Source organism: Scleropages formosus, chromosome 11 (assembly GCF_900964775.1).
Source record: "Scleropages formosus chromosome 11, fSclFor1.1, whole genome shotgun sequence".
Taxonomy (NCBI): domain Eukaryota; kingdom Metazoa; phylum Chordata; class Actinopteri; order Osteoglossiformes; family Osteoglossidae; genus Scleropages; species Scleropages formosus.
In genome coordinates this window covers 52,429-124,517 of record NC_041816.1, presented here as the reverse complement: position 1 = coordinate 124,517, position 72,089 = coordinate 52,429, and the positions used below count along the sequence as shown (strand labels likewise).

At 45.7% G+C, this 72,089-nt stretch overlaps 1 protein-coding gene across 1 annotated transcript; it reads right to left on the bottom strand.

The window, feature by feature from the left end:
* Positions 1-18,398: 18,398 nt before the first annotated feature.
* Positions 18,399-45,624, bottom strand: LOC108934537 (mothers against decapentaplegic homolog 6-like). The gene is made up of 4 exons (XM_029256532.1): positions 44,485-45,624; positions 38,887-38,943; positions 38,308-38,385; positions 18,399-19,344 (listed from the first exon to the last, which is right to left on the bottom strand). Exons 1-4 carry the CDS (start codon positions 45,347-45,349, stop codon positions 18,803-18,805), a joined length of 1,542 nt encoding a protein of 513 aa, XP_029112365.1. The 5' UTR covers positions 45,350-45,624; the 3' UTR covers positions 18,399-18,802.
* Positions 45,625-72,089: the final 26,465 nt, after the last annotated feature.

Sequence of the window (72,089 nt, the reverse complement as noted above, 5' to 3'; positions counted from 1 at the left end):
TACATTTTTGTCTACATTTTTGGCTCTGCGGCCCATCCCGACCGCACATCTTTAACATCCTTCCGAAAGCAACTCGCACTCCCCCGTTCATTTGGCAGATGCCCTGTCCCTGGCGGACACACACGAGGTCCTCAGGCTGGACGCCGCGACAGCCACGTCTCTGCACGGCACGTCTGCCAGGATCAGGGAGCCGAGGTGCACGCTTCTGACCTGGGGAGAAATTCAAGCCGTACTCTGACCGCCATCCCAGGCGGGCTGGAACCACAGCTCTGCAACTCAGGCTGACAAATCCTCCGGAGACGTGGCGGAACGCAGTCGTCCTCGCACAAACGCACACGCACGCACGCGCACACGCACACACCTTGCAACAAAAAGACCATAAAAATAGATGGTGCCGAAGCATGAGACTCACACTAGCAAGTGGTTATATGGCAAGCGCTGGTGTTGACTTATGATAAGCGGTTAAAAAAAGAACAAACAAAAAGCTGCCCTCTGAAACACTATCTAAACTTAACTTTGATCTGATCCAAGGGTGGCTGTGGAGCAAAACTCAGCCGACCGGGCGGTGCCGGATACACTAGGCTGCGGCAAATGCAACGCAGCGAGCGCACGCCTCCGCGGGTCACGTGAGCCGCAGAGGTCAGCGACCCTCGCGGACCAGGCCCGGGCAGACGGGCTTCATGCCATTTCAGCGCCTTTAAAGCGCTACAACAAAGGGTCGCGGTGGCGCTGCACCTGAGAGCTGCGCAAATCCCACAGCGGCAACACGGGAGATCAAGTGTAGCCCTTAGCGCAGTAGAGCACCCTCCCTTTTTTAATCTACTGTGGGAAGGAGCGCAAAAAGCCCCGGGCCAAAGAGCGCTCAAGATCCGCACTGGGGCGCACTTCAAAGCCTGCCATTGTTCCCAGTGTACACAAAGAAAACAGTTATTTGTTATTTTTTCCCCCCGTGAACGCTGCAAATATTTCCTCTGCCGTGTTAACGCTGCAGCCTGAGTGACACCACATATTAGTTGCGCACGTTATGCGGCCTCACAATACGCACAATATGACGAGATGCCGGATAAACAGTTTAAATTTACCACTTCTTGCTGTCTGAATCGGTTTCACCAGAGAGGTTCGAGGCCCCTGCATTCTGCAAGTTTCTCTTACAGTTTCTGAATTCGCCAAGCTTTGCAGGGAAGTGACAAAGAAAACATTCAATAGAAGAGATCTTTGTTATTTTAAGGCAAAATTGCGTAATCCTGCTCCTCGAGGACTCCCCTCTGCTTAGTGTTAATTCTCCGTTTATGAAATTACGACTGCTGGTTCAGCTAATGTAGTGACTCAAGGTTATTCTCCCTTATTCAACAAGGTCATTTCAACACACGGCCTACAGGATCCAAGGCTTCCGGGAGGAAGATCCCATTAGTCTGATTTACAGTGGGACGAGATTGCCCAGCAGGTAAGAGACAGCTGGGGAAAAGACCGTGCAGAACAAAGACCATGAGCCATAGAACAGCTCGTGATGCAATGCAATCGTTGAATCTTCCTTCGAGATGTTGCTTTAGAGAAAAGCATCTGGTAAATGAATAAATGTAAACGACAAAAGCCTTATTTTACATATGAACCGAAACAATTTCTTTTATTTAAGTCATTTAAGTGCTTATTAGTGCACATTATGTAGGGGTAACATACTGTATTTATCACGTTTTCTTGCGTTTTATCATGCTGCGTATATTGATTCCAGAATACAGTGACTAAAACCAACCACATTTTTTACTGCAAAACGAAGGTTCATTACCTCATCGGTTTCGCTGGTAGCTGTAATGTGCGGCTCTGACACTCTTCAGCCCCAGGCAAAATCCTCTTCTGTCCTTCTCACTGATATACTGTCTCTGCTAAATTTCCATGTGCATAAATATTTCTTCCTTCATTATATTGATCTGTGCAAGTGGAAAAAAAAAATAGCTTGATGGCAAAGGAATGCGGGAACAGATCTGTATTAAATTTAACAGAAAGCTTTGTTAAAAACATCTGGTCTATATTGATACATTTGGATATGCTTTTATTAGGGGAGCTAAACCCGAACCACTGCGCCCTTCGTGTATGTTTGCAGGCCCTTCGATGTTAAGTGAAATCTGTAGTCGACCGGTCTTGTCGTTTGTGCCGACAGTGGGATTCTGACGTGATTCTCACACCTTTGCTAGGTAAAATCGAAAAACTACAGCGTGTGATTATGTCAAATGATTCACTGTGAACCCATCTCAGGGAACGTGTGTCAGTGAAGTGACATAACGTGAAGTGATTATATCTGAACTTGATAATGTAGGTCCAGAAACAATGACATAGTCCTGCTCTGTGCTCTCCTGTGGCTCCACGACTGAGAGCTGAAGCTGAACAGGCCTTTGTCTGCCTGTCCTTTCCTTCGAAACCTCTAGTAACATCTCTGTGCGCGCGATGTACAAGGCAGGATATACCCTGGGCAGGACACGGTCCATTGCGAGGCAATCACACGCACACACATAGTGTGGTGAGAACAACTTAGAGTCACCGGTTCACCTGGACCCCGTCTTTGGACTGTGGGAGGAAACCAGAGCATGCACACGAGAAGAACATGCAAACTGCACACAGACTCAGCTGGCTTTGAGCTTGCATCTGAATTCGCAGCCCAGGAGTTGCGAGACAGCAGCGCTACCTGCTGCGCCACCCTGCCGTCTCCATTGAAACCCTCTTTGAAGTTTTTCTTCTTCGTTTCTTCCCCATTTCTACACTGACAAATTTTTGCTCTCTCCTTGCCATCTGCTATTCTCCTTGGTTTAGCAAGCAACCGCTCCATCTCCCAGGTCCCAACAGTCCCCCAAAAACACACACCGGGGTTGCCGTTGAAGCTGACTTGGGCCACGAGGGCTTCCTGAGCCGAGCAAGCGGTGAGCAGGCAACGCTGCAAAGTGATGGGTTGTAATGTGACAAAGCATAGGTTCTGTTTTACCCCTGGGGGGCCTCCGCCACAATCTGAAATTAAGTTCTTTGGTTTCAAACCTCGGTCCCAAACAGACGCTGACACAGACGCCAAAAAAAATGTCTTTTGTACACAGAAGACGAGTCCTTCCCATCCCGCCTCGCGTACTTTTCTCCTCCTGTATCTCCATTTCACAGAGAATGAGGGCTTGTCAAGTTCTCCGGCTTTCTAGCCGCTTCAAGAATACTCCAACAAAAGCCCACTTGTTCCAGGGCTGCCCTTGTCAGACAGGGCACTTTGATATTAAAAACTCGAGAAAGAGGGAGGGTGATAGAGGGGGGGGAAGAGAGAGATGAAAAGACAGAAAACAAACTCCCACTGTCTGCAAAGCCTGTGTCTGTAGGTGTAACCCCAAAATTGACTCGCAAATATTTGTCCAGTCAAAACAAAATAAAACAGCTCTTTGACATTTTATACGGCGACTCTGGGCAGTCATCGCCCGCCCGTGTGTTTTTCAGCCGGTATTCTTGCAAAGAACACCTTCCAGGGTGCTCGTGGTGTTTAGAAGGGATTACAAGGACATGTGCTTTATTATCCTATCCGTATTTACCTGGGAAATACACCGGTGTCGTACCTGCTTGCCGAGTTGAAACGCTCGAAGACACACATGCACCGGTGAAGAAATAACAGAGGTGCATTTGTGTCTAATAATACCAGCAGAAAAAAACACCCAGCTCCGGAGCGCTGCAAAAATGTTTTCTTTTCAAAATGCCGGCCTTATAATTACGTGACTTCAAGCAAAGCCCCTGCACCAGGTTCTCGAAATTATGCACCAGGGAGTTAATTACTCTCTATCAAGCATATATCAAGTGACATGTGAAGCACATCATGAAACAAATTACACATTTTGTGGGGATTTTCTTAGCGCTTCTCAGTCGTAACCGAGCAACGCGATCCGGCTTCCAAACGCACTGTAATGTCAAGACGGCTGTAGATTGATAGAAAGTCAAACGTGCGGTGATCATAACTCCGAAATCGTTTGGGAAAATAGACCCGGAAATCTGTAATGTCACTGATGCGTCATGAAAGTTTAAAGCAGGAGTAAAGCAACTCTTTAGGGAAAAGATCATGAACACACACACACACACACACACACACACTGCAGATTCCCCCTAAATTTAATATGCAAATTAAACTGAAGACTGCAGAGACTGTGGTCATCGATGCCATGTACGCTAGAGACGCCAGTGCTTCTTGACGACGCGACCTTGCGTGGAATACAGCGCCGCTCTCATTTGTGGTTCACTCAGAGAGATGGCCTCCTGACACACACACACACACACACACACACACACACACACACACCTCGGTGGGCGGGCGCTCTCTGCTGTAAGCGGGACGGGAACGAGCCGTGACCTGCCAGTTTCTATGAAAGAATGCGCAAGTCACACCACTGGGGGATTTTCCTCTCGCTGGCTTTTCAAAGCACTCATGAGGAGTCTGCGGGTCACTTATTAGGGCGCTCTCTTGTTAAAACAGGCAATCGCTTCTCTGCCGCAGACAGGCGATGAGGAGGACAACGTTGGAGAAATGCTTACGACAAATATGACGACGACAGCCGCGCTAGGAAAGACAGAGAGCGCTTGAGCATACCTTTCCTAACACTGACTTTCATTTAGAAAGCAAACCTCTGAGGATAAAGATTATGCCTTCGTTAACACCTACGACCAGCGACTCTGGATGCAGCATGAACAGAAAACCTTAAATTATAAACGCTGCATCACTTATGTGCTCTCGTGCAGTTCATCGTGCATCATGAGCAACATCACGATTCATCAGATGAAAGGATAATGAACTGTTCTGCTCAGGACAGCACAAGTGAACAAGAAGCATTCCTACTGAAATAACTCTGAAGGGTTGATTTAAAGAAGAAATTTGGGCAAGTGACGTAAAAACCCCCCGAGACCCGCTGCTGAAAGGTAATGGAGCCGGATGCAGGGTTTCTTCCTTTAAAGTGAGAGATGATGTCAAAGCTGAGATCCAATCCCAGAGTGTAATGGACTGAAATGCATCCCTCCCCCCAGCGCCACTTGTGACCCCAGCTCTTGCTCGGGGCTCATTCTTGGACCTGTTAATGACTGTAGGAACATCCTTGTACCCATTGGCTCTGACAAGCTGCCGCCACTCTCAGCTGCAGCCAGAAGGGAGGGGCGGGGTGCGCCTATAAATTTACACAGGATTGCATGAGAACTGTCCGCCCCTGCAGTGCTACACGCACGCAAACGCACACGGAAAGAGGGACACAAAGGAGACTGAATTCTCATCCTGCTCGGTGTGCATGGGCACAGCAGTTTGTCATACATTAAAAATTATGAAAAATAGCCCCTTCTTCTGGGAATTGCTGCTTATTCTGCTTCTCAGCCTCTCAACACAGAGCGCGTGACTCTATCCTAGGTGCTTTTCAAAGGTGCATTCGTGCACATTAGGCAGAGCAGCAAACAGTGCTGCGGTTTCACAGGCAAGAGGACATGGGTTCGGTCCCGACTTCCTCGGTGTGGAATTGGCGCACTCTCTCCGTGTTGGCATTACGTGTACTCATTTAGCTGATGCTTTTCTCAAAAGAAACTCAAAATCACACACCCATTTATTCAGGTGGATAATTTTACTGGAGCAAGTACCTTGCTCAAGGGGACTACAGGTGGAGATGGGATTCAAACCTGTAACCTTTGAGTCTGAAGACAGTAGTACTAACCATTTCACCACCATCCTTAGGGATGCATTTTTAGGGAACAGACTTGGTGACTTTCACTGTGTGTGAGAGTGTTACTCTAGTGTATACTGTAGATGAGTGATTAACATTAGTACCTACGTTTGTACGTCACCTTGGCTGAAAAGGTGTCAGCTAAGCACCGGGGAGCATTCGTTGTCAGTCGCTTTGGAGAAAAGCATCTGCTAAATGAGTAAATGTAAATATTGACTTATTTGTATAATCTATAGCTCCAAATTGCAGAATTGTTTCAGCAGGCATGAATTAAAAGTAAACTGCTTATGTGGGAAAGAAAAAAAGGGGTTAAACCCACACTACAGCGAATCCGCGAGGAGCGACCTTTTATCTGCGGTGCGCACAGAGCCGGCGTAGAACAGCGGACAGATGGACACTTTGGTGCAGGTAACGCGCCGTATTTCAATGCCGCATACGCAGCAAAGGCTGTCAGCTGCTCCTGCTTTCTCCCTCCTCTCAGAGAGCGACAGCAAAGCACTTACACCCAGGTGCTGACAGAAGTTCGCTTTTGCGGCCCATTTGGCAGGGGCCTTAACAGGATGGAGCTGACAGACAGCAGCAGATTAACATGTTAAACACAGTCATTCACTGGGATGGAGGACAGTGTAAACAGCGCGAACCTGAGTGCTCCTGGGATGGAGACAAACAAATAAGAACGGGATTAACTGCGGAGGTCAAACAGGAATACCCCAGAAGCACCTCTGCACCCTTAGCCTGCCTGGGTCTAGAAACTGCCCCAAGCGGAGCGTGAAACGGAAGCGCAGCATTGCAAAGAGCGGCAAATAGCAGCTTCAAGTTCCAGCGACACAGTGTAGTTCTTTATAAAGTCCTACAAAGAAATTCTGCGAGAACGTGGCAGGCCCAGAGCGGGAAATCAACACCCAAGCGGAAACTGACGTTAAATCAGACCCAACGGTCTCAGTGGGTACACAAAGGCCGCTAGCAAACCCCTCTAAAACGTGACCGTTTCCGAAATGTCCTTCCAACTTCCTGGGAATGACTTCTTCGGACACAGGACGTGCACACCTTATTCACCACGGTGACTTACACTGCTCGATACACTACTTACACTGGGTCACTCATCCATACATCAGTGGAACACACTCACTCTCTCTGTCACTCGCACACACACACACACAGACACACACACTACAGATGAACCTGAACAGCATCTCTTTGGACTGTGGGAGGAAACCAGAGCACCTGGAGGAAACCCACGCAGACATGGGGAGAACATGCAACTCCACACAGACTGAGCGGGGATCGAACCCACATCCTGTGAGACAGTAGCGTTACTCAGGGTGTCACTGTGCTGCCCAAGATCACATCAATTTCAAATGTTATTATCCTTCTGTTAACAGGGCTATAAATAACTAGTGAGCAACAGCACCAGGGACACAGCGGAGAGTGGGGCCTGACAGTACATTCCTCCATCTCAACCTGAAGAGACCCTCACACCAGCACTCTGTCACTACTGCACCTGAGGGAAAAGTCAAAGAACTCCATGTGCACGGAGGTGTCAGCTAAATAAATAATCGTGGGACTTTGTTTTGTAGAAGAACAATGTTAATGGTGAGACACCCCTGGTGTCATACGTCATACGTCAGTTTCTCTCTTTCTCCTGCCTCTACTTCCCATAACCAAGCTGAAACTGGGAAAACAAACATTTCAAGAGTCATTACTTAGAAACTGTGGTAAACTGTGACAGCAAGCTGATCTTACACCATGTCGTTCAACAGTGCTCCACAGCGACCCCTACTGGGCGGACCGCAACCAAGGCCCCTCGGGGCAGCGGGCACAAGGTGCTACGGCTGCAGGGTGTAACGGAACATGACCATATAATTTGATTTGTCTATGCGTGCGACCACCACCCTGGAAAGCCAACGAAAAATCAGCATATTTTCTCATTTTGTTGTCCTTGTTGAGTTTCTTGTAAGGAGCCGGATCAAACGTGCGCCGATGAAAGCGGTCTGCTGTCGTTGCCATAATCAGAAACACGGGCGAGCCGGAGAATGCCCACCCAAACCTCCTAGCCACACACAAAGCAAATGAACAATTACAGATGCAAAGAACTTTTGTTTTACCATGTTCTTCACATGGAAACAAATGTTTCACAGCAACAATCCAGTAGGCACCAGACGCAGTAAAAGCTTCTGCCGTAGCTTTCCAGCTGGATTCTGTCAAGTTTAAAGTGGTAAAGCTATGTGCAAATTGGGAAAAGAAACACTTTTCTCATTGTTAGACTTTTATATTTTACCGTTTAAGTCCAATGTCTACATAGCACTTAATATCTGCAGTGCAAAAATGTTTTACATATCCCTTAAAAATGACATCAAATAAACAGTTGTGGGCATGTGTGTTTGTAAAAATTCTACTGAAATTGACTTGAAGCGGTTCTGAAAATGTTATCAGGAACCTCATAAACCAGTTTTCATATGGAGTGTTGCATCAGTAATCATTATTTTAGAGTCATTATGTCTATGAAGGGGGTGCGGTGGCGCAGTGGGTTGGACCACGGTCCTGCTGTCCGGTGGGTCTGGGGTTCGAGTCCTGCTTGGGGTGCCTTGCGACGGACTGGCGTCCCGTCCTGGGTGTGTCCCCACCCCCTCCGGCCTTACGCCCTGTGTTACCGGGTAGGCTCCGTGACCCCGTATGGGACAAGTGGTTCTGAAAATGTGTGTGTGTGTGTGTGTGTGTGTGTGTGTGTGTGTGTGTGTGTGTGTGTGTGTGTGTGTGTGTGTGTGAAAAACAGCATAATAGAGCTTAGTGTCAAAATTCTATGTGAAGTGACTTTGTCTGTCTGACCCAACTGCTAGCTAGTCCAGGCCATGTTACATCCTGCCTGGATACAGCAACTCTCTCCTGTCTGGGCTTCCTGTTACTGCCATCAAACCTGTGCAGCTTCTACAAAATGCTGCTGCAGGAGTTGTGTTTGACTTGCCGAAGCGTTCGGATGTATCTTCTCTCCTTGTTTTTTTGCACTGACTTCCTATAGCTGCCCGGATCAAATTCAAGACCCTGGTTATTGTCTACAAATGCATCAATAGAACTGCTCCCGGCTACTTACAAGATTTAAGCGCTACAGCCCAACCAGACCACATCTGCCCGCTTGGTGGTCCCGCACGAAAGGTAAAGCAAGAAGGTTCTCCGTTTTGGCTCCGTTGTGGTTGAATGACCTCCCCCTCTCACTCAGAACTGCTGAATCCCCCCCCACAATTAAAAGGGTCTGAAAACTCAACTCGCCCAGACTCACTTCGCCCATGATCTCTTAAGTTCATCTATGGTGTAAATGCTCATACACCGTAACTTCATGATCATCCCCAGATAAGCCTTTACATGGCAGCTACTCCTGTTTTGTATGTAAATGTTTGTGTACCTTTAAAAAAAAAAAATTGAAGAAAGGTGATCGATATTTGTCTATCCTGAGTTTTATGCACCTACTCGAGCGATGAACATCGGTGCATAAAGCGGAAAGAAACAAACTAGGTTTACTTAAGAATCACGTCTCTATCTTCTGAATGTCTTTTTCTCCTAATGTGATGCACAAATTTATATTTTCTCTGAGATGTGCGTTGCTTTGGAGAAAAGCATCTGCTAAATAAATGTAAATGTAAATGCATGTAAAAGAAAATTGTACATTTTTTTCAGTTTTAAGAGTATGCCAAGATGTGACAGACTGTTCTGTCTTGCACCCAGTTCTTCCAAAATAGGCCCTTGGTTGCTGCGATCCAGAATTGATCAAGTGGTGATAAATGAATGAATAAACAAAACATACTTTTGTTCCCCTGGTTAGGTCTGTGACTGAAAAACAAAGAGCTAAATTAAGGGTGAAGTGTCACCACCATGTACTCTTGTACTGGGGTCTCATTTACTGCCCTGAGGAAGGACAACCAGGACAAAGTACTTCACTGGAGTTACTGTTTAATGTCAGGGTCACCAAACGCTGCTGAGGTTTGCACATCTGACACCAATTTTGCGTTTCCACAGGAGACAGCCTGCAGTCACAGTCAAGCCCCAGTTGCCAAAGGCGGGAACCCCGACCGTACCGCAAATCGTCAATATAATCGAGTTGTTACATATCAGAACTTGACGAATTGGAGCTGCTCACGTCTGTTCTGCAGGTAGACCACTGGGTCACCTTGTGCTAGGCAAGGTTTTATTTAATTGTCACAAGTATATGATCGCAAGCATTTACTTCTTCATTTGCAAAAAAATTTTTTGTGTTGCAGTAATAAAAGTATTGCATTTATGCCTAAAAAATCGTTTCCTTCATCTGATCATTTCAGAAATTCAAGAAACTTCATAAAGCATTTTTGAAACGCTTAGAACAATTAAATACATCGTAATAGCATATGTCTCGTGCATGCAAATGAAAAAAGAAGCATTGTCACACATTTTTTCATTTATAACACATAGTATTGATCAAACAAGACGATTTTGGTCTAGATCCTATAAAACACACTCAAGAGCTGCCCTGGTTCATTAAGCATGTGAAAAGGAGGAATTAGTCCACACACACACACACACATTTTCAGAACCGCTTGTCCCATACGGGGTCGCGGGGAACCGGAGCCTACCCGGCAACACAGAGCGTAAGGCCAGAGGGGGAGGGGACACACCCAGGATGGGACTCCAGTCCGTCAAAAGGCACCTCAAGCGGGACTCGAACCCCAGACCCACCAGAGAGCAGGACCCGGCCAAACCTGCTGCACCACCGCACTCCTCCGGGATTTAATACCACTAGTTTAAACCACGGTTCTTATGACAGCATTTGCAGAACATGTCACACTGCCTCTTTTTACAACCATGCACAACAACACCTGGTTTAAATAATTATCTCACCTATTAAACCAAGGCATGTGGCTAATTATTTAAATCAGGTGGTGTGCATGGCTGCTAAGAATACCCAAACACGTGTGCCTAGAAGTGCTGTGAATAAGGGCCATTGGATTACAGCTCCATGCATCTGAAGAAAATAAATGCGTAGATAAATATTAAAAATATCTGTCGGAGTGAAGAGGAGAGGAGAAGGGCCTTGCAGCGGTTTGATGTGAGCAGTACTGGTACCCAAAGCTGTCCACGAGTAAGGAACAACAGCAAAGCAGAGGTGTGCCGGAGGAGAGCCACCAAAGTGGGCTCACAGCACCAGTCTCACCGGCTGGACCGGCGGAGATCAGGATCCCCTAGGATTGGACCCGGCGTAGCCCCGGCCTGGGAGTTGCAGTCCGCAGGACCGCAGTCGCATCGTGCCAAACCTCAGACTGGAAGTTTGGAAAGCAAGGCAGTGTGACTGCATTTCCTGAGTCCACCTCATTTAAACTCACAATGTGGAACACATTAGGAGCACAAAAGAGAAAAAAAAATAAAAAAAAAATAAACGGGGGAAGAAAGCAGGGTCGTGCATTTGCCATTTTATGGCTCTGCTGGCAAATATGTCCTTTCTATATTTCTAATTGGTTAGAATAATCGGGTGGAAGCACACACATTAAGAGTAGATCTCTTGGCTTTTGTTTAATGAAGAAATTCCAATGTAAACATGAAAGAATAATTTTCGAAATATGCCAATGATGCAGTGAAGCGGAATGAGTACATTGTGTACTTTTCGCACTTATTTAGAGATTCTTAATTAGCATACCATGACGCTCAGACACCACAAACAGGCTTTCAGACGTGCAACCGAGTGACAAACGAGCTACAGCAGAAGCTTTCAAAACCTACATATGAGGATATTTACGTGTATTGACTGCGAGGACTTTGCCGAGTCTCAAACGGTGAAGATTTGCGTAGCTTCAGAAGTATATGCGGGGTAAAAAAGGTAAAAGTTTGCTCAACTTTTTTCATGCATAACTACTAACGTAAGCATGGCCATGAGGAATTTCCGTGAGCTCGCATCAGAGGCACAGCCCACACGTTGACAGACCTCAGGCCGTTTCGCTCTCCAGCGCGACGCACACTGGTCCTGAGAAACTGACACGACACACACTCAGCTGGCAGGGTGTCCAAGCACATAGGAAGCAGGTGAACAAGCAATCCAGATGCAATTTTACATCGCAGTGAAACAGCGTCATGTGATAATCAGCTTCTCTTCATGCTGCAGCGTTATGAGCTGATTATCTTGGCTGCTCCGCTCCCCTGAAATTAAATTATAATGCGTAGTATACGTAGAATATTAATCAGTTAGATATATGGGCAATAGTTACTGCATACATTCATGGGAGTTGATAGGGGTTACATCAAATATTTTTGGAATGCCGCAGTAAGAATTATTGACACTGGAATGCAAAGACACTGATTCCTGCTCAGTCCAAAAACAGGTTTTGTAAACTAATTTTTGGAACGTTTCCCAGAACGTATTTTATTACTGTATTTGAATGACATTATAATGTATCGTATTGTCCAGGGATAAGTTTAAAATAAGGTGATTTTAAAACAGTTTTCAAAAATGTTTTAAAGCAGACTAAACCTTGAAGTTTCTCTTCCTTCAGGTAACTTAAATAGATGCTCTGTGTTAAATGTTTCCATATGTTTTTTAGTTAAATACAGCTTCTTGTTCCATCCTTCATCCATGTCTTGAATTGTTACGAATAAGGTATATCATGAAGACGTCAGGTTTGTTACTAAGTCATTCGCCACTGTACGTCATTTCCGTGGTTTGGATTAACATCCTGATGGTCGTTCAGCATCTCTGACACCTCTTTATTCACCAGGCTATTATTGGAAGCTTCGGTTATGCAACAGTGCTCCTTTAGCCTGATGTCATAACATTTGTAATCTCTAACATCACTCAGTCAGCCTTTGAGCTTCATCACACAGCCTTTAATTGTTATTCACTATTGACATGGAAGTTTCTACAGACGCAGCCATGTTTATGACTTTGAACGTTTTAAGTTTATGATTTGAAATCTTCGATAAATATTTTTATTTAAGGATTGTATGTGCTTGTAAACATTCGTCCGTGTTAAGTTAATTAATAGGCCTGTGATTAAATACCTTTTAAGTCATTTGTTTGCAGCCACTTGGCCAGCTCTTTCACGAAAAAGACATGCAAATCTCAGTGGCGCTCCCTGGTAAAAATAAAGGACATCTGTTATTATAAGGTTGGTATAGTTTTGCATCACAGTAAACTGTACACTGCGTATGCACCACTTACAAGGTTGAGATCACACAGTCGTGCGGATGATGTTCCTCCTCGCGGACCGTGGACCTGCAGTGCAGCGCTGAGAGATAATGAGCAAGGGAGAAGTGGCATTATTTTGGCTGAAATTGAAAGAAAAGAATTCCAGAATGTTGAATCAAGTGGGCCATCAGCACCAAACTGGGCAATGTTGTCAAAATTGAGAAGTGCCGATAGACGGATGGACGGAAGCGCTATCTAACTGAAGTCAGCTCTCGGCAACCCTTTGTGTGATTTTCCGCACTCCCCCGAGCAGCCCAGAAGGGGAGAGGGAGTCTTCAGTCTGTGGACTTTCCTTAATACCCTTAATATACGTATAGGCAGTGTATGTACCCTCTAGCTGGAGTGATTTCTTGGCGACCGCTTGCGTGTTTTTAAAGGTAGGGAAGGGAATGGAAGTGGCTTACCATTGCCGTCTTCCGCACGTCTTTGGACTGTGAGAGGAAATACACGAAAACAGAGAGAACGTGCAAACTATTCAAACCCATGTCTGAAGCCAGAGCCCAGGAGCTCTGAAAGTGCCACGCTGCATGTTCTGACCCTGTTATACATGGAAATTCTTGCGATTGGGTCAGACTCATACCTGTAAAATTCAGTGCTTTTGAAAACGGTACTTTTTGTTACCAAGAGATTTCAATAGCTGCTTGTCCTGAGCAGGAGCCTCTCCTGGAGACACTGAGTGCAAGGCTGAAGGGGCGGGGGGGGGTTGGGAACACCCCAGACAGAATGCCAGTCCATCGCAGGTCCACAACTCGGTACCCAGGCACACAAGCGGAGCAGTCACAGCGCAAACACGTTGCTCGAGGGCACTGCGGCCAGAGATCAAACCGGCAACCCGGGGAGCCAAAGGCAGCTGCTCCAACCGCAACGCCGCCGGCCGCCCCCCCTTTTTCGTTAGCGAAATTGCTCATTTCCATATTGAGCGATTCTTTAAGAACGGCTTCTCTTTTAGCACGAGGAATCTATCTGTTTCTGCCTATCGGCACATGTCAGCGGGTCTATCAGATCTGAACAGGGAGGAGTCGCAGCACCAGTAAAACTGCCGCACTTCACAGCTCTAGTTCATTAAGAGTTCATTCCACCACAAGTCCTCTTTGAGGCCAAATGACTTGCACAAAGCAGCTGAAATTTATTTCTCTTGGAAGATGTGTCTTTGAGCCTTGACAAAGGAAAACAATTAAGAGGACTCAGATTGTGTGTACTCCAGTGCCTGACTGCCTGCGCACGAGAATAAAAATAGAAAAGTGAGTAACAGCTAACCATATGGAGAATTAAAAAGCTTGAGTGTTTGTTTGAGTAAACATTGTGAAATGCAGTCAGAGCCTGTTTCCAAACTTATTGTGGCACTAGTTAGACCCTGGGCACTCACAACAGTGGAAAGGCAATAAAAAAAATGATGTATTGAACAAAATTATCAATTTCAAATGTAATGAGGCCTGCTCTGTACAAAAAAAAAAAAATAATGGAATTTGTGGTAAATGCAAACAGATTGAAAATCTTTCATCTTATCGGCATAAGCAAAAAAGAAAGACTGAAAGTTGCCACAGAGGGAGCACAAAGGGACCACCACGTACACAGAGCAGCTTTGACAGCCTTCATCACAGTGCGTAATAATAATCGCTAACGGATTGTGTGAGCTGCCCCTTTCTGCTCTCGGCGTGGGCCCCGTGAAACACCCTGGAATTCGCAGTCCCTACAATGTTCCGGTGCTCTAGCAAAGCCCGTGTCACTCTGTTTCTGCTGCTCAAAAGTCAGTGCATTTAGACCTTGTCAGTTACATCTCTTTTATATTCTGTTTCACATGAATTACAGGGTCAGACACGGTGCGAGAGGGACACCTTCGCATCCCTCGTGATAACCGGACAGTTGTACGTTTTCCAAGAACGCTGTGAACTTGCATCCTGTAATCTTTGGTGAAAGTCAACCAGACATTATTTATTGAGAAAACACACACACACACACACACATAGTCTGAAACCACTCATCCCGAGCGAGGTCACGGCAAGCCGGAGCCTAACCCGGCAACACGGGACGCAGGGCTGGAGGAGAGGGAACACACCCAGGACGGGATGCCAGTCTATCACAGGGCACCCCGAGCGGGACTCGAACCCCAGACCTGCCAGAGAGCGCCACCGCGTCCCCCTGGAGATTAAGAAAACAGTGAGGACACAAACATTCCTATACTTTGGAGTGGATTTACATACAGTATTCAGGGAGCTTTTAAGAAACTACTGTTAAGGAGAAATGTTTAACAAATCTTCAGTTTGTTGCTCCAGGCCACTCACAAAACTTTTCTGCGATTTTGCCTTCAGGCAAGAATCATGATTTCCATCGTGGTGATTAGAAGCCTGGAAAAGAGGCCTTTATGTACCGAGGACACAAATGTTAGACTAGAGACAGTTTTGCAGCACCTGCTCCTCATTTGGCAGTCGTAAGGTCGAGATTGAATTCTGTATATGCAAAACTTGTGCTCAAGAATGAGACTAGAACATACAAAATGTGAACTGTTATTGGCTAATGCTGTTAATATACTGGCAGTTTTTACCTTTGGAAACAGTAACGTTGACCATACAGGGCTTTCCCTATTTAGGTTTTGACAACCCCACACTGGACAGGCAGTTGATAATAGTGGATGGATGGTTCCTATTCCTTCTACACAGTCTAAGTGCTAAAAGCTTCACGCATAACTTTTGTCCTTATAATTGAGCCTTTATTTTACTTCCAAGTGCATGTTTGTGGTAAATCAGAGAACTCTCCAGTGCAGCCCTCCAACATGATGGAGCTGATGACAATGAGACAAACAAGATGCCAATCCGGCCTAGAACCTGAACAGCGGACGTCTTTCAAAATGAGAAAAAGCAGCAGCTACTTGATCAATACCATCTGTTTACAAGGCCTTTCCATCCTCTTCTAGTCCAAGATGGATTAAAAAAAAAGTTCTGCCACAACTATTTTTGCTGTTGAAAGAAAAAAACAGGATGCTTTTCCAGCTATGAAGCTGGATATGCCATAAACACTGTAGTTGAGCCACTGAAGCCTATTTAGGCCCTTGTAGCCGCTGTGGTTTGCTATGTAATCTGTGAGGTATGCGTTTCAGTTTCTCACTACCCAGTATAATAGTCTGCCAGTTTGTTTCCAGTAGTAATTTGGGCCTTTTCCCCATAGCACTGACACAAAGGAGCAGGATAATCTCCCCCGGTTGCGCAGCGGAGAGTGGAAGAGGGACGCGGCCGTGTTCGAGCTCCCCTGGGCTGGGCGGCGGACGCAACGCAGAAGTCCAAGCGCCGCAGTCGTGCACCTCGGCACCTCCCTCAGAAGGGCTGTGTAGGAGGGCACAAAAAGCCCGAAGAGGCTGTAATTCTACACCTGTTTGGATAGATAGCTGTAGCCATGGCCATTTACACCCTCTCCGCTGTTTGGCTTGTCATTCCTCTAACATCGGAGACTCCCTTTTCCCACACGTTCACCCCCAGAATGGAGAAGACCTTCGGAAAAACCTTGAACGGCCTCCTGTGACGCCGCCGTCATTACGACGGTTCCTTAGAGAGAGGGAATATTTTAAAATGTTCGTTTGTCAAACAACACACGTATATGTTAAAAGACGTTTTTTCGATTGCTTCTTAAAAGCACAGAGAACATACCCAGCTTCCTATCCCTTGCTCATTGCTGGCAGCGAGGAGCACGGCCCCCCCCATCCAGACAACCGAAACCCACAATTAAGAAAGGAAGTGAGCTTCACCACATCCATTCTGGCTGCAGTTTAATAGATTTCCCAAAGGCCTCTGCAGAGCGGCCTTTTCAGAGGCCGTGTTTACAGATACGAACAGGACCAGTCTTGGCCACCAACTCCGCGGTTGCGACGCAGCATTCCTCGCGGCGAGGAAGGTAGCCGTAGCCCAGACCGAAGTCGCTGAGGCAGATGGTGCAAAGCGCAGCGTCCGTAGGGATTCGTGCCGGGATGGGACCGCCTGGGATCGGGCCTTTAGGTGGGGTCCTCTCGTCGCTGCCAGCTCAGTCCCGGGATGCTGCTCAGGCTGCTAGAAGAATGGCTGCAGTTTCGCTTAGTCACACCGAGATGTTTTTTTCATCTCGATGCACCCCTCCAGGATGGCGTTGCCAGCTACGGACCTCGGGGGTCTTGCGGATCTCTGCTTTGAGCCGAAGAGACTATGCTAACCTCTGAGCTGGAGCTGTTCTTGCTCGCCTTGAGCAAGACATGGGAACGACCCCCGTAGCTCCAGACAAAGTAGCCGAGACAGAAAATGAAGGAGGCACCATATGAGAGGCAGACAATTTCTCAAACACACCACCAAAGACATAAAACATTTCTGTTTCCGACAGAGCGCACATAAATATATAGTCAAATGACCATTGAGCAACATGTCTTCTAGACTGAGAATTAAAAAAATAGTTTGAGAAAAATTGCATGTATAAAAATGCTGGTGCGTAAACTAGAAGACTGAACTTGACAACTGTACTCCTGTCACACAGACTCCTTCATCCCGCAACATATCCAGCAAAACCTACTAGTACCTAATACCTAGAGTATAACGACTAGAAAGATTTTGGGGGGTATTAAATATTAGAACCACAGAGCAGAGCTTCCTCTTTTATTAAGTACAACCCAAACCCTTAATGTTAGCAGTTTCTAAAAACGGATGGACTGCGAGACCCGAGCTGACTGACTTAGGCCTTTCAGTCCTGCGGAGATTTCGAAAAGTTAACGGTATATGCAGAAGCAGGCCATGATCACAACACGACCGGACGTAAAATATGTGACATCATTTTATATGTAATAAAATTAAACTAGTCACTGTATCATGTAAATGTGTCAGATTCCCCGTTCCATGCAAAGGAAATATTAACTTTTTAACCTTTCATTGATTTATGAGATAAACAGAATTATGTACATTACTGCCACTCAAAGTAGTGTGACCAAAACTCCCAATACCACATTTTATTGCTTGAAAAGCGATGCTTGGATTTGGAAAAATTAGCGATTCTCTTTTGATAGAGCAGCAGATCAACTGCACGTTTAAGCATCACAAGACTTCTAAATGCAATTTATCACACTTGACTCTCAGCACGGTACAGAACAACCCTCACTCACTCTGGGACACCTACTTCTTCTCATACAGTGCCTACCAGGCATTTTCTGTTAAAGGCTGCTGTAATCCCAGGTTTATGCATCTCAAGTCACAAAACAACCATGCACCAAGGTGCTGAGTATGACAGGTATGCTGGGGCAGAACACCCACCTGTTGATACCTGAATAGTGTGTTTTGTCAGTAGTCACCATGAGAGGGCTTTCAGAGTACAGGAGCAGTCTGGAATTGTCACGACGAGATATTGACTTTAATGCAATCAAATATATATCTGCTCCACTCAGCGATGTGGAACATGGTCCCAATGTGCTAACAGGAGCTTGAAAACAGAGAGGGAATGAAAGACACAAACAGAAGAAACATAATGCGAATACTTTATTATCAATGTGTGAATGGTGTTAGCTTTTTGTCTGGGTATTAATATGAAAATCATACACCAAAATCAGGTTTCTCATTTTTGCTGTATAATTTTCCAAAAGATTGGTACTGAAAGAGTCTGTATGTGTGTGAATATATGTATACACACACATACACACATACACACACACACACAAACACACACACACACGTATATATACATATATATATACGTATATAAAAGCCAAAGTGCATTTTCTGCTTTTTGTTTTCCTCTGTTCCATATACACATTGCACCATACATAAATAATTACATCGTAAAAATGACTCCGTATTTACAAGTATAATATATATTTCATATAATATATAAAACTTTATATTAAATCTAGGTAGATGATATTTGGGATAGTTTGTGGTAAGCGCTGTCCATTCGCAGGTGTGTGTTATCTGTGGTTGTTGAGCAGAATCTCCAGCCAGCACGGGCAGGAGGTGATGAACTGCCTGGAGTAGCAGGGGCCCCAGCCCTTGGCGAAGCTGATGCGCACACTGTTGGGGTCATAGGGCCCGTCCAGGCAGTCAGGGTCGGCCGCGTGCTGCAGCAGGCACGACCTCTCGTAGTCAAACACCTTGATGGAGTAGCCGGGCATCACCTTGCGCACCACCAGGCTCCTGCAGCTAGGAATGTCCAGGGTGGGGGAGTTGACGAAGATGGGGTGTTCGCTGCGGTTATAAGCCCACACGCCGTCCGCCTCCTTGCTCAGCAGGATGCCACGGCCAATTTTGCCCCGCGTGCGCTGGACGCTGCTGCTACGGCGCTCGGGTCCCAGCTGACCCAGACAGAAGCCCGTGCCTTGAGGTAGATCGTAGAAGATGCTGACGGAGTGCTTGTACACTGCGTAGAGGCGGCCCACCCGTGTGCGGTGCTCCCAGTAGGCCACGTGGCACCAGTGGCTCTGCTTGAGGGCATCCGGCGACGAGCTGACATCTGCAAAGGGGAGAGGGATACTGTAAGATGTGTTCAGCCAAACAAAAACACCAGCAAAACTCAGGCTTGCACGTCGCACAAAGCCCAGCTAAAAGGAAGGATTAAGTTGAAAGGGATTAATGGTCTCCTTTTGCCGTCTGCAACACATGTCCCCGCTATAAATACAGGGGTAGGCACTGCATCGAAATTAAAGCAACGTATAAATATGCCCGAGACACTGGCAGCGCCATCCTGCACCCTGGAATAAATAGTCAAGCGAGATATTAATAGACTGAGCCTTGGAGGAGATGGCACTCTCCTGTTGCCTCCAGGCTTCAGAGCAGTTTGCTCCAGCTCCAGTGCCTAAACACAGACTTTATACATCACAAGCCAGCACTTCCATTTTCATCAGAAATGTTTACGGGCCCAATTCGTTCCACTACGGCCGGCACCAGCAGAGCCTCACGGCGTTCCTGACTGGTGTTTCAAACCGACGGCGAAGGGCCAGGAAGAGTCGATGAAGAGCACAGTAAGATCACTGAACGTAGGAAATGCTCCAAATTGCTTTAAACACTTGCAGAGTTTCTTTGCTTTTCAAACGTGGTTTTTAGAAGAGCTGGCGACGTAAAAACTCGCACCTTTGCGGTGGAATGTAGAGCAGGGGCAGATTTTTTCACTGCTCCTTAATGAGAACTAATTGAGGTCGGTGAGACAAGCGCGAACTCCTCCGAGCCGCGCAGTCCTCCGACAGGCAGCTCAGCCCCTGATGCTTTAATTAAAGAGGTCTGCCTGCTCAAAGAGACGACGCACCTGGCCAAGGATGGGAGGGGGGGAAACCACAGCACACGCCACCTACTCTGGACAAGTTCATTCAAAGAAAGCAGCTGTAGTCAGTTTAAACTGAATTCAAATATTTATCACGCTGCAGATCGGATGTATCGAAAACAGATTCGGTCAAAGTCAAAGCGTAACCACGACATGATATTCCAGCAAAGCCAAGACATCGTGCGCAAGACCTAGTGCGGACCCCTAGATCCGTTTCTGTGTTCTCGAAACACAAACGCACTCGTTACATTGCATTACACTACATTTAATTATTTAGCAGACGCTTTTCTCTCTGTAGCGTTACGAGCCACACACCTTATTCACCGCGGTGACTTACACTGCTCGATACACTACTTACACTGGGTCACTGATCCGTACATCGGTGGAACACACACACACACACACACACTAACACTCAGCAGCTCAACTAACTCACACTTGTGCAAGAGGGCCGTTTCAAAGAGAACCAAATTACGCCCTGCTTGGGCTCATTGTCATCAGTAATTGGCAGAAATATGTTTGTGGTACTCAAACATTCTTTATCACAAAACAAAGCAGAAATTAATCCTAAAAAGGAAAAACGCACCACGCTTGCTTCCAGCACACCCTGCTCTTCCCCCCACATTCCTGGCAGGGCGGGGGGGCTGGGTGAGCAGGCCGGGCAGGGGGTCTTCCCTGCCCCCACCTCGTCCCCCCCCGCCGCGGGCCGAGGGACGGCATTCAGCTCCCTGACAACTTAGCACAAGCCTGCGACCCGCTGACCCCCCTGCCTTCATGCTATCAGCTCCGATTAACTCGCACACAGAGTGATGCCATTATTTTGCTTCAGAGAGCCTATTGACACAGAGGATTTAAATCCCGGGCCTGTGGCCCCATTCCTTTCATTCTCAGCCCTCTTTGGGCTTAATGACTGCCCTCCCCATTAACAAACCTTCTTTAAGGTGGAGCAATGCAGATACACTTCTTAAAAACTGCCCACTTCCCTCTTCTTAATGCTCTCAGTCTCCTTTTTTCCCCCTCTTCAGTGCTGGTCCAGATCGCTAGTGCACAAGCAGATGGTTAGAGGGTGTCTCGCGCACACGCACACGCACACGCACACGCACACACACACACACACTCCAACACGCAAACAAAAACAGTAGGAGTCCTCCAGTGCCCACGTTTAGGGCGACTGTCACAGGGAGCAGGAGCTCGGAGGCACGGCCCGCATGCGGCTCGAAGGAGCGCTTCCTCCTCAGGTCCCCGTATAAAAAGTGGCCAAGTGGCCCCCTCTCCTTCAAAGCTCTGGAGCGCCATTAGTGAATTCCATTCCTCCAGCTCCTCGAATCCGCAAGCTGCTTTTACAGCTCCGCAACCAAAGGAAACGTGCTCCACTCAGGGCATCTCAAAGAATTTGACTCCAGCATAATTACAGCCCTCTATTGTCTATAATAAAACAAGAGCAGCTCACGCACAGTAAAGTCAGCTTACTTTTAAAGCCACAGTCCCAGGAAAACCAGCTACCGCTGTTTATTAAAAAGCCTCCATTGTCGGCGTGTCGGGGGGGGGAATCGCCCCTCCATTTTCTACTCACCAATTTTACAAACAAGCTACTTTATTAAAGGATTTGAAACTCTGAACTTTATTTTATTACGTATTGTTTATTCATTTATCTGAAACTTTTCTGAAAATGACTTAAAATTATGAGATGGCCATTTATGCAACTGGGTCATTCTTGCTAGAGCAACTGAGGGTAAACATCTTTCTCGAGAGTACTATAGTCGCAGCATTCGAACCTGGGCTCTTCCGATTGTCCGAGTGCAAAGTGACAGCCCTGCTATTCAGCATCCGAACTTCAGCAGATGACACCTGCCTTGCCGAGTCCCACCAGGGCTCCACAGACGCGGTCCCGAGGATATAACGTTGTGAGCACAGCATGTCGGATACTACCACCTATCAAAGTAACGCACTCCAACTTTTTAACCATGTACGCAACTTTATTTTGTTTGCTCGTGAGGCACCTGGACCTTTAATGAACGTCCAGGTACACTGCTTTGGTCCAAAAACTTGGGACAAATTTAAGCCCCACAGCAGCAAGGCACCGAGAAATGGCGGAGCATCATCTCACGCGCCAGGAGATCTGTGGCGCAAACACCTCGTCAGTACCTGTACAACGAGAAGCAAAAGTGGAAGACACTCCATTCTGCTCTATTGCCACCCTGAAGGAAGTTGAGAACCAGCAGAACCTGAATCCAAGAGGCCACTAGAGTCTGTATCTGTGCTCATCAGCCATGCAAGCACTTACACTGGCCATCTTTTGCTTGCGTGATAAGCCCCAACTCATCCTTTGCTTTTCTTGATCTCCAGCAACGAAAGGGGCTGCGGTCGGGGCAGCGGCGAGTCGGAGCCGAGGTCTCCCCACATTTCACGCTCCGCTGCTCCCGATGCGCTTCGTGCTTGGCGCTTCCTGCCCTGTGGTCACCTTGCAAGCTCATGTAGAGGCAGCAGAAGAAGAAGAGGGGAAAAGTCTGGAATGCCTATTATTTCTCTGGGACTCAAAGAGCAGTTCAAAGAGCAAAGGTTAATAATTTGTTTAATGTTTGGCTTCAGCGAAGACAAAGCGGTTACCACAGGCAAGCCCTTTTCCTGTGTGTGTCTCTTTTCACACAGAATGCTGTCCAGGACAGGTTTTGAAGAATATGTGCTCTGGGCAAAGCAAAATTATGAGCGCATGAAATGCGTTCTCCTGTGTCTGTCTGTACACGTGCACACACTAGGCCTGCGAGTGTTTGTCTTTTTAACGCACATAAACTGGCACAAAGCAAACGCAGGTAGAAAAATCTAACTCGTTAGAAACACCTTAATAAATTATTTCGCTGCCTTCTGCACTTCCCCCAAGCCCCGTTTACATCCTTTCCATGGCGGCAGGGAGCTCCACGCAGCTTACCCTGTCTACCAGTCTTGCTGTTCATTAATCTGCTGTCCATTGTGTACTTCCTTCATCTATTTACCTTCCTGTTTATTTCCTCAACACTTATTAGTTTCCTCTTCCTGAAGGACACAACTTCATCCGAAAACACAGATCCAGCTGCTTTTGTTTCATCACTGGCAAAAGCATAAGCGTAGAAATTCTGGCTAATTCCTGGGAAAGTGCTTCAGGTAAACACTAAGTAGTCCCCTACGATAAGAATGCTATAATAAATTCGGTTGGTGCATATCTGCAATATTTCCCAGTTTTCCTTGATTTTGCATACGCGCCAGGCGGTGCTTGCTGTCAGATGGGGAAGAGCAGAGCCAGCGATATTGCCTCTCTCTCCCACTTCTCCATGAGGTTTCGGGAGGGCGAGGTGATGGAGGAAAAACAACCTGGGAACAATTACCCAGCTCTGCATTCGTTTAACCCAACAACCTTTTAACAGCCCCGTTTACCCATTAGATAAGTGGCTTTTGTTATTATATTTTCAAAACCATCTGCTCTTAGTGTCAGTCTCTCCGACACCCCCACTCCACCCCACACTCCCACCAACTCCTTCCTCTCCCACCGAAAGATACAAATGCCCAAATCCGACACAAGAAAAATAATTCCCGCCCCTTCTACCCCTACATCCAACAAGTGCTAATGGGTAGTGTAGTGGTTAGAGCCATCCCTTTACAAGTGAAAGACCTGTTCCTGCATTAGTACCTCTGAGCAAGGCATTTACCCTGCCTCGCCTACTATCAGGACCCTGTGTAAATAGGGTAAACGCTGCGCGTGGGAAATAATTGTAAGGACATAGACAAATCTAATGCTTCAAGTCATTTTGGGGAACAGCATCTGCTAAATAAGTGTTGATGACAAGTAACAAAGGGAGCAGCAGGACTAATCTCCACCCGCATTTCCCCTACATCTAGTAAGAGTTGCAGGACTAAACCCCACCCTCTTTATACCAACATCCAATAAAAGATGAACAGGACTAATCCCCGCCCTCTTTTTATCCTCATCCAATAAGAGAGGAACAGGACTAATCCCCACCCTCTTTTTTTGATCCTCATCCAATAAGAGAGGAGCAGGACTAATCCCCGCCCTCTTTTGCCCAACATCCAATAAGATGCTTGTTTTCTCGGGTCCGCAATACCTGTAACACTCAGAAATCCGTCTAATGCGTTTCTGTTTTAGTTCTTCATTAAAGACGAACACACATTTCAGACAATGTAAAACAAGGGTTTGATAAGCAAAGATAAAGAAATCTGATTATCCCACAAAATTTGGAAGTTGTTTTTAGAACAGCCCTTACGATGAACAGACAAAACCTGTTGCTTTGCACATGAAAGCCAGGTGTCTCAGCCATAGTGGTTTTCCACTTCCATCTTGTAAAAGTTTGAAATTGTAAAACGTAGTTCCTTTCCAATTTTGCAGAAAAATACATGACTTAAGCAGATTCATCCCCACTTCGTTTTTTCTGTACAAGTACTTCAAGGCAATTCATTCCGCTGAGCCTTGACAGCAGCGTTACGGCGCAGAACCGGTCCGAGTGAGAAACGTGCAGATGTTGTTGTGTGGAGATACCGATCACAGCATGTAGCACAAGAACCAAGACAAACATACACTCTCACGGAGAAGGAAAAAGTCTGGCGTGCAAGATCACACCAAATACCCGTGGCTGGCTGGCAGCGCAAACCTTCGAGCGCAGATAAATGGTGTGCGAAGCCAAACGAGTCCTAGTTATCCTGACAAAAGCCGCAACTGCACTTTTTTTTGGCACATTTCCTTAATGGACAGGACATCCCCTGGTTTTGGACAGAACTCTCTACACCAAGTCAAAATACGCACTTCATATTTACAGTATGCATGTCAAGCTCACTCCCTCCTCTCACAGAATCGGGAAGGAAAAAAAAAGATTTTAAATACGTACACGTCTTCAGACATTTCCTGTTCGTGTGTGAGGGGTTATGGAGTTAGCTGAGCTCCGAATTGGCCAAAAAGAAAGAAAAAAAGGCCTGTACACACCAACACCCACTAAGAGAAAGAGCAGAGCCCTCACCCAGTCTCTCTCTGGCAGTCACTCAGCAGCTAAGATGAGCCCAAGTAATTACTACTTAAGAAGCCTGGAAGTTTCAATGGCAATCTTCAGCTATTATCCCGTAATGCCTTTAAAAGCAATGCAAAAGGAGGAAAAGAAAAGGAGGAGAAAGAGAAAAAGTACAGCCTGAGGGCAGGGACGGCGGCGCAGCCTTACAGGGAGAAGGACGGGAATCTGTCACGGAGCCTCCGCAAACACACCGCTTCCCCCGAGGCCTCTTGCCACCAAATCTGTCGTGCATTTTATTTTTCATCTTTTTCCAATCTGAGGAATGCTCAAGTTTTTTTTTTTTTTTAAAGCCTCTAGAAACACCCTTGCCAGAATTTAACTTGCACAGCAGAGGAGGGAGAGAGGGAGGGAGAAAGAGAGCGAGAGAGAGAACGAGCGAGGGAGGGAGGGAGGGAGGGAGGGAAGAGAGCGTCTGTCTCTCTCATCCTGTGCCAAGGATTAGATTCCCGTCCAGCTATTAGACTCTACCACTGAGCTGACGGGGAGGGGGCGGGAATGTGTAGGTTCGCGTAGGAAGGCCAGGGGGGGATAGGATTCTGGGTCGTCGTCCACCCCCGCCCCCGCCAACATCACTTCGGCAAACTTGACCGTTCCGCTCCCTACACCCATGGAAGAAGATGTTTAGCGGAATTAAGGTTTGTCAGCTTTAGAAAGAAAACAAAAGACACCGACCGCCCCCCACATGGTACAGGCTCCATTCTTTTGAGACAACTATCATTACAGGGCAACTTACAACTGACTAACAGGCCACATTTAGGTTGGCGTCTCAGCTATCTCTGCCATCAAAGACTGCTTTATCAGCCAGACGTACACACTGGGGCCCTTGCCGCCTGTTTATATATATGGATTTTTTTGGAATTGTCTCTTCCTGTTTCAACAGCCCCGTCTGAAAGCAAAGCAGCGTAACACACTCTGCACGGTTTCGGCTGGACGTTTGCGTGTTTGCGAGCGCGTGTGGAAAGGGTACGCAAGGCTACCGGCTGCGATGACTGGGACCGGCAGAAGCCGTTTAGAGAAAAAGATCCGACTGCGGTTTCGATGACTCTCCCAATAACGATTTCGCCAAAGTAGGTATTGCAGATGGTTAAAGGAGCCCATAATTCAACGGAAGGCGTAAAAGCACAACAGCTTCTTCACTAACCAGAACCATCCGAAAGGAGCAGTGTGCGGTTCCCAACGAGCAGCGGAGTGCAATGTTTGTTAGAGGGGTGTACAGTTCTTTACGACTTGATCCCTTCGGAAAGGCCGATAACAGTGAGTCACCACTGAGCCGATTACTGCTCGTTCTTCTCCGCTTCGCCTTCCCGTTCTCCGCTTCATCCTTCTACTTATCGCACTGGGGGTCTATAAACACATGTGCTCTTCAAGCCCTTGTAACATCAGCCGCATCAACAGAAATGCAGCGGTCTCATAAAAGTGATATATAAATGTGTAATTTTAAGGACAGTAGGTATATACAAGCAAAAGGAGGAAGGAAATATAAATTTGGTAGCAGGTGGTATAGTGTTTAAAGCCATCGCCTTGTGTTTGAGGAAGTTGGGTTCAAATAGCCACCCCCACTGTAGCACCCTTGATAAAGGGACTTACTCTCAACTGCTACAGCAGAAATTACGCAGCTGTCTACATGGGAAAATCATTGTAAGCAGCTTAGTGTACAAAAAACAGCCTAAAAGCCCAAACAGCCTCCAAGCTTTCAAATTTGGCTTTACGCTTTCAGATTTCAGGAGGTGGCCGAGAAGACACTTGCGGGAGGGTGGTGGAGGAGCTGGAAGAGCTGGAAGAGCTGGAGGAGCTGGCGGGGCTGGCGAGGTCTCCAGAGTGACACAAGCTCCACATCCGGGTGGAGTGCTGCTGATGACACTTTTGGCACGTCTGCTGTCCTTAGTGTCTGTGGCTGCACTGCGTTAAAGGGGTTCTGCTGTTGCAGATGAGATGTTTACCTCCGAATTGGGCCGGATTATATGAGCAACCTGGGGGCGTTTAGAGAAAACCTTGTCCCACTAAGGCAAGCTAGAAGGGCACCGTTCCAAATGGATAACGATCAGCCTGTTTACCTGAGGACAGCAATCCATTACTGGACACGTTCAATGGGGAATATTAAACAAATCCTGAATTTTGTCAGTGCAACTACAGTTTAGTGTGAAGCAATTTACTGAACTCAAAGCCTTCCATTGAGTTACCTGCTTTATCGGCCCACTTCCCTTGCCTCCGCCGCCGCTCCCCTGCTCACTCGGCCTTCGAGTGAGGGAAAGTGAGCAAAATGGATAGTGTCAGCGATACGTAACTCAGCAAGTGTCGTGTTTTCCGAGCGCTTTGATTTGCACCGCTACATGCCGCACAATGTAAGCCACACTACCTCGCAGACGAGAGTTAATACTTCCTCAAAACAAAGCGGAGCTGCTTTCTTCTCAAATGACTCTGTTCTTTATGATCTTCATAAAAAATGCAAGAGCAAAAATTTCCAATAATTTATAAAGCCATTCCCTGTCAACATCTGCAAAGAATCTTTAAGTTAAACGAAATGGCAGGATTTCATTAAGCAAATTGCAAGCTGGCAAAAACTCTGAAGGAAAGAGGGAAAGCCACAGCCAGTCCTATAATTTAAACCTTATTTTAAAATGCGACAGGCTGACTGCACGGACTCCGCTGCATAAACCAGAGAAACAAACACGCTTGCTCATGTGCGCACACAAATGCACGCACACATACACGGAAATAAATGTATTATGGCAATATGACATACCAACAGAGGATCACCATTCTTGGTCAGCAGATGACAGCTCTCAGTAATTGCCGAGGTACTTCTGAGACATCATGTCCCAACTCCAAATAGTGGGGTCCTCTGAACTACATTACAAACTCTCCATTGTCACATGTAATTGAGTTTTCAGCCAAAAAAGCCCAAACTCTGGAAAGAGTGGTGATGTTTTGGATTCATGCAAATGCTCTCAACAGTCCACAAAGTGCTTCTTGTAGATCGGGGGGGGGAAGAGGGGAAAAAAAAAAAAAAAAAAAACCCAGAATCTTAACTATTTACATCTTAAAAAATTTTACGTCAATCTGATCACACGACAGTGTCAGAAAAGAAACATGAAATGCTCTACTCTCCAGCAACTGAAAATAAATTTAAATCAGTTTCCACAAAATGTTGAGAGAAAACGGCTCAGAGCAGGGGCCTAAAATCAAAGAGCAGTACCGTTACAGCAGCGGTGCCAGACCACGATGCTCGATGCATTGACACCTTATGCAACTTATGGAACTTAATGGAAGCCACCGCATGTAATTCAACAGGCCTCTATGTGCAACCTCATCTTCTCAGGCCTATGAGTTGTGGACCTGTGAACATGGGTGTTACACCATCCTTTCCCTCTCCGAACACCGAATGGCATAATTGCAACTTGCTAGAACATCCCGATGACAAAATTGGGATACAGCCCAAAATCCCACGTGTTCCATTAGCAAAACGCAAGGACAAAGGAATTAAACATAAGACGTGCAAAGATGATATGTTAAAAACGTGGCTGCTAGGAAGTCCATGTATGACAAATTTGGCTCTCAGCATGTTGTTTCACATGGTGACACATTGGCACAAGCTGCTGCTGGGGAAGCAAAAAATGTTTTTATCACTAAGATTTTGATATATATTGCCTGCTACATGTTCAAGTGCAACTGGCCATGTCTGTCCTGGAAGGACGTATTAAAAAAGAAAAATGAAAAAGCAATTGTGGTACAGGTGCGAATTATGAGCAGACAGGGAGGACCTTTTTCTACATTTATAAGAGTGTAAAAGAAGATGGCAATAACTGGCACCTCTTGCACGTCCATACTCCTGCCCCCTAGGACCCATGCCGCAAGTACACTAAGGTGGCAAGCTCAAACGGTGCATTGTTTCCTCCCATGACCTTCAGAGGAGGCATGTTAAAGCGCTAAACCAACAGTTGGACATTCCATACATTTTTAATGGCATTTCTCGCCCTTTATTTGTTACTGTAACCCCGCGGCCAGCACTGAATGAATGGTGCTATTGGAGGCAAGGAGCGCTACCCTGTGAGTACAGAGTGTGGACGGCAGGGCTCGGAATCATTTGGGGACCATCAGCCCTTCCAGCGCAGCCCTGTAGGCTGACCCCACTCACATCGTTTATGAAATGATGTGGAAAACAACATGCCCCCATATTAACTATTTGCACACAGTACTGAAGAGGACTCGCTGACATCTCATGGCCCCGAGTTTCCTGGCATTTAAAACACCAGACACCATGCTATCCTATGGCAAATCGCATTTTGGCAGGGAGAGCTGCTCCTTTGGATGCAATGGTTGCAGGTTTTAATCCCACCTCCAGCTGTAGTACCCTTGAGCAAGGTACTTACCCTAAATTGTTCCAGTGAAAATTATCCAGCGGTATAAATGGGTAAATAACTGTAAATGGCTTAACAGTGTAAGTTGGAGAAAAGAGTGAGCTAAATGAAGTAAGCGTAAATGGTCGTAGCCACCTGGTTCTCTCACTTCTATTCCATGATAGGCACCTAGCCGCATCAGATGTTATGTATGGGAAAACAGGGTTATCAGAAGATTTTACATTTCTCAGGAAAAAAAAAAAGTTAAATACGAGCTGTGTAGACCGTAAAGTAGAGTTCGACCATCTTTTTAGCTATCCTAGAACCCTAGAATTACATTCCATATGTACACTTAGTGCGATTCTCTATCAAAACAAACACAGATAGAGGGGAATAAAAACATTACAAAACAAGGGAACCCTGCTGATGTCAAACGTGAACAGCAGCATCAGCAGCTGCCAGGCAGTTACACACAAACACAAGTCTTTACAGCGTAGACTCTGTTGACTTTAGTGCAGTGTTGATGCTTTCTTTAGACTCCAGAGATTAGGAGGGTTTTTGTTCCCCAGGTAAAGGTCGTACTGCCTCATCAAGACTAAAGCTACCTTGGCAGGCAGTGAATAGAAACAGCGGCGCACTAAGTTTCCAGTCAATGATCATTTTGGACATAAATCACAGGCTGCACTGGAGAGATCATTCAATCCCTTGAAGTTCTGCTGCTCCAGTTAGGTCAGCCCTCACACATTAGACGCACTGAGGAAGCCAGGGTGCCCAAAGGGTTTCACAGTCAAGACATTTCAGTGATGATCAAAGCCAACAATAAGGTGGGTAGAGTCAGATCCCATAGACACAGAGCCCTGGATTCCAACAATGCACTCCAGTAGTGTCATAAACACATTGGTTAGAACCCACCTGTCATCCAAACTGCAAAATAACCCCAGTAAAGGGCAAACGATGACTCAAACACACAGGGAATCTTTTCTCAAAGTGCCACACGTTACTGGAAACCCTTACGGAGACTGAATTTTGCCACCACAGTGACTTGATGTAGTCTTATTGAAGCCAAAAATCTTGACAGCCTTATAAAGCTCATGCTGCCAAACGAGAAAACAAGAGACTATAATGTGGCTCATTGACACACACATAAACACACTCAGTCACTGACTAATCTGGCTCATCTAACACAGACAGACACGTAAACAGACACGCACATGCAAACACACGCAGTTGCTCGCTGTGACAAAATCAACTTCACAAGTTCAGCTCAAACATCTGGGTCTCTTTTGTCCATGCATTATGTAAAGAGAATAGGAAGTGTTCCTCCTAGTGCAAGACAGGAGTCACGACACCGTCCACCAGGAAGCCCTGTGCGCCTTGCAAAGCGCGGGGGGAGGGGGGTGAGCCTCATGGCAATCTGTCACGGTGCCAGCGAAGGGATGCGTGCAGCCCCTTTTCACTCTGACTGGACACAATTAGCAGTCCAGGGTGGGGGGCAGGGGGTCCAGCCTCAAATGCCAGTCTGCTGGATTCCCTGGTCTCTGTTCACTATGAAAGAGGGCGATTCACAACCTAGCGCCACCTTGAAGAACAAAAAGGAAAAAAAGAAAGAAAAAAAAAAAAACGTAGCACGTTTTTTAAAACAGGATGTTTGGTCGAGACCTCGTTCTACTAAAGTAAACAATCCACAAAACCTGATTTTTGGAGGCAGGGAGGAAGTATTCGAGTCACATTATTTCCATATCCTGTATCCTAGTGCAGCGGGCGCCCCACTGGGAGCATGGCTGGGCAAGCAGTGGGCTGTGCTGGAAACTTGAGGCTGTGGAAACTCGAGACCACATGCCAGGCTGCATGTGGAGATCAGTAGGCACAAACCCCAGACTTGATTCACATGGGCTGAGGTGGGGTGGAAGGGGGGGGGGGGTCCACTGCAAACGCTGATATAGTTGTCAATCAATCTTATTTCCTATCGAATTTCATCAAGTACCTCTAAGAGAGACACTGACAGACACAACAATGGAGCTAAGTAGGTAACCCGAGATGCAACAAGGCACCAGGTGGGACCTGAGGTAAGGTATTCGTGTACTTCTGAAAGAATGCAAACATCAAAGCACAAATGAAAAGACCTTCCATAAGCCTATGTAATATTTTAGAACTCCAGCATGGCTGTTTTCAGACGTCTATATGCAACCTAATCAGTCACAATCAGGTCCAGAATCACATGCCTTTTAAGCCTGTTCAAAATCTATGTCTGCAATCTAATCAGTCCTAATCAAGTACAGACTCACATGTTTTGATTACATCGAATAATTGTTCCACGCACTGCGACTTTCTTGCACACACTGGGAGGCGAACCCTTGCCAGGGCACATTCTGACCTGTGCCGGTTTTGCCCGGGTGTTCATGGCACCCTGCGGAGACACACGTATGTTACCATTATGGTTCTCTCCAAGTGCCTAGGCTGTGGATTCGCACACAAAGGTGTGCTGGATGATCGCAGATATGGGTTTTCATGGGATCAAGTAGCTCTATAGCTGCCCCCACCCCAACTTTTCAGCGCTGAAGCTGGTGTGCGGGATGAGGGGGAGGAAGAGAGCAAGGCTCATCAGAGTTTGCATGATTCATCCTTTTCACCGAGGGACCTCCCTTGCCACTGACATGGCAGCCCTAACAAAGCAGAGAGGCGTCAATTCAATAGGCACAGATAAGATTCATCGAGACCTTGACAATAAACAAAGACTAGACTGATTGCCACCACATCACCAGGACTGCACACTGCTCACCAAAACAGCAAAAGTAGCACATCACCCATGGATATAAACTCTTTAGTCTTGCTGGCACCCTTACTACGGGGGGAGAAAACGGAACAACACCGTCAATGAACCCTAATTTCAACCTCTCCATTTGGCAACACTTTCATAACTTGTATCCAACTTTCCAACTTTCTCATGACAGAAAGGAAAGAATGAAAAAAAAAGTGACTAACCCTACCAACACTGTATGACACATCCGAAGAAAAATACTGGCTGGGGTAATGCTGGAGATTGTAAGACCTTTGCTTCTTGCACAGAACACTAGGACAAATTACCTTTAAGCATTTGGAGCAAAGTCCAATTCCCAACATCGCTGGTAAATGGTAAGGACATATTCTGTGGAAACCAAACTTATAAGAAGGCACGTCTGAAAAGCCTGTGAAAAACCAAAACATGCCCACTATCACTTTCACTTCAAATGGTGTTAATCCTAATTTCTTACATTTAGATCCCATGATTCCACTATTCTTCTAAACTCACTGTTCACCATTGCCCTAAATGATTAAGGATAAAAATGACAATAACTCCAGGAGTGCAACCCCTCCTTACTGATGGCAACCACAAATATTCCCCCATGGAATGTAAAGCCACTTGGTCCCTGTGGTGTTACTACTCGACTGTGGGTTCTGGACACTCTTCTCTACGACACTGGTCCACGCTAGCCTGACCCATGGCCCACGAGCGCTCCCGCAAAGCCCGTACTCTGGAACCCTTTCCTCGCCTTTACTCGAGCTTGGAAAATTTCTCTCTTAAAGTAAACAAAAGTGCAAGAACGTGATAGAGACCAAATCGAAGTGAGAATTACCGAATGAATGGGCAGTATTATCGTTAACCCTACCAATAAAACAAACAATCACCATTTAAAAATCACTGAAAGGCCAAGAAAAAGATTTGTATAATTTGTAACACCTCTTGTTCCTCACTGTTCAAGAACCTTGCAGATCGTTTTATCAACATATGAGACCAAAACTTCATTTGTTGTCAAAGGATTTGCCGTCGCATTCAGAAGAGCAGAAATAAAGACAACGATGTTGCTGGACTGAGTTTTGGTCTTCGCTATTTCAAGTCATCTTACATCACACCCCTCATTGCCATCAAACTTTCTGGAATGAAGTGTCACCATGAATTAAAGCCACATAACGCAGTTCATCAGATGAAAACAGTAAAAAGTGATACATGTGTCAATTCTCTCTTTCAGCTATTTCTCCCTGTGCTTTCCTATACTGTATTTCTCTCTAAGCCACTGAGATTCTATGTTATAATTAAATCGCACACGTAATAGACCACTTATATATATATATATATACACAGTGCCTGTGATAATCTACTCCACATTTCCCTTGTTCATATGAAATTGCGAGCTTGAATCACACAGCAACAGTTTACAGAAAAACAAAAGATCAGCTGAATGCCAGTCCCCTGCCACTGAGGTCAGGGGTCAAAAAAGTCTTAACCTGGAGACAGAATGGAGTCGCAGAGGAGCTCAGAAACCAAAGTACAAAGTCATCATGACTGGATATTTCGGTGCATCAAAGGAGCATCGAAGACAAGCAGCAAAGCATTTGTTGCCAACACTACTTTGTACCCAGTGTCCGTTAACTCAGATATTTACATTTATTAATTTATTTGACCAGCTTACAATGCTCAGTATGTGAACTAAGGCACTTACAAACTATCATCTGGCCTTTCATACAGCGAGGTCATTCTTACTGGAGTAATTCAGGGCCAAGAGACTACTATAAAAACGATGACTTGAACTCAGATCTCGACTGCAAAGCGATTAGAGCAATCACTGACGTACCCCATATTTGGGGCTGAGCTAGCCAATATCTCAAATGCATACTGAATATCACTGATTTAAGTGAAATTATCTCCCTTTGTCCCTTAGAACTGCTGAATACATTTCAACAGAGAAGGGTCTCAAACATATCTCCTTCAGATCCACCTCTCTCCTGAACTATTTTAGCCTTTACACAGCCAGTACTCCTGTATTGTACGAAAATGTTTGTGTACTTAAAAAAAAAAAAAAAAAGTAGAAATTTGATCAGGAATCATCTATCCTGAGTTTTATGCACCTACTCGTGCAATGAACATCGGTGCATATAGTGAAAAGAAACAAACTAAATTTACTTAAGAATCACATGTCTGCAACTATGTCTCTTTCTCCTAATGTAATGCACAAATTGTATTTCTCCGAGATGCGCATCGCTTTGGAGAAAAGCATCTGCTAAATGAATAAATGTAAACCACACACACACACACATTTTCAGAACCGCTTGTCCCGTACAGGGTCACGGGGAACCGGAGCCTACCCGGTAACACAGGGCGTAAGGCCGGAGGGGGAAGGGGACACACCCAGGACGGGACGCCAGTCCGCCGCAAGGCACCCCAAGCGGGACTCGAACCCCAGACCCACCGGAGAGCAGGACTGTGGTTCAACCCACTGCGCCACCGCACCCCCTAAATGTAAACCATTTACTCAATAAACTACCAACCAACAAATGTCTACAAGCGCTTGTCCCGAGCGGGGTCATGGCGAACCGGAGTCTAACCCGGGAACACAGGGTGCAAGGCCAAAGGGGGAGGGGACACACCCAGGACAAGACACCACAAGGCACTCCAAGCAGGGCTCGAACCCCAGACCCGCCACATCGCCGAGCCCCCCCTCCATAAACTAGCATTACATTATCCGCTCAAAATAAATTCTTGATGGAGGTACTGGTGTAACGTGCACTGTTTAAATAGTGGTACCGGACTCATTGATCGTACTTTGAGAATCCTGCGTCTCCATCTATACATCTCTGTCTGTTTCTGAAATACACTTCTCTCGGAGTTGTGTGCTACTTTGGAGAAATGTGTGTGCTAAATGAATACACATAAATGCTGAAGTAAACTTAAACCTGAAATGGAGAACACGCATGCAACTGCAGCGAATCAAAATTTCTAAAAAGGTACCCAAGGAAGAGTCTTGTCGTGCTGAGCTCACTCCTCCCGAATTACCATGTTACAGGTTCACGGAAAGATCATCCGCAGAGTCACTTGTTTCCTTCCGTAAAGCATCCAACCATTGCCACAAGTAGATGTTAACTTTTAACCAATGAAAAGTTGCTTCCGAATATTATGAAAATACTGAGATTTGCAACAGCGGCGTGCACAAAATCATATTTGTTCTAAACTCGAGCGCTGGAACTTCCTGTGCTGCGAATGTTGCAGTGTTCCATAAAGAAAATGAATGGCCTCATCGAGAAAACAAACTGGTTTGAAACTCCAGCCATTGTTCAACAGGGAGAAGAGGAATGTTCAGACCAGGGTATTACTGTAGCTCAGGGCTGCTATCCAGGGCTGCACATTTGGCTAACCCCCACATGCCCCCTAGCCTTGCTTTTAAGAGCTTAACTAGTTCCTGAATGGGGGCGGGGAGACCACACATACGACTCCCATTAAATTGATCTTTTCTTTCCAAGCACTTAACCAAGCCAAGGGCAGAGGGTGGGGGCACGGGGTAGATACGGAGGGGCGTGCGGACTCCACCTCCCCGGTTCTTTCTGCGTTGCGCACTTTGGGCTCAGTGCACTATTAAACGATGACCACGTTATCCAGATGGCTGACGAGCGAGGCGCGAACGTGCTCACGGAGCCGAGCGACACATCGGCAGCGCTCAGTACGTTAGTCCGTTGACCGCCACCGCACTCAGAGAAAACCTGACACACGCATTTTGAAGGGAGCTCATGAAAAGAAGAAGAAAAAGAAAAATTCTTAGGGGGATTTTTCACCAACCAGCATAACCTGCTTAGTCAGGTAACTTCAGCAAACATGTTGCCCAAAGTCAGGACTTCCGAAAAGACAAAGGTTAATTAACATCCTTCTTACTAAACTTGAGCATTGCTCGGTTAAGAGTGAGGGTCTTCACTTACTGACGCATTTTCTTACTCTGGAGAAGCTACGAAAAATCGTTTGTCTCTGACGGAATGCAACCACACAATCTGGACCGAACAACTTAATTGCAGATATTTAAAATGTAACACAAAGGCGTTAGCTGTTATAGGCCTTTAACGCCTTCCCTAACGAGAGAGCCACGTGTTCGTCCGAGAAACAAATAACCGAAGACATGCAAACGACGCAGCATCAAACTACAGCGACTCAGGATGTGAGGAAACTGGCTCCTCCTCCTCCGGTTACAGCCTCTCGGTGAAATTGTGGCACGATCCTCCACTTTTCACTCTGACAAGCTCCTCTCGTATTTACCCAGGGCGTGTTGCCCGTAAACAGTGTGGTGACACTACATGTGTTGCGGGGAGGGAAGAGGATTGGACAAAAAGGTAGGAAGGGCTTTTTTTCTCCTCCTCCTCCTCCTCCTCCTTAGATGTTCACGACTGGGACTGGCAACCACTCGGGCTTTGCCGCATGCTTGAGAGTTCGGACGCGGCTCCGCGATCCGAGGCTGAGAGTTCACGCTAACATCGCCGTGACCCTGCGCGTATATGAAACTCATAAACAAAGGCCATTTCTTTTTCCGGGCCGCTCCATTCACAAGAGCGGCCAAGTTCCCCTGGACCCGCCCCCTTGGGTCCGCCCCCTTGCGCAGCCGAGCTGTACGCCGTCTGCACGGAGCGATGCGAAGGGGGAGGCAGGGGGCCTGCGGGGACGTACATCTTATTACAGTTAAATCCCACTCAAATATTTCTGAAACAAAAACAAGGAGAGAAAAGCGATTTTTGTGGCTATTGCACGCACCCCGGTGCCCTCACTGCAGCAGCACGACCCTGCTCATCGCAACGAAACGCCCATTTCCCAGGGTACCTACTTATCTTAACAGCCTTTAGTCAGGTGAGGTAAAGCACAACATAAAACAAAAACAAAGTAACGTATCCAAAAACACCGTGTGACAGGTGATGCATGGCAGGAAGGACCATGGTACATATCTTACTGTTCTTTTCTAAGAAGGAAAAAAGTGATCACTGTACCTCCACAGGGTACATCAGATTACTGTACCTTCAAAGCAGCTTAAAGTGATGCAGTTATTCATTGAATGTGCAACATCACTTCTGGATTCATATGTGCAGTTATCTGCAACTAATAAGTAATGAACTATGAATGACGTTCCTGCTAGGCATCGCCAAACATAGCATAGCACACTCAATTTACTGAATTAAAATTCACTTTATTGAATAAAACATCCTAAATGAGATTAGGTAGATATTTAACCATTTAAATAAAGAAACAATATGAAAGAGTGAAATGCTCCAACAGTAAATTAAGACTGCCGGAGTTAAATCGGTTCTTAGAGCTCATATCGTTCCGTAAATGAACTCCACCTGAGTTGTTTTAACTCCCTCGGAGTTGGTTTACAGCTCCTGACTTTACAGCACATATTGATATAAACATATGGTTAAGTTCAAACAACACACTGACAGAATTTACCACTTAGGGGTTTAACAGCATATCACCATAGTAACCATGCAAAACAATTTAAACCCAGTTCAGTTGCCAGTTGGTCCCAAAAAAAAAAAAAAAAAAATTTCCTTCCACTGCTTGCGCACCACTTTGATTTCACAATTACCTCTAGACCAGATGACAACCACAGTTTCCACTTTGCACCTTCCTACAATCATACGACAGCTTGCGGCATTACATGGCTTTCAAAAAGCTATCCACATTAATCGCGAGCAAACAGCACGGAGAGCGGGCACTGCCCTCTACGACATACCAGCTTGGCAGGAGTTCTTTCAGAGAACGCTGGATGCATGAATCACCATTACCGGCACTCTAAAAAACGCACGCGCACGCGGCGCAAAAGGGCATTTTTATTTACACACTGATTACTGTTACTTTCTGACTGTAGCGTTGATTGTAGGATTGGTGTCAGCGCCTGGCACCAGGAGTAGACTCTGCACGACAAAGCCCTACGGAGTCCACCGATGGGCTCCGGCAGGCCCAGCTCTGCGCCGCCCACTGACCCTCTCACCTGAGAAGTCCCCTGGGCTGGTGTTGGGGGAGCTGGCAGCCTCCGTTTCAGTGTAAGACAACGTTGAATCTGACAGATCTGCAGGAAGAAGGGTAAACAAGAAGTTACTGCACAGCAAAGGTTAACAGGCTTGGGCTCAGCCCTACTCTTACCGCAGATGTGTTAGGGCACACCTGTATTTCCCTGTTCTCTCTGCATCAGAAGCACTTAAGCTCTCTATGCACCAAGTTTGTCTGAGGCATTTTACCTTCAGCAGTCTTACTGTGGAGCACCTGTATTACAGTGGTGTTATTAATAAAGTGGAGAAAAATCTGGTCCGCTTTGTCTAACCCATCACCCCTGAAGAAAGCCAAAAAAAAAAAAAAAGAAATCTCAGTCTGAGAGTTTTGTCTCAGCAGGACTCAAAAATGGGAGATGTTTTTCCATTTATATGCTGCACGCTGAGCCATTCCAACATCTCAAAAACTACAATTTGATGTGACTGTGGCGACGGGCTGCTCCAAATGAGACCTGTTCATCAGAACGTCTAGCCTGGATGAAGAGGAGGAGGCGGTGCTCTGTGTCTTGAGGGTCACTTACCCAGTGGCTTGAGTTCTTCAGTGGGGGAAAGTCTTGAGTAAGGAGGTGGAGGTGACTCTGCAATAGAGAACACCTGTGTTACAACCTCATGGCTACACCGTGTGTCTGAAAGCCTTACTCAAAAACCACCATCCATTTATGTTGCGTATGAAATGATTGTGGAATTTCAAAGCATAAACTTAAATACATGGTACGATAATTTAAGGGTAGTGATGGAATTGTGCGTATCATTTGTTAGCTGTTTGGCAGCCACTTCTTGGATCCTTCAAGAGGCTCAGTGCATCTTTACCCAAATTTACTGTGTATTCATACGAATATGAATATTTAAGCTGAAGAGCTCAGAAATTTACCATAGAGAATTAACACAATCATGGCAACAGGAGAACTTGCTTCTTCATTTATTTCCTTTTTAATAACGTTTTTCACCTGTCGCATATATACACATGCACATACTGTATATTGAACATGAATGAACACAGCTTGTGGTCTTTGCTCATATTTGCAAAGCAAAGATGTTCTGCTTTCTCTGGGGATTGGAAAAATTAAAGTCAATCAGCTGGCGTATCACTCAGATACTGATGCATGTTAAAAATACTCTCTTTGTATGTGTGTGTGTATATATATATATATATACACACACACACACACACACACACACACACACACACACACACACACACACATCCCTGTATATTCTTACAGGTGGAAAAAGGAAAGGCTTTTAATCAATGCTTAAATGAAACTCCATAAAAAACACCCTTTACACATCATTCGCTTAAAGAGGATATGAACCCTCAATTGCCTTAATTTTTAAAATCATTGTTAGCTGAACAACAAATTCAGAAAAAAAAAAAAAAAACACATTAAAATGTGGTTAGCAATATCAACAGCTTATTAGCAGAAAATGCTATCGGTTGTGTATGCACTTGTTTCGGCATTTTACTTTACTGTCCTCCCTCAGTCCCCCATTAAGAACCTATGTGTATCCACTAACGTAGAACAAAATTATGGTGCTTACAGTATATTTCCTCACACAACAGTGTAGCCCAAGTTTCTGCAAACAAAAGTATTTATGCTATACAACACATAGATCAACAAAAAATATAAATTGGGAAATTAGTCAAATCCTAATGGAATATTCCTATACAGCTGTAAAGTGTTGAATTATGCATTTTGATTAAAAAAAATGAAATAAAAACACACACAGAGACAGAGAAAGTTTAAAAGTCAGAAGTGAAGAAAAGGGTAATGGAGTGAGGGAGAAGCTGAAGAGAGGGGGAGTGGCGGGACCTTTAAGAGCGGCGGCGGTAATTGCCGGGCCGCGAGCCCAGTCACTCAGATAGGCCGCTCGGCAGCCTGGCGCCAGCAGTATGCAAACTGTATATTATCACCACTCCTCCACCTAAATAGCATGAGGGGACCTCCTTAGGAAAAGGGCCTTTTAAAGTGCAACTCGAAACTGATCTCATTTCAAAGGGATAATGCCTGCCCAAATAAAAGAAGAAGAAGAAGAAGAAGAAGAAGAAAAAAAAAACTTCAAATCTATTTAAATCCATGTTCTATTAGCCTATCTAAGCTGTTCCCCCCCCCCCCCCCCCCCAGAGTGCAGCTAAATCCTTATTTACTTTTTGAGATTTGGTGGTCTACAGAAAAAGGCAGAGGAGTGTGTCAGTCTTAACCATTTCAGTGTTTTCCTTGAGTCTGTCGAAGGTGAAAGAACAGTTAATTCTGCACAGCGTAAAGTCATTTTTAAGTCAATGGTGTTCCGGGGGAAAAAAAAAAGATAAAAATCTGGCCAGCACAATAGAAACTGCACATTTAGTCAGGGCATATGTGAGCATGTGTAAGGTATTTTTGGCTTTATTCTGGATATTTTCAATTACACTTGAGATGAGTATGAAAATGGCGAGAGCTCACCTGCCGCGCCACTAAATTTGTTTGTGTTTCTGCTTCGAGCCATAATCAGCTGTGTCCCAATTGTTACTTTTAACCCTTTTGCACAACAACGAATCTCTGAAGCTGTCTATATTTTTACATTTTCTTTTCTTAACTAAACCAGTCTGTAATTGGTGGCATGTCATATGACTGTTGTACAGTCCTGTTCAAACAGTAACAAGTGGGAGGAAAAAGAAAATAAGTCAGAAGTAACAGCTTTAAATCCAGCATTAATCAAAAATATAAATAAATGACATTTGCTCGGGTTCAGTAGGTCTGGTTGTGACAGTTTCGCGGCTCTTGACCTGAAAAGAGACATCAGTCTTTTGAAATAAGCCTGCCTACATTTAACCACTGTATTCCCCTCCATCACCTGTGCACAGCTGTACTACATATGAAATGGTTATAATAAAAAAAAAAAAACACTACTTATGGAAAATTAAAAAAGCTAGTACTTTTCTGTGTGTGTGTCTATGTGAGAGAGAGATGGAAGTTCCTCTTCTATTAAGGCCACAGCTGCTCATAGTGCATGATTGATGAACTCACTTTGTACTTTATGAAATTAACACTATGTACTACATCGGCAACAAGATTGTGTTCATTATTACACCCTGACGCACCACCAACACTCAAGAAGAATTCAAAAAAATATTATACTTTCCCATACATTTCGGTGGAGTAACACAAAAAAGTGTCCTCTCTCATGTAATTGGTTTATTTAAGGTTTTAGTTAATTAAAAATACTTTCAGATGATTGCATTAAAGTTGTATGGTGACTGCACATTGCAAGTAACTGAGGTAAAACAGAGAAAGAACCAGACTAAATTACCACGGGGAAGTGTCAAACAACAGAGTAATTTATGAGTATTAACAGTTTTAGCACTGAAAACTACACACAGCTAAGAACAGGACACCTCATGAAATGAGTAATATAACCACGAAATGTACATCAGTGGCACAATGACATAATAACCTCAAAAAAAAAAAAAAAACAGACTTTGGGTACCATAACATAATACATTAAGTCACTGGCTAAGTAAAAGTATGCAGCAGCTCATACAAACTCAATTTTAAAAAAAAGAGCAGAATAAAGCCTCACCAGCATGCATTTTTAACACCTTTTTAAAGCTGCGTGACACAATTTGAGCTCTGCTGAATATACACAAATATTTAACTTTTAGTCTCCTCAAGGAGCTCCCAGTAATAAAAAATAAAAAGACAGCAAAGAGTCTGGTCCTGGGCACCTGGGGTCACAGGAGGGTTCATGTCCTGTCAGTCAGGGTCAGTGCTGTTATATCACATGCGTAGGTGTGTGTCTCATGTGTCACTAGAGAGCGGAGCATCAGCTCAACACAAACATTTTACACACAGCCAAAACTCCCCGCAAGCAGCATCGCCATTACATGTGCTCTACCTTTTGATACCTGCGACACTAATGTCACTTTTAAGTAGGACATAAGAGAAAACGGCCTCAGCTTCATTATTATTAAATCTGATTTTTTACACCAAGTTGTCTTTTCATGTAGACACGTTCAAAAACACTGTATTTTTCATCACAAAATGGATTGTTTTCCATTTCCAGTGAGCCCTCCAAGCACTCGTTTTTCCACTATGTACAGATACCGAAAGCATTCGCTGCTGAAAACAGTACTCGCAGCTTCTATCCAAGATCATTACTAGTGTGGAAAATTAAACAAACATCAGAAAGATGCCAAGCATCAGGTTGTTTTCTTTTTTTTGTAAGTCACCAGGCATGCAGACTTTATGAACAGGTTGTACACATACATCCATACATGCCATGGCTATATAGTACGTGTGTATGTCCTGTAAATAAATTTTACTTCTTTTAGTACAGAATAACTAGACAGTTACATGCGCACATTACAGAATATTCTTGATGCTGGTCAGAAATGTTGATTCTGTGTGGTTCACCTGGCTAATGACATGTGATGTGGCGGATCAGTCATTTATGTCGAAGGAAGTTTTATGCACTCATCTCACAGAGAGGAATGCGCTGCACTGCTTGCACCGGCGCACCACGAGCTTCCGCACGTTCGTCCAGCCCTGGCCTGGTTCTGCTGCTCCGGAGCGCGACAAGCGGGACGTTGCGGGCAATCAGATTTGCGCGCTAACTGTAGCGATGAGGCCCGAGAGCGGACAAGCTGCGGACGCAGCCAGATAAGGCCGTTCAGACAGCTCTGTTGTTGCGCAGATGCGATGCGATGCGATGCGATGCGATGCGATGCGATGCCCTGGCTTACAAAGAGTACTGCATCCATCTGTGAGGAATGAACTTAAATCCGCTCGGGTGAAAATAAACTTCACCCGTGTTGATCACACATGATTATTCCAACGAGTATATACTTTTCCATACCAAATACTGTATAACCCTTTGTTTGTCTTAAAAACGATTTCAAATCCGCTGCTACGTCAAACATCATCTGTCGTTGGTTACTTTATTCTACATAACTGTTCCTTTCAAACATGTGCTTGTAATACCGTGTAACTAACGATTCCAAAAAAGAATGTTTCTCCGATTAAAAATGTATTTTATCTAACTTTATTGCAAAATAAACAAAAATGAACACGATTAGCTGTTGCAAAAATTATGCAGCAGCTAGCCGCATGAAAAAGACACACATACCAATAAACTTAACCGTTTTCATTAATCTCCGCACGTCTTTTGAGACGCTTTGGCACGCGGCAAGGCTTTTCTGACAATGAAAATAACGGGTTGGTCTGGCGACAGTCAAGTTACTGCCGGTGGAAAGAAGTGCGCACAGCTGAGCAGCGCGATCGGACAAAACAGAACTAGTCCAGGATCGATCGCGCAGCACCGCTGCTCAGGTGCAGAATCGACTCATGCCATGGTGGGAGATGCAGCCATACATGATGCGGCATGGAAACGCCGGAGTTTCATCTCAACCCCGCGCTAGGATCATTTCTACAGCAGCATGAATGATGATGTACCCGGCCTTATCCATGCAAGGCATAAAACAAGTGTAGAGCGCTCTCCATCTTGAATTTACCCTGAATCGATGAAATATCATGATTTGCACATTGATTTAATCAATAACCAAGTTAATAGCGCTTTTTTTGTGCCGTGTTCGCCCCCAAACGACGTCCCATGGCTGCATGGTGGCACGCGCAAGAGGTGCATCTCGTCACCGCGCGCTCACATCAACTACTAAGAAGAAGAGCCAACGCGACACCGAGGTTCATCTAAGACACGGCGGAATTATTATTATTATTCATTTAAAAGTCGTCCGACTAGGCAGTAGTACACAATGAATGAATCAGTAACTCGATGCATGCGTGATGATTTTGCGGTCAACGAAAGCTTCGGTCCGGAATACTAACTGTCACTGTGTGTGTATCATCATGCGACGATAGCAGCATCATGCCGCGTGCAACTACTTCACACTCACAGATCACTTCGGCACATTTTAAAATACCTGCACCAAAGGTCACAGGGCAGCAGGCAGGAGATTCGGACAACACGCATTCTATGCCGTATACTATACGTTCAGTACTCCCTACACAGCTTCATGATCACCCGCACGCCCACCGACCGACAGGCGCAGGCAGATGCAGCGAGTCGAGCAGGACGCGCCGCGAACGAGCGCGGCGGCGGCGGCGGCGCACGCGCACAGGTGCACTCACCTGGCCCGCACAGGCGGCTGTAGTGGTACGGGTTGCAGCACACCGTGGCTCCGTCCGCGGCCCCGTCCGTGGCCCCGAAGCTCTGGCACTCACACAGCGGCTTGAGCTGCGCCGTGTGCTGCAGGTCGGCCCAGCGGTACAGCCTGCAGAGCAGCAGCTGCGGAGGCGCCGAGTGGCCGCCCAGCCGCACCTCCGTCCGCGACACCATCACGCAGCCACTGGGCATCCCGCCCTTGGACTCCACGGCCTCCAGCAGGCTATCCAGCGGCTTCTCCTTTAGCCTTTTCAGAAAGGAGTAGGTGACCGTTTTGAGTTCCTGCTCGAGCACCGAGCGGGGCTTCGCCTCCGCCGGTCCTCCGGGAGGACCGCTGTCCTGGGCGCCGGCGTGCCCGGGGCTCCTGAGGGTGAACTGGCACGGAGCGGGCTCTCTGGCCCTGGTCGAGTCCGAGTGCTCGCGGTCTTTGAACAAGCAGCACGTCACCGTCCTGCACTCGTTCTCCGGCAGAGATCGGGGACTCCCGTCCTCCAGGACGCACATGGCACCCCCATGATCATGATGATGATGATGATGATGATGATGCTGGTCCACGGCGTCCCCCGAGCCGCCGCCGCCGCCGCCGCCACCGCTCTCCGGGGAAGCCCCCCTGGTGGTGGTGGTGCGCGCCTCCGGAAGGTCCCCGGCGCCCGATCCTCCGCGGGTCACCGCTCCGAGCTCCGTTTTGGAGATCTTCTCCGGGTTGCTGCCCCACACCTCGTCGCGACCCCCCTCGCTGCCCCTGCTGCCTCCATCGCCCCCCTGTCTATCTGGAACCAAACGGCTTCTCCAGAGTCGCCGCACAAGACCTGAGCGTTTCGACCTGAACATACGACAATTTATAAATCCAGATGACTGCTTTTATTCTTGTTCTTCAGATCCGTGTGAAGCGCAAGCGGTTTTAAGGTCGTCGCACAACATAAATGTGTGCTCCACGCCGTGCGGTGCCTGCACAGCCCCGCGCTGGGTGTGTGTGGCCCAGCAACAGCCACATTAGATGAGGAGCTGAAACAATATGTGGCATTTAAACAGCAACGGCATGCCAAGTGTAACACTGCATCGACACCGAGCCGCACTAACCTTTTAATCCTTTCCCCTGGAACCACCTAGAACTTATCTCCGTTCCCACGATTAGGAAAAAACTGCATCAAAGTGGGCAGGATTGGGAGGCGATGGTCTCACTATTCCGTGCCCCCGCGCGCGCACACACACACACACGCACACACACACACACACACACACACACACACACACACAGCCCCCCCGGTTAGATGACATTAACTGAGAGACCCCCACCACCCCGCGCTTCCGGCCCGGTTCTGCACTTTGGAACACCTTAAAACATATTTCCTTTCAAAGCTGCGCTCGGTGCATGAATGGAGCCGCTCCGCTGCGAATTAATCCCACAGAAATTCCTCTCAGAAATGCGCGTTCCCGCTCGCCGGGCTTTGCTCGTGCACAGGTCCGCGGTGTGTTACAGCGTGCGGGTCGGCGAGGAGCGATCCGTGGGCTGGGGACGTGCGTCCGACCCCCGTGTTCAGATCTGCTCAGACAGCACCCTCGGATTCGCTTTTCCCCGTTTCTCTCTCCGTTTTTTTCCTCCTCCCGAAACACACACACGGGGCCCCCGAGGATAGCTAAGGAGCCATTGGCTGCCTCCCATCATGTGCTAGTCTAGACACTTTGGCGGCTGTGAGCTGCACTGATTGTTGCGCAAACAAGGTTTCGAGTTTCTTAACTCTTAAAGGCGTCACGAGCGCCTCTTCCGTGCTCCGCGCGCCGTCGCACAGAGAGAGACCGACCGGTGCCGCGAATCAGCAAAGAGCGGCTGAATGAGCTGCCGAGAGTGTGCATGCGACACAGGACACATTCGCATTTTTTTTTTTTTTTTTTGTGCCTAAGTGTGACTAAGTGTGAAGTTGTTGTGCCTTTTCAAAGTCGCGCCCGGTTCGTTTGGTGAGAAAGAAAGCGTGCAGGGTGCAGCGTGCAGCGACCGAAACGCGCGAACAGAGAGTGAACCCCCCCCCCCCCTCCTCCGTGCGACGACGACGCAGGGGACCACGTTACCTGTACACAAGGAATTTTGGTGGCGCTGGAAGCCCACACAGTTCCATGGGATGACCTCACGCCGCACTGGGTCCGAGTGCGGATTGCAACCCCCGGGCACACAGATGATAGAGGTAGTCGGATTTGCACATCCGTGCGTGGGGTCAGAGAGCGCTCTCGGCTCGCAGACAGCCTGGTCCTGTCCGTGTTCATATTTACATTCCTCCGTTCCTCTGCTGTGCGGATGCTGTGGAGGTACACGGCACGCCACGCGCCGCGGATGGATCAATTTTGGTTTGGGTTGCTGTACTGTATTGCGAACGTGTCAGAACACCGAAGGTCTGATTAGCCGTACATATAATATAATTAATAATATCGTTCTGTACCGGATTCCAACATACAAGTAAAGAAAATTTCTTAGTTTGATACCTTTGTTAAATCATCACATGAATACGATGTTTGAAGTCGAACTCTAATATAATATGCAAATAATTTCAATTAAACTTGGTTTTTTTGAGACAGCAGCTGTGCTTTGAACCGTCATGCATGTGTTAACTGTATGGTCCAAGGTAGAAACATCGACGCGTACCACTCCCACAACAATCACTAATAATAATAATAATAATAATAATAACAATAACTGCAGCGGTAATACGATTAAGCTATAATAACGGTATGAACTGGCATTGCATAAGCCATTCAGCTCTTGAAGAGTTAATGAGCTTTCAATTGGAGTCAGTGAGGCGGGACCACGCCCCTTGAAGTATTAACTTGCTCCGAGGAGCAAAAGTTCAGGAATGAGTGCCTCCCATTGGCTTTCGCGTATTCATGCCGTGCCCCCCGAGACAAGGATTGGTCAAAGAGGAAAATAGACACGCCCACCACAGGGCTGTGATTGACAGTGAATGAAAGAAATTGCCCTCTTCCAAACCCATTGTCAACACGGGGCGCTCGGCGTTGAAGGCGTACGAGCAGAGAGCGAGTTTAAAAATATTCGTATTGAGATGTCATAAGAAAAATGTCACGTCCTGATGAGCGCAAAAAAAGCAGATTAAACAAAATGTAATTCTAAGAGAATTTATCATGCGAAAGAGAAAATGTAGAGAGGTGATGGTGGGAGTCTGCAGAAATTGAAAATATCAACTCCAGCTCAGTGTCAAGGGGGTCCCCGGCTATAATGATAAGAAGGCTGTGCTGTGTCCTAGGGCACTGAATGGATGTCGACATGGCACTGAAATGTGAGGTTTCTTTGTTAAAGGGGTGTCTCATCTTTGCATGAAAGCAAAGGCAAACAGCTGGCATACAGGTTCTGGAAAAGACCCTCTTCTGTAATATCCCAGGGCCTGTGGAGTGGTGAGGTACCGCAGTAGCTCAACAGCCTACCGAGTGACAGGCAGCATCAGCATGGCCCTTTCACTCCATGCACGGTGACACAGCGAGTAGCGCTGCTGTCTAACAGCACCTGGGTGGTGTGAGAGAACGTGGGTTTGACCCCCTGCTCAGTCTGTGTGGAGTCTGCATGTTCTCCGCGTGTCTGCGTGGGTTTCCTCCGGGTGCTCTGGTTTCCTCCCACAGTCCAAAGACATGCTGTCCAGGTTCCCCCATAGTGTGTGAGTGACAGAGAGAGAGAGTGTGTGTGTGTGTGTTCCACTGATGTATGGATGAGTGAGCCATTGTATGTAGTGTATCTAGCAGTGTAAGTCACCACGGTGAATAAGGTGTGTGGGCCGATAACACTACATAGAGTTCGTTGAAAGTTGCTTGGAGAAAAGCGTCTGCTAAATAAATAAATGTAAACGTTCTGCTACTTTATTCCTCTTCATATTTCATTACCGTCACTTACACTAGTATCACTGCTGCAATAGAAGGCAGTAAGGATTTGGATAACGGTTAAAATGGCTGCCCTAAAACGGTCCTTAGTGGAAATTTAAAACTTTGTCTTGCTTTGTGTCTTGGTGCCTGTGTTATAGTTACCTTTATTTATTTTGCAGATGCTTTTCTCCAAAGCAACTTCCAGTGAACTCTATGTAGTGGTATGAACCACACCACTCTCAGATGGTAGCAGGAATTGTAAAGACTGTAGAGAGCATGACTGTTAATGCACTGGAGTCAAGTTTCGCCTGCAGGAGCAGGGGGTCACCGAGGGTGTGTACAAGAGAAGCCTTTTGCCTGCTCGCAGTCCAGCGCACCTGTCCTGAATACCTTCTGTTTTGCAACTCAGTCACAATATTTATAGATTTAATAAAGTTGTTGTTGTTTGAAAAGAGATTTGAGAATTTCTGGAACAGGACTGAAACGATTAAACCATTGTTTCATGAAGTATTGTAGAGTTATAATGAAAATACATTAAATTTAGCCCAGAAATGTAATACAACAAAACTGCAAACAATGTATATTTAATAATATACAGTAATTTAGTAAAGCTACAGTTTTTCTGACAGTTTATATTGTTTTCTAATTGGGAAATCATTGTAGCAACTTTTTTAGTGTTTAATCATTGGAAAATTTTAACGTGAATGAAGTAAGTAAAGAGTAATTTGCTGGATAGGCAGGTGAATACATACTGTGCTAAAGTGATTTAATAAAGAGTGATTGCTAAGAAACTGAGTGTGACAGAAGTCCATACTCTATATCCATTTAGATGGTATGAGATATGACGTGGCAGAGTAGGAGTAGGAACGGGTTTCACTCTCTGTAGATTCTTGGTGCATATACATTAACAAGAAGCACAAACACAAGCTCACAGTCAAAGTCAGATGTACTGATGGAGGAAAAGCCCCAAAAAACTGTCCAGATCCATTTCTGAGATATAAACTGGACATAGTCATGGTTAGCGTGCACCTCCATGGTCAAAGTTCGTATAATATGGTTACGCATGAAAAAGAGGAGAATGAATGCAACTCATGCCCAAAGCATAAACAAAAATAAGATTGCAAGGAGGCAATGTGAGAGGTGTTTTTAACATGAATGCTGCCAAGGCTGGACATTTTGAGCGAAACTGAAAATGTCTTACATATAAAGTTACCTATAAAGTGCCTTTTTATGTCAAAATTAGCAATTAGCAGGATGTGGATTCAATCGAATTTACTCCAGCAGTTTAATTCCTCAACATGTTTCTAGACCATACCTACCATCTGAACGTTTCACTACATTAACGTATCAGCTTCCATCCTCAAGTAAACTGAAGAAAACACAAATACATTTTTACTAGCGTTCTAACTTGTTTCTCTTTTTTCAATAATTGCTAGACAAAATTATTTGTGACACTGGCATGGCGATTTCTCAAAGTAGAAGTAGTAAATTAAGGAATTATTCCATGGGTCAGCTTAAAACGAATGCACTGCCGAAGGAATAAATAAATGCATACTTCTTCTCACATGGCTTAGGGGAATGCCACATTTTTTCATTTTCTGGCTATACCACAGTCATGCATGAATATTTCCTGTTTTGTGAAAAGGAAATACTGAATATGGGATGAAGTGAAACAGAGAAAAGGGCATATAAATAGCAAGAGAGGGGGAAGAGTGCGGAACAGTCAGTTTTCTAATCGGAAGCAATTGGATTAATCTGGTTGTGCCATAGATGGCAGTCCAGGGAGACTGTGTCTGAGGCTTGGTGTGTACGTTGTCTTTCCTTTGTATCACTGCGAATAATTGACATCGCAGGGATGGCTGTGATGACATGAACAGGAGGCAGGGGACCGTACTTTCATAACAGAAAGGGGTATCTCATTATTATTTACATGCTTGCCCCCACTCACCCACTTCTCTTTATCCCCCATAACTCCTTCTCTCAGCTTTCATATAAGACAGAACATAACCTCATTCCTGGAGTACTTTTCATTTCTTCTCTGTCATACCAGAGACAAATCGTGTCTAGAAGTCAGACTGTTTGCATGCAAGTAAATAAATAAAATTGCATATACAATATACTTAACTTTTGTAAGACCTGTAATGTTGAGATTATAGTAGAAGATTCCATACTGCTGCTGAAAGATCATGGACTTGGGGCCATGACACCACTAGTCTTCACTTCATTGGAGAGGGTCAGACTGCCAGTCTGGAATCCCTCCCTTCCTCCCTGTGGGTTCATCTCTAATCCTCATTGGCTTCTGGCACAATTTCTTGGGCATTCGAGACTCTGAACCTCTCATATGTACAATTATGCTTAGATGGCGGCAGAAAATGTTAGTGGCTCTCCTTGTTTAACTAACTCTGGCCTGTTAGACTAACCCTCATCAGTGTATGTGGGATGAAACCCTGCAGTGTACAGTACACTAAGGAAATATTGTTATAATTTGAAATAATGTTAATTTTCTCGGTCTGCAGTCCATGGGTATTGAGAAACAGTTCCCCCAAAACAGTTAGCAAACAAGGCTTCACACACTTTGTTTACTTTACTGTACCTGTGCAATATTAAGCAAGCAGAAAGTATGACAATCACATTTTTTTGCTGGCAAAAAACAAGCAATACAGTTTGACATCATTGCTAACCTCCACTTTTTTCTCAAGAAATTGCATTGTGTTTATGGGTAAACAACACAATGATGTTACATTTCTTGCAAAAGTTGATGCCCCGCTCTTTTCCTGCCCTACAAGGACAGTGGCACCACGTCTGCCGTTTCTAGGGTCTGACTGCAACCACACCAAGCCCATGTAAAGAATAATATTTTCCCACTTTTTATCAGCATTTGTTCAGCAGGCTGTGGAGACAGTCTGTCTTTGAGATCCAGATAACAATTGCAAGCTTAAAATTGCACTGTCTGGCAGATCAGCTGAAACATGGAGCGAAATGCATTCTTTATGAGCCAAATTAGCAGCGTATCTACAGATAAAGGTATAATGAGGCTATGGCAGAGACAGAATTCCCTTCTCTCACTCCCTCCCTGTTATTGTTTTGGCTTCCTCTAGTTGTGCTAGACGCCGGTGCCTCTCGCAGTAACCAAGTAAATAAGTTAAAATCATATCCCAACAGACTGCGAGGGGTATGTGTGTGAGATATCTCACCAAGTGACTCCCAGCCAAACCCAGGTGACTCACTGCACTCATCCAGTGATACAATCATCAGTGTTAAACTAATGTCCAAGGTTAGTTGCATGCCATTGCTCTGGAGAGTAGAAATGACTGATGGCTGAATTGCAGATGGTACAGAAAGATGCACAGATAATTTGTGTCCTCCTCTATCAGTGTCTAAGGAGAGCTTAGATCTCTTATTACCTGCATTGAAAAGTTTTGCTTTGCGGTACTGATAGCTATCAGCAGACGAAGTACTGAACAAACATGAATAGTGCATAATTACTTCAAAATTTGCCCTTCTGAAAAAAAAGTATTCATTTTGTATGATGTTGAATTTTTATTACTAAAAAACACTGTACTGGCAGCTGCTTACACCAAAGGGTTGAGCACACAAAATATCAGCTTCATTACATTTATACTGTAAGACTCTTTTCTTCAAATTGGCTTGTTGTGAACACTACATAGTACTTAACTGACACCTTGTCATCCAAGGTGAGTTACAGTACTAGACATACTGCAGTACACTACCTACTGTCAATCACTCATCTATACATCAGAGCAATGTAACACACTGTCACGCATACTATGGGCAATTTAGAGTCACCAGTTAACCTGAAACATATGTCTGTGGATGGTGGGAGGAAACTGGAGGACCCACAGGAGAACGTGCAAATACCACATAGATGGAAAGGAGATCAAACCCACATCCTTTCAAACCATCATAGATGCCCGACACCAGAAAGACAATAAAGACACTAAACACAATAAAACGCAGGTGATGAGGTCAGCATGCAGCGAGTGTTAAATGAAGCAAATTAAGCAAATTAAGATGTACTGCACTACTGTGAGACAAAAGTGCTGCTTACTGGTTCACCACATTGCCCACCCAATATTAAAACAGTACAGCGATCAAACTGTTAATACCAAGAAACACTATGAAGAAATTCAAGCATTTCTTTTTAAAAGCTGAAAAAATTGCCATTACTGTGCAGTTAAAAGGAATGTGATCAGTTAGTGTCATATGAAGGGCTTTCTCCTTTTTCGTATTTGCGATCCAGTACTGTGGAGCTGTTCTGTTGTCCGTGCAGTCAGAACCAAAAGTAACAAGGGGTTTAGGGGGCAAGGGCAGTGATGGAGGTGAGGGAAAGCAGTACTGTAGACCTGTGTGCAGTGTTGACAAGGAGAACAGTCAACTGAGACTAGTGTACAAGCTCAGCTGTGTGCATGGTGGCCCGCAGAGACTGCGCTGAAGAACACAGTCGCTCACATGGTAAGCTGCAGAAACTGTGCAACAGGAGCACAGCTACTCGCTCACATGGTATGATTTGCTTTAGTCTTGAATGTTTCCAAGTGCCAATAAACTTACCCTTTACAGAAACCACTGTGAGACATATTGCCAAGCATGACCTCAGCCCATCAGATATTTTCTATAATTTCTGCTTAGTTTACAGAGAGCAGGGAGAAAAGGGCTGAACAGCCCTAAAGCACCCAGCCTGGAGTCTGTCTTTCAAATTCACATTTTCGTACACAAGGATTTCTGTTCAGTACTCAATGCTGTTTATCATAATTACACATAAAGTGGATAACATCAGCTGAATTCCTCTTTACTTGACAGTCTTGATGTTATGACACCTTCATCTCTCTATTGCCCCAACAAAACTTGTAACTTCAATGGCTGAATTGTGAATTATATTAACTTTTAAAAATCAGTGTTCACCATGAAGTATCAAAACTGAACAGCATTCACACATGTCAAGATAGTTATGAGTAGATAATAAGGGGGATCTCGGTGCTGTGGTTAGGGTAATAACTGCCCAGGGATTAGACCTGCTGTAAGAGCAAAAAAATGTCCATGTGTTTCAGTCCATGGACGAAATGTAGTGTTTTGGGTTTTTGCATCTGTCAGAGAAGCCATGCTGGACACCATACACACTCTGAACACACTTGACATAGATATAGATGAAATATGTAGAGTGGATAGAATCATGACTATGGAACACGCAATCCCACTGTTAAACATTATATCTACAAGGAATAAAGTTCCCCTTCTTAGTTTACTGCAAGAAGTCTAGTGGAAAATGCCCTTTTCAAACCATGGTGGCATCTATGGAAAGATCTTTACCTGCCAAACACTAAACATATGTTTCCTTTTAAACAAGAAAAATACACCTACTGTATGGTATTTATGTATGCGTATTTCTGTGCATGCTCAAATAAGTTAAACATAACAGTCACGAATTTCAGCATCTGTAGTATATCAGTATGTTTAAACATAAGTTTACTTAACCTTCTGGGCTCACACAGTATAAAAATAATTATTTTAATAATTTATCAGAAAATAGCCATACATATCATTTATGAATAAAGTGTATTCATTTTCATAATATTAAGAATTTTTTCTATTACTTTCAGTTGTATCTATGCAGGCCTTTGAAGTTCACTGACTAATGTGACGCATTAGTCCTGTACAGGACAAGGCTTTTGGGAAACTGTCTGCTTTCCTTGAGCTTCTTCTGCCTTCAGTGCTGTAGGATGTTCATTAGCACTACAATCAGTTTATCTGGTTTCAGAGCCCTGATAGCCGCCTTGCTTGGCGTCAAGCTAGTAATAGCCGTGGCTCCCATTTAATGTCTGCTGGCTGATAGCGTATCAACAGACTGGCCGGGTCGGGAAGACAGGGTGTCCGGCAGCAAACTGGCTCCCGAAATAGTTCCTTGTCGAAGACCAAGGGCCCCCGTGGTTTGGTAGAGAGGAACCTGAGGAGGCCTGAGGTAGGAACTACATGTCATCAGGCCCACGACTGCTAATGGCCCTCACAGAGACACAGCAGGCAGCTCCATCCTGGAGTTACTCCAATCTATCAACTCTAACCCCCTACCCCTCTGACCCTGACCCCCTCTGACCCTCGTCATCACACCCACCCACAGACAGTGAGCTGAGGACGAGCAGTGTCTGCAAACCAACAAGATACGGGGGGCTCCTTCACATTCCTGCCATGCTCATTTTATTTTAATTTATCACCACCATTCATTATCAACAGCTAAGTAAGGACCCATCTGAAAATACAGTGACCATATCATAGCCAATATAAAGTCTTGCCTCTCTAAACACAATATCCCTGTTAGGATGATGGTTCACAACCTATCTGCAGCTTGCCAGAGATCTACTGGAAGAATAATTTCATAAACTTCTACTGTTTGCTTTCATACTAATGAAAAAATTTGATCCTTCGAAGCTGTGATCGACTATTATTTTTTTTAAAACTTTCCTATTTCACAATACCAATATGTTGGTGTTATTTACTTTCGCCCGTTGTTAGCACTGCAGTCCTTGTCCAGAAAAACTGACCTCCGGTTATGCTCGATCAGGCTGCACTCTGTCCATTGAAACATGTTTTTTTCATTACGTGCCTCTAGTCATCTATCTCCACCCCAAAGAGTAGGGTGATTTAAGCCCTGCTGGTGCAGTGGGGTCATCTGCATGACCTCTCTCTCTGGGATGATTTACTCAAGGGCTCTGGTTACTGTTTCCTCTCTGGCCCAGTGGCTGCCCAGACCCTCCCCTCTCCGAAGAACAGCTAGCTTGGACCTCCACTGAAGGGTAATTAGTATCGTCCTGAAGCTGCACCCTTCCCAATCCCAGCCGTGCAAAATAAATCAGGGAAAAAGAGCAGGGGACTAAAGGGAAGCATTGAATCACAGCCTAAGAGCCCTTGCCTGTCTGGTAATGTCCAGAAAACAGGTAAAAGAGAAGAAAGGAGTAAATTCACCTGGAGTCCTCAGAAAGTGGTCCTGTCACTATGGGAACCACAAAACTCATTATGGTCCTTACTTGTCAGAAATCGATATTGTTAATTGACAACATGGTTGGTGGGCTGATGTCAGTTCTACCAGTTAAGAGTGAACAATAACATCAATTAACTGCATGCATATATACTTAAACACAGAAGGCTTCTAATGATGGAGATTTGTTCAGGAGATTTATACTGCATTAGACAAACAGAGCTGTGTGTTTTTTGGGCCACAGCAGTGCTCATACTCATACTCATAATCCAGCTCTGCTGCTGAATGCAGTTAAAACTTACACAATATTTACAATGTAATAGAGCTCAGATTACTCAGATGTGATTTCTTCCACACTTCTAACATTACTGACACCCTCTCTTATCGGTATTTCTATAGTCCCGTTTTTCAGAGACCTTTAATGACAAAAAATGTCTATACTGAGAAAATCTGGGAAGCTGGAGAAAAAATTGACCTCAGCAAAGTGGACTAATCCGACCATTTCATTTTAGGCATATGGATATTCCATCTATTTTCCTTTAACGCAAACCACAATCTAACCACACTTAACTCCATCTGTCGAGGTGCACTGGGCAAGAATTTTGTACTAATGAAGACAAAGACATGAATACTCTCCCCCCTTTGCTCAAAAATGTTTTTCTTAAAATATGTTTTCATCCTTAACAATAATTAATTCTTCCATTTTTTTATTACTCTCATCTTATGCAGTACCTCTCTCAGTGCCTCCCACATGCTTTGATAGTCAACCTACCTTGACTTCTCCTTTGTTTATTAAGTGCAAAAGTGAGGTTATTAATGTAAAGGTCTCTGGCAGGATGTTCTGCTTGTGGCAAATAAATAATTAATTTCAACTTTCCGATGTTTGTCCAGTTGCAAAAAAAGGAGGTGAGAATAGGTTGACAGATGTTATAGAAAATGTGTAGGGAAAAAGGTAGTGCCACTGCAAGTTTACTTCCAAAACTGTACCTCCTGGGCTTGCCCATCACACACATTGTACCAGCTTAGTGCTCAGAGCTGCTGCTGTTATGACACTCTTCTGCACATGACATGTGTCTTCTGGTTTACACTTGATTTGGTTGTATTTCTGAGTGGGTAGAAGTGCGGGAATCGTATTGTTGAACTGTATCTGAGATTAATCCCTGGTTCTCATGCCCTGGCTGTTAGCGGAGGAACCATAGGTGTAGCGGAAGGCTTGTGTGTTTCCCTCATCGTTCAAGCAAGATTGATGCGTCTCTCAGTGTTTGCGCATAATGCCATGGAGTACTACTGCTAATATTTTTGGTCCCTCAATACCTGACAACTTGTTAAACCCCTGAGTGGAGCAAGCTTCCATCACAGTAAAAATTTCCCTGTCCTCCTTGTCACAAACAGAAAGACCACTGCACTCTTGGGGCCTCCAGGTTCTGCAGCAATCCCGTACCCTTTTGTAGGCTCATTCCTACGTTTCTGAGCCCGTTTAGATCAGGTCCCTTGCAGCAGACAAAAATACTTTGACTTTGTCAAATTTTCCTCTTTGTTTTGCTTTGGATTTGACCGACATGACTCCACTTTGGATCTACTGCCATCAACAGATGCATCTGTAGGTCCTCCCCCTCATTTCCACTGACCACGAAGCAATTGGATTTTCGAGACAGGAGATGGAGGAATACATCTCCATTATTCTATACCATTACACTTCCATGACAGCGCAGACATGTTAAAATCAATGTGTTTGTCTCTTGTTTTCACAGGCCTGGGCAGAAAGTGAAGAATGGAGTTTAGTGGAAGGTGATACAGTAACCATAAGAGGCTAAGTGTGATGAATGTAGGTGGGCCAACACTGTGCTCTCATCTCTGATCCTGCACGATTTGGCATCGACAAAAATGCTGCCAAGGGTGAGGCAGGTGAAAAACCTTCCAGCAAAATGCAGTATAACAGGAGGAACACGGGGGCATAGAAATGGAGTTTAAAAAACATATAAGACCTGTATATGTATTTTGTCATTCCTTTGTTTCAGTCACAGAACATGAATCAGACTTTCCTCTGGCTGCTGAAAAGGGCCATTGTTGGCCATTCCTGATCCTGCCTTGTTGTACAGCGAGGAACCACAAGCCGCGTTGCCGGCTGAGTGAGGGTCTGAGGGCAGCGTGTTCTAATTTTGATTTACTTGATCTCGTATCTTGAAGGGAACTTCACAGTGCCTGCCAGTCTGGCGCTGGCTGGCTCCCCGCGTGACCTCAGTAAACAGGACTGCTCACAATGGGCAGCACGCTGCGTCTGCCCCTGCCCCCACCCACACCCCAGCCAGCACTTTATGAGTAACGTCAGTCCGGGCTGCAGGAGAAGACATCCTGGCGAGGGTAGCGGAGGCGGAAGGAGCACGGCCATCTGAGTTCAGCAGGTCTGCTGTCAGGGTTCAACACAAGGTGTTCCTATCAGGATGTGAGTAAACATCCCTCAGTCTCTGCACCCCCCCATCCTTCTTTCCGCTTTCATGTTTTTGTTTTCTTCCTCTAAAATACAAAAACAACATGACAAAGTTACAAATTAGTCCAGTGCTTTTATACAAGTCCAGTTTGTTCAGGTTATTGTGAATTGCTCAGAATGAATTAAGTCCTATCCTATCCTATCCTATCCTATCCTGTGTTATACCTCTTTAAGTTTTTTAATGCTAGGAACTTCTTATCAGAAATGCTGAATACAAAAAACAAATTGAAAATAGATTTTTCCCAAGTTGGTTTTTATTACACTCTGAAATAAAGTAGCCGTGATACAAAATGAAGGTTTTAATTGCATTTCAGATAATATGCAACTCTTGGTAGACAAAGCCAGTTTGAAGCCTGGACCAAACTTCATTTACCATTGTTTCCTTTATTGTCATATCGACTGGGCTCACGCTCGTGTTGACACAAAAACAACCGAGGATTCATTTCATCCAAGCATGGCTGCTCAGCTCAGATTGAAGTAACCAGAGGAATTTGACTCTGAGGGAAGCTGCCGGCTGCCAAGAATGAGTTTAGGCGAGCTGGGCCTCATTTATGGTGGAGCAGCAGGATCAGAAGCGGCTCTAGTCAAGCCGCTGGTGTGGCTGGGCCAGTGACGTGTGAAGGAAGCACATACGTGGCAAGATGGAGACCGCTTGGGGCCGGTAAATTCCCTTCAAAACACACATAATTTCAGTTTAAGTTACATACCGAAAAAAAGGATTGCTTCCAGTGTTTTTGGCGGCTGCTAGGGAATGAGCAGGGAGAAGAAGGTCCAGTAATCAGACTCAACTAACATATTAAAGCATATTTGTCTTTGAAATAGTGTGCATGGAAAAAAAAAGGATCTCTTAATATGAATACAGAGAAGTAATTCTCCCAGAGAGAGGCTTTTTGTGTTTTTTCCACATTCCATTGTGGAATGTAGAAACCCCCGATTCCAGGGCAGATTTAATTCGTGGTTGCATGGCGCTCCACCATGACTGCTCTGGACACAACAATAAGTCAGCCCGCGAGGCCCCTGACACCCATGGCCTTTTGGCTACCCTACTGGTAGAGCCATCCGATTTGTCATCCGCTATATTTACTGGTTCTCCTGGAGTGCCCCCCCTTCGCCCCGCCCTTTGCATTTTAGCCTGTCTCCGCAGAGGCCAGCTCAGGGACCTCCTCTCATTCATTTGTTTACTTTCTAAATAAATCTTTGTTTAGACTTACATCAGTGCGGAGAGAATATCTAAGAAAACGAGGAAGGAAATTTGCTGAAAACAAAGGAAAAGGAAAGGAACCCTCTGCGATAGAGCCTGCCCCTTGCTGTTCCTGATTACAGCTGAGCCACGGAGCGCTTGGCGCCATCAGAATTGGCCACAGGCTGCCGGTCAGGGCAGACAGGGAAGAGGAACACTGGTCTCTCTGAAAAAAAGATTACGACTCTCACAAATACCAAGTAGCCAAGCCGACAGGCAGCCCTTAAGTGTTTATTTACTGCAGATGCTGTTTTCGATTACATAAAAAGAAGAAAAACACAGACTCCTCCATTATGAAGCACTATTTTGAAGTTATATAAGAAAGTAGCTTCTGGCAAGATATAATGCATTGTGTATATAAGACAAAGCACAAACACCACTCGGTATTAGCAGTTTTCAATGTGTTGAATAAATTACATGAAAATTTTTACACTGCAAGTCAATCTGTAATAAACAAAAAATGCACCTAGCCTAGCTTACATAAACATCTATTTTATTTAGTCATCTATCCATTTATTCATCTATCCAGCACCTGTCCCAGAAACATAAAGGTGTGAGGTTTGATGCACTGGGTTCAATGTCAGTCCATCACAGGCCAGTCACACACTCTCATCCTCTCACACAGTCACACACTAAGAGGAACTGAGAGTCACCAATTCAGCTGAAACACATGCCTTTGGACTGTGGGTACAGCAGGTCATAAAGTGGCTAGAGACATAGCTTCTGAGTTTGTAGAACAAGGTTCAAATCGCCTCTTCCACTCTTGTTACATTGAGCTACGCATTAAGCCTTAACAGCATTTATGAACATTTCCCAGTCGCATAAGTAAGTCAGTAAACCGCTAAAAATGAATAAGTGTAAATTGCTTTGGCATGAAGTGTCAGCTAAACAAATCCATGTAAATGCGAGCGGAAAATACAGCACCCAGAGGAAATCCACAGAAACACAAAGAGAACATGCAAATGCCACACTGACTGAGCTAGAGGCAAACTCATGTCCCAACATATAGCTCAGCACCTGTGAGCCATGAGCACTACCTGCTGTGCCACTGTGACCAGTTACTCAGTTCCCGTGTTTTTCCCTAACTTGGACAAATGAGTTTGACACAGCGATCGGTCTGAGACATGTCTTGGGTACGGGGCTGTCAAAGCTCTCTTCTTAATGAAACAATGGTGGTTTGAGTGGCATTGTTTCTGTATGCGTGAACAAAGTTGTAATGGAGCCCAGCCTGGCTTTTGGTAACACTGCTGTGAGCGCCTGTGTGAGCCAACATGCGTCTGGCCACGTATTGCCTACGACTGAACAATCTTCTGCCCCAGGGATGGCACATCGGCTACTGGCTATGGCAGAGGCCCTGTGTTGGCCTAGGTCAGGATTTGTCCCTCAGCTGCTGAGAAATTATGAGCAAAGAACAATCTGTTCCCCGCATGTGCTAGCTTCCCAGATTCTCTTTCCACGACAATCCATCCCCATAACAACCGGCACATAACAACATTTGGAATCCCTATTACTGAAAGTCCATGATATAATTGTAATGTAATGTGTATAATCTCAATGTAATTTTTGCATGTCTTACTGCAGCTCCTCTACAATAGTCACACTGATTGGGGCTGATACAATAAATCACTGAACAACAGGAACAGCAACATAAAATGACTGCAGAATTATCAGGAAACAAATTAAACAACAGCAGTGTGACCTCATGCAGCTCCAGTTTGAATTTAATCAAATCCCATGTGCATATGCACATACACATTGTCTTAAACAACTTGTCCCGTACAGGTTTGCGGGGAGCCGGAGCCTAACCCAGCAACACAGGGCGTGAGGCTGGACGGAGAGGGGACACACACAGGACGGGATGCCAGTCCGTCACAGGGCACCCCAAGCAGGACTCAATCCCCAGACCCACCGGAGAGCAGGACCCGGTCCAACCCACTGTGCCACTGCGCCCCCTTATGCACGTACATAAAAAAGCTAAAAAAAAAGATAAAGATTTTGCACATTCATGGTGCATAAATTGCTTCATTACACTGTTAAAATGACTGGACAATCTGGCAATTGTTACATTAGTATTCAGACAGTATTCAGACAGTAGAAAAAGGAGAATGGGGTGCATTTAAGGGCATTTAGTCTCAAGGTTAGAGTAACTCCTTGAAATTAAGTCTGAAAATGGTATTAAAGTGCAGTATTCCTAGGCCTTACACATCAGTACTAACATTGGATCCCATTACGCTACCCTACAGCCCACGAGACTGGATCCCAGATCTGCGTAGACTCTATCCAGTTACCTGAAGTGAACAGCCAACATGGAGCATGCCACTGTTGCTGTCTCGATGTTTTTTGTGTTCCTCAGTCTGAAAGGCTTTGAATGAGCAAGTAAAGGTAGACTCAATCAAAGAAACTGCTTTAGTAAATCTGTGGCTAGCTGCACCCTAGCAGCGGTCTGAAAAACTTGAATTGCACTCTGGACCCTGTGTGTTCCAGTGGCCCCGCGTGGCCCGGTGTAGTATAGATTAAGAGGAGGCTTACCTGCACTAACATACAGCACATTTTCTTCATCTTTAAGCTTATGAAAATGTGTTACTCTTCGCGAACAACTGAGGAGTCCAAGGCCCTGATGATTTAAGTGTGAGGCTGTGTGTGTGCGTGTGCGTATCTGAGAGCGAAGAGAATGGGGTGTTCTGTCGCGCTCCCAGACTGCCGCGTCCTGTCTGACACGGAGAGCTCTGATGGGCATTTGCCACGTCATGAAGCAAACAAAGCTGGACAGCTTTCCATCTACATGATGCTTGTTTGTTTTACCTGGTGGCTGCACTTAGCAATGAAAAATATTTTTGCCAATCATATTTGCGTGCATTCAGGGGGGCGACGCTGCAGCCATTTACGTCAGTCGACAGGCGACTCTATCTAATCTCTACCAAAAAGAAAAAAGACGTTAAAAAAAACAACAACGGGCAGTAGGAACTGGAGAGCTGTGTGGGCTGGCCTCAGAGGAGGCAGGAGTGAAGAGAAAAATCAGCGTTAACGATTTTAAACAGGAAGAGCATGGCGTCAGTACAGGCTGGAGATAAGAGCGCTGCGCTCCGTACACAAACAGAGCCTTCTCTGGGCCGGCAGCCTTGGGCCCGTTGGCGCTTCCACAGCACTGCTGTCCTCTCTCACCCACAATGGCTCTGCGTGGCCCCCCGACACCCAGTGCCGTAGACAGCGGATTGCGCAGACCGATACATTCTCATGGGCTCCAGGGCCAAAATGAGACACTTTATTGGAGCCCCCAAAGGCCAGATTGCCTGCAGACCCTTTAGCTGACACGAGAAAGGCTGGAGACTGCGCAACACAGCACAAAACCCCTAAATTAATGTGTTCCCCTCAGGCTGAGTGAATATCATCAAAGATTAACTCCAGAGCACTTCAATCCGGAGCAAATCCCTCAATCACTTTAACTTTTCCCATGACAAGGGACCAGCTGGATCTTCTGCACCCTTGAAATTTTCTCACACGAGGACCTGAGGAACCGTATGCCAGTCACCTGATTTCCAACCACCGTATTCGGATGTGTGATAGCCATCCTCTGCGTTCACAGGGCACGCAATGCTTTAAAATATGAAGTCACATCTCACCGTTTCCTGTTATGCAAGATAATTCTGCTCCATCATTGTGCTTCAAATGTCCTAGTGAGTGTGTTGCCAAGTTATAGGGTGTCTGACTGCAATACTGCACCTCCTACGGCAGGCTTGTGAATGGAAAGTCGTTCAAATGACAGCTGCAACAGGGCATGTGGGAAGGCTGTAATGGAAGCAGAAATGCAGATGATTTGTGGAACTGTAATGGCTGGAGCTTAATGGGCTCCACAAATGAATGGAAAAAACCCAACTATTCCATGGGAGTTCAAAAACATGTCATTTCTGTCCCATTGAGAGGAAATTAATTAACTTCACAGTAGACAATGGACTTTCAGGGGCTGAAAGGTTAAGAGTTGGAAGGTGGGGTGAAATTTTATTTAAAGAAGAAAAAAAAACTAAATTACTGTAACCGAGACCACAGTGTGAACTTGAGTTTGTGAGAGTCCTATAAATTTATGTTGAAGGCTGTCATATACACATGTCAACAGTTTAAAAAAACTGCAGCACATTAAGGACAGCATCACGAAATGAAAACGTGAGAGACTGAGCTTGTGACATGAATAGTCATTATTTTCCGGTGCTTCCCATTCATACCTGACCAGTGGCCACCATATGGAGTTACCATCAGCCTGCTCCCAGTCACACTGGGCCTTTGTCACTCTTTCCAGACAGGCGCATTCAGGGTCCTTGTCGCGGCTTCCTGTCCTGCCAGAGCATGTTTACTGTTGGATATCCTGAGCACATTGTGCGGCCTCTGGCTTCCTAGCATGAGATGCCATGACTGACGACAGCAAGCGAGAGCCGGACTGCCTTTGGCTCCCATGCCGACAATGCGTCTCCTGGCCTTGATCCTCTCGGTCTCTGCATTCCGTGAGATGCACACAAACTCTCCCTGGCTTATGCACTTAAGAACAACTCACAGCACCCATGATTTCTGTGACTAACTTTTTTCCTGAGGTCATACTGAGGCTCGAGTTGAAGAAGCAGATGTGGCTAATTATGTGCGCAAGTAATGTATTTATTAATCAATAGGGGTAATTTTAAAAATCTATAATTAGTGTTATTTCATTTAACGGAGAGCAGGAGCTCTGCCTCTGTCAGCGTGAGGTGTCTGGATTGAGCGTTTCACAGGAGCAGACCTGCAGAACTTGAGGAGCCAGGCCGGACCACCCCCCCACACCTTGAGAAGCAACATTACAGAGACGCATCGTGGTGTTAGAATCTTCCACCTAAATGCTTACAAAGATCAACTTTACTCTGTTTCCCATGAGGTACTGTCTTCACTACGGAATGTGCAAAGCATTCTTCAGGAACATGAAATCCCTAGCTGAACATCACCCAAATACCACCACATGCTTCTCTTTTGTGGGGAGAATGTGAAAAAATATCTTCGAGCAGCTGAGTGGTGGTGGTCTGGAGCCACCCTGAATGAGTAGGATGTGGGGCTGGGAACACCTTTAATGACATGCCAGTCTCTTCCAATCCAATCACACACACACACGCACACACACGCACACACACGCACACAGACACACTGGGTAATTCATCAGTTCACCTGAAACACATGTCTTTGAACCTTCATTCTCTCGCACTGCACAGGCGCTATGAGACGACAACTGCGCCAAGCTGCCTGCAGTAATCATGCCTGCAGCACTAAATACATTGGACTCATATTGTATGATCAGAGGATAAATTTGTGTGCCACTACATAAACAGCTTGTCTCTTATATACTACTTCTATATTACTCAGGGCAAAGTAGCACCTAAGGGTGATGAGGAAACCAACAGGTAGGCCTGCTACAGGTGTGAACCCTGTGAACTTGGTGTGTTTGTCACAGGTAGACTCTGCCAAGAGACAGAAAGCAGCCGGAAGGAGGGCAGAGGCGCTCCAGTGACAGGAGCAGAGCTGTGGGACGGGTCGCACTTCATCCCCTGCAGAGCTTGAATGAACTGTGACTGTTTGTGTCATGCCTCTCTAAAGAATCTGCCAGACCCCAGTCGAAGACAGCGTCTGCCACAACAAAGACATTGTCCGCAGCTATGACATGCTCGAAGGAATAAGAGGGATTTGTTCTAATACTTAAAGCCAAGCGTGCTCTTATTGTTTTTACAATGAGGGCCACTGTGCCTGTCCTCTTTCTGCCTTTGCCTTTCATTTAATCTTTTTTTGCTTCCCAGTCGAGAGGCGTCATGTCTGAAAGGCCGTCTATAAAATGAGCAAAGACATGAGCCATTTTACTGCAAGGAAACACGTCCCGCCAAACAGCCTGCACGTCCAGCGTCTCACTGGGAGTCACAATTACTTTCCTTTGAGATAAGGGAGAGAAGGCAGAAATGAAAGAGTTTGGCTTTTTTTTTTCAGGAAGGGATTTAGACTCTGTGGGGCCGGCGGTGGTCTGTACAGAAGCTGACGCCACACGTGAGAGTGTTTAGAGAGGCTGGAGGAGCGCAGATAAAGGCAGACGGCACCGCCCAGTACGAGCTGCAGGGCACAGCACGGTGACCCGACGAGACCAGCACACATCCATCAGCTCCTTGTTTGTGGTTCACTCTCTCATGCCTCATAATAACTTGTCTGACATCCTTAGGTCGTTGTTTAGCCTTTCTGAGGTCTATTTAATCGAACAAGAACTGTGTTTATATTTTGAATATGTTCTTCCCGATCCTGTTAATGCCCTGTAGATTTTCAAAGTCGGTGCTGTTCACGCATTGAGATAAAAAGAACAGAACAATTTTGATTAATATTTATTCTAAAAACTCTGCACCAGTTTCAAAGGCTTCTGCAAATCCCGGAAAATTTTCTTCAGCAGCGTGTGTCTTTCAGAGGTCGATATCCCATTGTTCTGTTTTAGATCTGATCTGAAGTCATACATACAATGTAACATTTGACAATTAATGCGAAATAAATCACACCACAAGTGTGTGTTCATTTAGGTTTTCTTGAAATAATATAATGTGTGTATGTTTTCAACAATATTTCCAGAATCTAACAGAGTATTCTTCTTACATTGTATTGATATCATTTAAAAATATTCCAAGGAGATAATCAATTGTAGATAACTCATTTTGCAAAGACACGAAAGTATGCGCAGTATTTAAAAAAATTTAGCCTAAAATGAAGACTTGACAAATGCTTCTTCTGTGCTTCAGCAGTTATATTACCAACTGAGATAAAATAAAGGTTTGCTCTTCAGGTTGTTGCAGAAAAAATACCTTTGAGAAGATAGCACGGTCTAAACTCAGGACAAGTACTGTTATTCAGGCCAAGAAATGGACTAAGGACTGAGCCAGGAACAAGGAACATCCCGATCACCCAAAAGTGCAGTAAATGGTGAACATGCAGAGATGACAGGCTTGTGTGACATGTTGTAGTCCGTTAATAAGGTCAACCTGCATCAGCGAAAAATGGAGCACCTGTGGTGGCCGCTGTGTGTGGTGTCTGGCTACGCGAGCATCATGTGCGTGGCACATGATGTGATGCTGCCTAAGAAGGGCAGGACGCGGGAGGACAGCGTGGACCGCAGGGAAGCGAGCTGTGAAATCGCTGCGATTCATCAGCACTACCGAGCTCCTGGGAGCAGACTGTTGTTCGGAGTAGTTCTGCTGTGTCTAACAGATTTACCTGGAGCGGCGGTGTGTGCCGGCGGCCTCTGCGGCGGAAGCAACCTGGACAGACAAACAGCGCCTTGTGTAGCTGCGATTGTGCCGCTGCCGAGCCAGTTTGATATCAACGTCGGCCTCCGTTGGATACCATCAGGGCTCGAGGGGGTGGGGGGAAGGTGGGGGGTAGACGCTCTGGCAGCAAGACCTCCCCCCACCCTGCCACCCACCCACACAGCCTGCCTACCCGCCTCTCTCCCCTGAAAGCTTGCTAGTCTTTTCTCTTCCCTGTTCTTTTTTCTGAGGACTGAGCCAGTTAATTGCAGAGTGAGGGTAAAACTATCGGTTAGGATAATAAGCCCAGTAGACAGAGACAGGGACAGAGGAGCAGTAAGAGGGACAGTCATCTTGGGGGGGGCTTTTGAACGTCAAGGCACACACACTGTGATATACCGCACAAGCACATACCAGGGTCAAACACACATACCTTCAGTATAAGGACGCCTCCGGTCACATTCACGATAGGCACGCAGTCTTACACAGCGAAAGCACACACACAAGCACACAAGCGCACACATTCAGTATAACAACACGCAGCAATGGACAGCACAAATGTAGTAACAAATGCAGTAACAAAAGCACAGCATTTCAATGCAAAGACACATGCGCACACATTCAGTATAAAGACACAGTCACATACAGCACACACACACACACACACACCTGTTCAGTACAGGGACTCGTGCAGTTATGTGTAGCACACACAAAATCGCGCACATGCAGAAATACACACCCACTAAAAGGCCCCTGAGACACATTTTGTGTGCCTATTATTCTCAGGTTGTCTTATGACACTGCTTTTCACAGCTCTTGACCCTTGACTGACAAAAATCAGTCCACAGTTTCTTTGGAGACGCCCATAAAGAGATTGTGCTGAGAATCCAGGTTTCCTACATTAGAGCACTTCCTCATATGTGCCTGGGAACACAAAGGCTGCACCTTCAGGACACACTCCTGCAAGCTGGTCGCTATTCATCATACCCCCTGCGCACGATGAGGCAAGAGCGTGACAGTTTCCTCATGCGATCTGGGCAGATGACAACTTGCTGAAACCCCTCACATCACAAGGAAGCCCTCGTGCAGCACCATGACACCAGCTCCACCCGTTAGAGTGGTGGGGTGACACCAGCTGCCTCCTGCTTCAGATGAGACAGGACACGGCACATCGGTGGGGCAGCCCGACCTCCAAGCCCAAATGAACATCTGATGCATTGCGTATGCAATGTGAAGGTGAAGTCAGCTTTAATATCACAGTAGCCCAGACTTGGGAGCCTTGGTGGAGAGGAAAGGGGATGGTGGGAGGAGGTGGTGGCAGGATGGTGGTGGTGGTGGTGGGGGGGGGGGAGTAGAGCTGCCTGCCCCCAGTACCGCACACTGTCGTCTCACTGTCTTGGCCCGGCACCAGGCACTGGAGTAATTGCAGCAGTGTGGTATTGTGGGGAATGCTTTGCATTCCTTCTTTCTCAAGGAAGTTTTTTTTTTCCTCTCCCTCCCTCCTGTGCGCACTGGGACCTGCCACAGATAAAACATGGCTGAAGGCATCTTGTTTCCACTGTCACATTGAGGGGGAGAGAGGGGGAGTCTGGAGGGTCGGGGGTCACAGAACAAGTCCCTGTTTTTCTGGAATAATGAGATCCTGTCTAGGGCAGGGCCAGAACGTCCCCTCACCCACTACCCCAATGAACACAAATAATGAAAGTTGCGGGGACAAATGGTATTTCTTGTCTTCCCTGAACGCACAAGATGAAGACTGCCAAGGGCAGGAAGGCATTTTCACCTCTCACCTTTACTGTGGTAGTAGGTCATTTTCTTCTTGTCATCTGCCTTTCCTTGTCTTAATTTCTTCATTCTGCTTCTTCAGTCTGGATGCACCCTCTCTGTCTGCTGCCCCTTCCTTCTACTCCTGCCCTCTGTTTATAATCTGAGCTGAGGATCCCTGCTGATAGCCCAAACATGCCAGAGGATAAGCAATCAATAATAGGAGGGAATGTTTCTTCTCAACTCCCAAACTGAAGGGGCCACATCTGTTTCCAATAGTCCGGCTCCGAGCTGCAGAGTTACACAATCGTGTACGAGTGTGTGCAGTCTCACACAAACACACATATGCATACACACAGCCACATTTGCCATGTCTACTACAATCAATTAAAACAGAAGCAGACATTTTGTATTAAAGCGTGCTTTAATCCCCTCATGTTGAGCATAATTTATGTACTTATTTCTTATTTTCAGTTCCACTTACATAGTTTGGTTGGGGATTTAATTGATATTTATTTGAATTTTGGGATTTGAATGAATCTCTTTGTAATCAGCTAAGCTCACTTGAAGTCATGCTAATGGCAAAAAGCAGTGAAGAGAAAGAGCAGAATAGGTTTATTGGCAATATCCATACACACAGTGGAGCAGCTGTTAAAATATTAAAATAACAGTTCTGAACAAACAAATATGTTCATGTAGAGACTTTCCTGGCATGTAATTATATTTTCCCCTGGCTTTTTTTAACTTTTTGAGAATAGGATTTCTTTAACCGCACGTATCTGGTCTTTCCTGACTCCTTCTCAGGTAAACATATAGCATCAAATGTAAGTGCTGCTAACAATGTCCTTCTGCAAACAAACAGAACAATATCAAGCAGAAATTGCTGGAGACATATCGAGACTGACCTGATTGCAGTGCAGTGCCCAATTTTCCACTCTCCTTGGCAGTACACAACTGAGGAATGGTCAACTGGTACATATGATAGTTGTGTCCTCACAATACAGTGTTGTCTTCATGAAACCCTACAGTCCACCATGGTCCTGAAAAAAGTAGCCATGAAGGGTGATACGCTACTGTTAGTCATATTACAAAATTCTTTTCCCCAGTGATTCTCTAACCTGGAAAACAAAGAAGGATCCTAGGTCCTGTAATCTCTGGATGAAACTCAGAGAAAGCCTAGGCCTTGTAAAATATGACCTTTTGGTTGTTAGGAGCTGGTAGATGGAATAACAGCATTATGTCTCTCTGATGACGGGCATCTCCTCTTCCTATATCAACAAGTCATGAGGTTTCTTTGGCTACTTTATCAGCGTTGGGTTTCACAATCAGAGAGACTTGCGATACCTCAGCTAGACAAATGCCAACGCATGGCTCCTACCTTCATAGTTGTTCTCCTGTCAGACAAACACTGCCATCTATGCTCCTTCATACAGTGACTGCAGTTAATGACAAGTTTGTTTGCCTTTTCGTCACAGCTCACTTTAACACAAATTTAAATGATCACGGAGGAAAACCTCTAAAAATGTACCGTCACCTATCCATAACCATGATTACATGACTCATATCCATTTGGCCGAGAGAGGCTGATGTCATCCTACAGCTCATTCATCCCATTTCCAGCTGGAGCGCATGATGAGCAGCCACAGGTGAATGCACCTAATAAACGGTTTGCTCCGAGAGAGTGTAACGGGTGGAGAAATGGGGCTGTAATAAAAAGTTATGTGAAAATCCCAGAGGAGCCAAGGCATTTTCCACTGCAGAATCTTTAAGACGGACTCCGGCCCAAGGACACACAGAGCTGCAGCCCTCCACCTCCAGTCATGCACCTCATTCCTCTATTTCACTCAAAACTACCAAGGGAAAGAGCTGAGCAGCTTCCTTTTAAGGCACTGGCCCTTTGAACGCGTGAGACGAGATCCACCATCACCTTGCGGTACGCTGATGATAGTTCAGTCGCGCAACGGGGGGGGGGTGATGGCAGAGATAGTGGCATATCCCATCATGGGGGCATGAGAGCACAGGAGCATGGGAGCGTGGGGCGGGGAAGGGAGAAGTGAGACGTTGGTAATGCTGGCAGCCGCTCCTCTTCGTTTTGCGCTTCAGTGCAGCTCCGTCTGGTGCCACCCTGTCTCCTGCAACACGCAGGCACGGCGCCCCTTCTCACGGCAGGATGCTCCCCGGCTGGACGGCCACGTCACAACCCCCCTGCTGGGTGGCGCGAGCACACCCTGAGGAGATGCCGCCGGTCCAGACCGCATTCTCTGCGCTATCGCTGGGGTCTGATGGAGCTGATAGTGCTAGCAGGGCTCAGTGAAGATACACCCGTCGCCATTGTTTGCGCACAGAGATGCGTAACCCTCCGAGATAAACGGAGCTCTCCGCTTCTGCAATAAATAATGCACTAGGGCTAAATGTATTGTAACACCCTGCCTCTAAAAATACCCTAAAGAAGGTCCACTTCTCAAAGGACTACGATTAGCTGGGAGAAGAAGTAATCATAGAGACAGTATGTTCACCGGAGCCATCGTTCATTGTCGCTTAAAGAGAGGCTCCTCTAGCGCAGAGGAGAACGTGCTTCATATCACGAGTAATTGCTTGTGATTCTCTCCTTGACTTCAAAGACAGGAGGATCGCAGTTCAGAGGTGAAAGGCTAAACCGCTGCCCACATGTCCTCCGATTTCCTGTTTCTGGCGGCCTCCGAGCAGGAACAGGATCTGAGGTGAAGGCTGCGTGCCTGCGATGCTGACAGGACGGGACGGAGCCACCCCCCTCGGCTCTCAGTGACAGAGCTCACGTTCGCAGCCCTCCTGGGATCCCCAGCTCACACTTTCTCCCATGGAGTGTCGACTCACCCGGGCAGACAAACAAGCGACAGCTTGTGTCGTGTATGGGGCTGAAGCGTTAGCAAGGGCACAGTCTTAATTAAGTGCCCCGTTAGGACAAAACTGAACAGCAAATATTCAGTCAACCAGTTACGCCGGAGCGCAAATGGAAGTATATCACTTGGAAACACTTTGTACTTTGAGTTTTATTCATTTTAGCCCTTGTCTGTAGACGTGAAAAGCTTTACGGGCAAAACTGAAACAAAGCGGGTTCACAAATATGACTTTTGCAATTAAACTCTGGGCTTTTCGGGTAGCCTGCATGGGGACAACCTAAATGTTGCCTGGAAAAGAGAGATGAATTGTGCGTGTGCGTGCATGCTCGTGTGTGTGCGTGCCTTTGTGTCCCATGTCAGCATTCTGAGTTCACTGCAGACTTAGAGATACTCTCCGTGTCGCCAGGGTTCTGACACGGAACTGCTGACAGAACAGTGAACCTCTGCGCCCGAGTCACCTTCCACAGGACACACGAGTGGGAACCTGACCCACACAGAGACGCAACCTAAGATAACCTAATCCAACCCCCCCCCCCCCCCCCCCCCCTTCTTAGAGGAGGCCTTGGATCTTCACAGAGCATTTTAGGGAGCAGACTGTTGCCATGATTTAGGGAAAATTAAAAAGCTGGGGGTTCTCTTTCCACTGCCATAAAGTTCTGTGTGCCGCGTTCCCTTCCAAGTTGTCTGATCACAGTTCAGTTTCCTCTCATATCTGCATTTCTCTAATCAGACGAATAATAATAACATTAATAATATCATAATAAACAGTCTGAAGTCAAAACTTTACTTAAAATATATATAAAAATAATATATAAAATAATACTTAAAATATCCTTTTTTTCCCCAGATTTTGGAAATGACCTAACAACAAAACACACACACACACACACACTTTCAGAACCGCTTGTCCCATACGGGGTCGCGGAGCCTACCCGGTAACACAGGGCGTAAGGCCGGAGGGGACACAGCCAGGACGGGACGCCAGTCCATCGCAAGGCACCCCAAGCAGGACTCAAACCCCAGACCCACAGGAGAGCAGGACTGTGGTCCAACCCACTGTGCCACCGCACCCCCTCACAA

Bases quoted from the DNA above. Each gene is read 5' to 3' on its own strand.
- LOC108934537 (XM_029256532.1), bottom strand. From the start codon at position 45,349: ATGTTCAGGTCGAAACGCTCAGGTCTTGTGCGGCGACTCTGGAGAAGC. The intron at 38,944-44,484 runs GTGAGTGCACCT...TCTCTATTGCAG, and splicing joins CAGCCGCCTGTGCGGGCCAG to AGTCACCTCCACCTCCTTAC. The intron at 19,345-38,307 runs GTGAGAGGGTCA...TCCCCTTTGCAG, and splicing joins CAGCCCAGGGGACTTCTCAG to ATGTCAGCTCGTCGCCGGAT.